Source organism: Nicotiana tabacum, chromosome 22 (assembly GCF_000715075.1).
Source record: "Nicotiana tabacum cultivar K326 chromosome 22, ASM71507v2, whole genome shotgun sequence".
In the NCBI taxonomy this organism is placed as follows: Eukaryota; Viridiplantae; Streptophyta; class Magnoliopsida; order Solanales; family Solanaceae; genus Nicotiana; species Nicotiana tabacum.
In genome coordinates, this window is record NC_134101.1 from 85751167 (window position 1) to 85823255 (window position 72089).

General features: G+C 39.0%; 1 protein-coding gene and 2 non-coding genes across 3 annotated transcripts; 1 reads left to right on the forward strand and 2 right to left on the reverse strand.

Moving 5' to 3' along the window:
- Positions 1-38218: 38218 nt before the first annotated feature.
- LOC107774860 (exocyst complex component EXO70E2-like) lies at positions 38219-41198 on the forward strand. The gene has a single exon (XM_016594512.2). The coding sequence runs from the start codon at positions 38988-38990 to the stop codon at positions 40989-40991; it is 2004 nt and encodes a 667-aa protein (XP_016449998.2). The 5' UTR covers positions 38219-38987; the 3' UTR covers positions 40992-41198.
- A 6696-nt stretch (positions 41199-47894) lies between these two features.
- Positions 47895-47966, reverse strand: TRNAP-AGG (transfer RNA proline (anticodon AGG)). Its single transcript has one exon. It is a non-coding gene; the product is annotated as a tRNA-Pro (tRNA).
- Positions 47967-49903: 1937 nt separating this feature from the next.
- On the reverse strand, positions 49904-49976 carry TRNAA-UGC (transfer RNA alanine (anticodon UGC)). Its single transcript has one exon. It is a non-coding gene; the product is annotated as a tRNA-Ala (tRNA).
- Between the last annotated feature and the right edge of the window lie 22113 nt (positions 49977-72089).

The following is a 72089-nucleotide window of genomic DNA, read 5'->3' on the forward strand; positions in this document are numbered from 1 at the left end:
GTTCCAAAGGGAGAAAACTTCTTACAACCCTTACAGCAAGTATGTCACTGTACCTGATAATTGGCTATGTACCCACTATGGGAACAATGGCCATTTTAAAGAAAATTCCTAGGCTAGGGTTCAGTCTACTCAGAAAAACAAAGTGTTTATTGATAAAGTGACTACTAACAAAGTACCATGTACCACTCGCAAGAAGCGGATGTTACCTGCATGGACTAGGAAAGCCTCATTCATCCTTTCTATCATAACAAGGGACTCAAACTAGTTTGGGTTCCTAAATCTAACCTTTGATTTGCATGTGCAGGGAACAGTGAGAGGAAGCGGACTGTGATGGACTATGGACTGTGGATGCTTAAAGCACGCGACTGAAACATCATGAATTTCTTCTCATTGAAAGCCCTGCAGGAAGGGAATGTATCCTTAAAAAGGAAGTAGAGGGTACATTCTCAGTGAATGTAAAGTTGGAAAGGTTCTTTGGCACTCAAGTGGGAACGTGTACTATGTGAATGGCCTGAAAAGTACAGTTACTAATCTAATAACTAGACAAGTGGTCGCAGTGGACAATGGAAACAAGAACATCCACTCCATTAACTATGAATCTCCATAAGCTGGTGGTATGAGATGGGTGAAGTCGGAACCTTGGCATGAAAGATTGGTATATGCAAGCTTCTCATCTCTGAATAAATTAACTCAGAAGAACCTAGTCTGTGGTCTGCCAAACTTAAGAGTCACTTGGACACGGTCCACAAAACAAAGGAGGAGATTCTCGAGGTATTAATGGTTCTTGCCAAAAGTATTCAAGCAAAAACAAAAAAGGGAGAAGGGATCACACACAATTTCTCCACCCCAAGGACTCCACAGCAAAATGGTATTACTGAAAGAAAGAACAGAACTAGAAGATATGGCTTGGACAATGCTCATCGTCAATGGAATCGCCAAGAAATTCTTGGCAAAAGCAGTAAATACTGCTTTCTACTTGGTGAACAGGTTTCTGATCAGGTCCCTCCTGAATCAAAACCCACTATGAGCTGCCAAATGGAATAAAATGCCTTCTTGACTGAAAAGACAACTGGAAGGATTAGCTTGGGAAGTTCAATGCAAAAAATAAAATCGTTCTGGGGTACTCTCCACAAATCAAGGGCACAAAGTCTACAATAAAGGGGTCACTAAATGGAAGGAAGTGCTCATAGGGTATTCAACAAGACACCTTCCTCCAGCCAAGAAAGAAACGGTGATGATAAATATGATGAACCAACTTTGGTCCCTGGGAAATATCTGAGGCTTCAAGTAGGGTAGATGATAAAATGAGTAAGATGAAGGAGACTGGTGAAAGACAATGCAACATCATTTTCCACTATTCACAAGGAACCTGGTACTTCACTTACTACCACTAAAAGCTGAAGAAAGAGTTGAGATGTAGCTCATGGTACCTCTCAAGCAACAGAACACAGAGTGTGGGGAAATCAAAATTCTTCCAAATCTTCCTACCAATAAAACTTCAATCCCAAACTGGAAACACAAAACTTCCATCTATGTGACAAGTCAATCATTTTCTTTTATTCTAGAGTTAGATAAGTTTTTCAAAAAAACAAACATCAACAACAACAACAAAAAATTTGGTTCCTTCTGTATCACCAATCCAGAATAGAATCCAAAGTGAAAGTCCGTAGGAATCCTTCATTAAGAATGCCCACAGAAGTTTGAGATACCTTAAGGGAACTCAAGACCTGGTCCTGGGTTACCCCTCAAGTGATAGTGTTTTTAATCCTTTGGCTATGATGATGATAACTGTGCAGGGTTTTCTATGGGAAGGAAAAGCACGTCTGGAATGGTTTACTTGCCATGATCATGCCTCATCCCTTGGGGGACAAGGAAGCAAAACTCAATGGCCTTGTCAACAATTGAAGAAGAATCTCAAAACAAGAGGACCAAGCACATTGAGGGGTGGGATTATCTTCTGAGAGTCAATATAAAGAAAGGGTTGATCTGTGGAAAGAAAGGGTTGATCTTTGGAAAGTCTTGCAGAATAGAAGACCAATTTCCAGATATCTTTGTCAAAGCCTTGAGTAGAGAATACTCTGGATCAAACAAAGTGAAGGTGGGGTCATAAGAGTCTAATACAGAACCTGTTCCTCCATCAGCTGGCTAGGCAAGACATCGTCAGGTAAAGTTAGCTAAAGTGTTTTCTGGCCAAGCCTAACTCACATCAATACCGTTGCAGGTAAGCACGTATGACGATCATAGAAGCTAAAGGTACAGTATGAATTGTGAGAAAGGAGTTGCTAAAACCTTTTTCAAAATATTGGTCTGGCATCAGGTTCTTATACCCCAGGTTAGTAGTAATGTGCTTATTATACATGCCTTCACAAAACAAAAAAATTATTATTAAATATTTTTTTTAACAAAATTAACTCAACTGCCACATAATTCGACTTTTCAAAGTCTGCATGTCATGTCTTGTCTTCCAAATCCCTTTATCCCCTCTACACGGTAACGCTTTCCCACAAACCTACCACCATTTCCAGAACTATTTAGAACATGTTTCTCTCTCATCTCATCATTAGCCCTTCTTCCAATAAACTTTCTTTTTCTCTCACGGCAAGTCATGAACCTTCATCTCCTTTGTATAGTTGGGATCTTCTCTTCATCTCTCTTTTTCACTCTACACGTTTACCAAGTACTCCTCTAATGGCAACCGAACAATTGTCTCCTTCTCCCACCATTAACACTGCTCCCACTTCCTTATTATCCTTGAAATCATATCCAGAGCGTTACTATTTCACTCCTTCTACTACTTTACCCACTCATGGCTCCTCCTCTGCTCCTACAGCTTTTCTTTTTCTGATAAACCATGTTTTCCATCATTTTGAAAACCCTATGTCTAGTCACTCCTATGATCTCATCAAAGAACACTCAGGAGGTTTTACCTCTCAAGTGTCAGAAGCCCTTGAGGATCATCCTGATCAGTATCTGAACTCCTCTATTTTGGACTTAGTGACTCTCAAAGAGTCACCAGAAAAAGAAGCAGCGCATAACATCATGGCTATAGCTGCCGAGAGTCTGATGAATGAAGGAGCATATCTCTCATCTGAGTACCAGGGGGAAGAAACTCCATTTTTAGGAGATGTAAGAACCACAGCACTCCTCGAGTCCTTGGCTCATGAGATATTCTTAGAAAACCATTCTGAAGAACCTGATTCTCTTCCATACAAACCCACTCCTGCACCTCTTGATCACTCCAAGATCATAGAGTCTTCCTCCAAATCACCCTCTATCAGGCCACAGCAGCAAGAGAGTTTTGAGTCCACATTGCAGAAAAATAAAAGGAGTGTCAAGACAAGGAAAAAGAGGATAATGAATCAAAGGGAATTTGTCACTAACAAGAGTGCTCCAGTAAGTGGGATTGACAAAAATGCTCCAAGAGAACTTGGTTCCTTAGTGCAACAATCCATGAAAACTCAAAAGTCTATGGATAAAGCTTTCGATAAAACTACTGAGCAGCAAAAGGGGTCATCAGTAAAGGGCAGTAGCAAGTCTAAAAGGAGTCAAACTGAGCAAGCCAAGTCTGAAGATGATACTGTAGGGATAGTAAGCTAGAAAGGAAAGCCTGGTAAAGGGTCTAGCAAACAAAAACGGGAAACTGTTAAAGAACTTGGTGCACTGAGGACCATGTCCTGCGATAATAGTCTTTGGCAGCAGAGATTAAGAACTCAGAAAGTCTTGTGGGGTCGTACATTTGACCCAGCAATTTCGGAGATGGCAGGTATGAGACAAATTCTTGAGATTGTGGAATTTCAACAATGGGAACACTTATTTGAAGGTAGCACGCCTTTTGTGTACGAAGATGTGGTACAAACGTTTTACTCACCACTCTTCACTGTTGAGGGGGATCACATTTGTGCGCTAGTAAATGGAGTAGACATTGTACTTGACGCTCCAACATTGGGAAAGGTTCTCAAAATTCCATGTGAAGGGATGTCCTCAGTCAAGGGTGTCTGTGGTGTAAACTTCAGGAGAGCCAACATGAAGGAGCAAGCAATTCAGCAGGGGGAACAGGTGCATAAAAAGGTATTGCTTTCTGAGTATCAGCTTCTCTTTGAATTGGTCAATAAGGTGCTCTTACCTCTTTCTGAGAGGCGATCTATTTCTACAAAATTGGATATGGTCTTAATGGAAGCGCTTGATGAGTTTGTCCCAATCAATTTGCCAACAATCATGATAGATCATATGTAAAAGGTGGCAAACTTTAAAGGTGGGAATCATGGGCTACCATATGGCTTTCTCCTCACTCAAGTGTTCAGATTCTACAAAGTCCCCTTGGGGAATCCCAGAGTAGGCACACGCAAGCAGACATTCTCTAAGGCCACTTTAGAAGAATGTGAATGTGTAGAAGAGTTGGTGAAAGCATCTCGACCATTTCTCAGCTGATCAATGCTCAAAATGTAGCTTCTGAAGAGACTAGAAGGTTGAGGGTTCGAAATGCCATACTGGAAACTCAGCTCAGTCAAGCTGCTAAAGGACCTGATTCTATCAATGAAAACATTGCACGACTGACAAAAGAAAATGATAAACTTCGGGCACAATCACTTGAAGAACAATTGTCTGCAAATGCTTGACTGGACCTAGTTCTCAAAACCATTATTGTCTCTTCCTCCAAGCCTCCTTCTTCTAGTGTCCCCTAGGATCCTCTTCGTGTCCAACTACTTTAGCTCCAAACTCTTGTGGCTGCTATTTTATTTTTGTTTGCTTTTTGTGTGATGGCATGTTGAAATTATCCATTACTGCTCCTGACTTGCTCAGTCCAGTGTAAACATTAATAAAACAGGTCCCCTTTTTGCGTGTACAATGTTGTGTTCCTATGGCTTCTATTTTCTGTCATGTTTGTGTGCACATATGTGGCATGAGCTAGTTGTGTTAGACTTCTTTTATGCCAATTACCTACGTGTGCTCGTTTTAATGATGCCAAAAGGGGGAAGAATTGTTAGGTGCTCTGAGATTAAGGGCGAACTAGTTCCTGGAATATCTGAGATTAAGGGTTAAGGGGGAACTTTGTGTAGTTCTGGTATCTTATCTAGTTATTTCTTCTCTGAACAAATATTATTCATGCCTAAGTTTGTCATCATCAAAAAGGGGGAAATTGATGGGTTTTAAATGTCTTGGCCTTATTCTTCTTATGTTTTGATGACCTATGATCACGCCCAACTATGCCTTATAAAAAGGACTAAATGGACATTGCAAATATAATCTGAGTATTTAACCCAGAGTCGAACCCACAAGGAATTAACCTATCAATTACTCTTGTTGGGCTCACTAAATTCTACGGAATCAACTTCCCAAACATTTTGAATGACAGTTGAGGATAATTTTACTAACTATAATTGACTGCAATTAAGTAACTAAAGACTAACTATGATTAAGTTGTAAACAATTAAGCGAAGGATCTAAGGTTGTGATTTCCCCTATTGATGAAATCCCTTCCTATTATGTTTCATGCAGATTTGCCTAGTCATCTCTATCGATCATGAGCACTCTTATTACCGTAAATCTCTCCCGAGTAATTATGACAATTTACTAAACGCACTCTCCCGAGTTACGCTAGCTGGCCTTGATTTCAGCTCACTTTAGATCACACCCAAGGCTTCGTTATCCCTATTCATGCCTTTAAACCCTCGGTTATTGATATCTCATATACTTTGAGAGTGGTGATGTTCAACAATTACCTAAATATGCACTCTCTTCCGAGTAATACATACTAAATAGGCACAGTTAATTGAGGATCCTATCAATTAACTACAACAAAAATGTAGTTGTACAAATAGAGATTAAATCGGGCAAACTATAGTAACATAACATAAAGTTCATCCTTCAATAGGTTCCATCAAAACCCTAGACTAAATATTTAGCTACTCATAGAAAAGCAAGATAAAACTACAAAAGTATTCATAATGTGAAATTGAAATAATAAAGAGAAGATTGAAAAACTCTAATGGTTGATTGCTCTTCTCACACTTGTTCTTGCCTCCAAATCAGTCTAAAAACAAGCTTAACCTTTGCTTGGGCGAGTTTGTTGAGTTTATAAAGGGTCAGGATAAGTTTCCCCCGATTTACACTTTAGTCCCAAAAATTTTGGGCAGTTACACAGTCGACCGCGGCCGCGGCAGAATGCGGTGCGACCACGGTGAAACACAACTATTCTGCCTCGCTTTCTTGGAGTACCGCGGTCCAGCCGTGGTCGCGGTGGCATCTAGCCCAGTCCTCCTTTTGCCTCTTCCATGCTTATTTTCGCTCGGGTGCTTCTTGATTGGCCTTTTATCCATATTATTAACTCCAAAACACTCCATAGTCTCTTCCTAACTTGGATTAGTCCCTGCAAAGCAAAAGAACACTAATTAGAGTATTTTGTTATCATTTAGCCTTTAAAACAACAATAAAGCATGGTACATTTAGAGTGTAAATATCGTCTATATAGCCTATTATCAATACCACACACTTAAATCATTGCTAGTCCTCGAGCAATCTACCACACTCTATAAAGGTTTCTTCCCTATGCTTTTCCCCTAACGTATCACACCAATAACAACTCACCAAAGTTACACCTAGTAGTGAACAATCATTACCTCAAAAGTCGACTCTCACGTGTCGTGCAATATTCGTACTTACTTAAACTACTCTATACAAAAGTCAAGACTTACCTTTCCTTCGTGAATCACATGCCCTCACATCACACAAGAGAGTAGTTCCACAAATAATAATAATATTAAGAACAATTAGGAACTCAGATAGACAAAATTCGCTCACTCTCAAAAAGAACATTCACATGTCACAAAGATGCACCATAGGCTTGCCCATAGTGTACTACTCTACTAATCGAGCCTATTCAATCTAAGATCAATTAGGACTTCACTTGGTTGTAATATAGGCTAAGGGACGGGTAGGATATATTTGGATATAGTGACTAACCTCCCTAAGCACTTTTAATGCAATCACATTAACCTTCAAAACCATACTTATGTCAACCAGACCTTCCACCGCATTTTTATTTATAACATCCAACTCCATTAGGTGCAATTGTATCAAGTAACCAATTATCAACTACTACATTTACTCATTTTTTTTACTTTTGTTTTCTTTCAGTAGTGCTTATTCTTTTACTTTTCCAAAAACTGCATCTTTCCTCTATTTCATCGGTTCCACTCAAAAGCCAAACCACCACCCCACACTTTAACTTTTGCATATTTCAATACCATTCAAGTGCTCATGGGAGGTAAAGGGGTTCAAACAGATGGGCCATTCAAACAATTGGGTAAGGTTTGCAATGTGGTTGCCAAAGAAACAGGCTTATAGGCTCAACGGGGTTGACTACGATGTAATACATTTAGGTGGGTCTACTTTATATATCTGGCTTAAACAAGAAATGCCTATATCACTTCTAAGACTGAATAACGCTACTATTTCGCTTTGCAAACACACGGGGCAAGTTCTAGGCATCAAATGTAGAGCATAGAATATAGTACAACTCTCACACACATGGCACATGACTCACTCCAGATTGGCTTATCAAGACACTCTCGTTTGAGTGTTCAAGTCAGTTACAAACATACAATTTAAGACACTTTAGCAAGAATCAACCACTGAGACTAAGTGTTACACTCTAGTGTCTACTGTGTTCAGGTGTATTAACGCCAAGGGTTTCTCTTTCTATTTCAGCTCGTAACCCATCAATACTAACTAAAAATTAAAAACAAAATAAACAAAAACTAACTACACCCGGTTCAACCTAAACCCTTAGAAAAGAACCGTGGCCCAAATAAAAACCAAGGGACAGTTACTATACTACCTAAAAAAAATCTTTTTGGTATTTTCTTTAGACTTACTTCCCTCAAGAAACTGTCTAAAAGATCTGTCATCAGGAAGAGTCCCCATATTCCTGTTTTTTTCTGTTCAACTTATATCCCTCAAGAGACCTGTCGAGAGGTGTCGTCTTCGGCCACGTCGAAGTTAACTAACATAAATAAACAATACCAAACAAACACAAAAAAAACAAATATACAATTTTTTACAACAACACAACAACAACCATCCCCTACCCCACACTTAAAACTTTGGCATGTCCCCATGTCAACAAATATAAAGCATAGTAAGGTAAGGGGACTTCCCTGATGCTCAATCCTGATCAGATACGGTGCCATGATCGAGGTGACACGCTCGTCCTAGTGCCGGAGCCAGCCCATGATCTTTTTCTCCGACTTAGCATGTTGAGTAGTCAAATTGTCAACTCTAGTGCCTAGGTCAGTGACCGAAGTGCGGAAACCAGCCATTTCTTGCTCCATGGTTGTCATGTAGGTACTTCAACGGGCCTGTGATGGGCCCGCCTCATCATCTCTTGGTTGTGGTGGGGCAGCAGCATCCTTAGCATCCTCATCAGCCTCATCATCATCCTCAACCATCACTACCGGCTCTCTCCTAACTGTGATTTTGTTAGCCCGGAACGGGGCTTTCAATGGCAATTTCCATCAACTCTGGGATTTTCAGGAACTCGTGCAGCACGGCACAGCTTGGCAACCAGAGAGGGGAAGTAAAATACTTTGAGTACCTCTGGAGAGAGAATGAACATCTCATCATGGAAGAGCTTGGCGATATCAAAATCCTAGTGGGTCATAAAATAGTAGATAGTTGCAGTTTGTGGCCCACTATCATCGGTCATTTTGCTGGAGGGTAGCAAACGGCTGTTGATAATTGTGAGCCAACACTTAGCCTCCCAATTGAGAGACTGTGAGTTCAATGTGATCTGGTGCTTTATCCATATATGCTCCCTGTTAGGCACACATATTGCTTCAAGAATCGGTGCCCACCAAATAGTTGGGCGATAATAAGCAATGTAAGTATCTCTATCCCCAGAGAATACTGGCAGTCGGTACACTCAGCGGATAGCCTCAAGGGACGCATTTACCCGGATATTTTGAACTGTGACCACCCCATTTTCATGCTCCAGGCAGTTAGCATAGAACTCCCTAACCATCTGTACATTCGCCTCCTCCGGTTCATCAAAGAAGATGTCTAGCTGACACCTCCTCAACTCAGCAAAGATATTTGGGCATTCCACTTGCAAGGCTTGCCGGTCAATATGCACTTCAAGTAACAATTTCTTGGACGCCTTGGTATTATACCTGTCCTCAGCTGGTTTGGAGACAAACCTAGCACGGTCAAACTGTTCCGCACTAGCTTGACCCAGAGCTCTAGAAGAACTTCCTGGTCCACTAGCGTAGGACCCTGTGGAACATCTTTTCTTGGATTGATGCATTGTACCTGCCAAAAATAGAGTCTCCTATTAGTGAGGGTTTAAGTTGTGTGAACCCTAGGTGGTTACTCATACTTCACCACTACCATGGTCACATTAGTCATTAGAACTTCATTGGGGCAATTTCACAAACACCTTGTGAGCAAGGCTCTATCCTAACACACCTAGCCCCATAAAGACATCAATTCTTCCCCCAAATCAACAATTCGTACTTCACCATTCCACCCCACCACACTTAGTTTTACACACACAATCACACATTTCTCTACAACATTATGCACACACTTCTCTACAACATTGTGCACATAACCCATTAAAAGAAGGAAAGAAAATCAAAAGAAAAAAAACTACTAGAAATACTACACAATTAAAACATTGAACTAACATAAAACTAAAACAAAAATACAAGAGAAGAGATAGAGAAGCTTTACATACCTGATTCAAGTAGATGGTGAGAGGAATGAAGGTTGGGATAGAGAGAGTGGGAGATGAATGGAAGAGTAAGAGAGATGATAAAGAAGAAGAAGAAGAAGAAGGAAAAAGAGCGTTAGGGTTGTAGAGAGAAAGAGTAGATAGGTGAAAGTAGGAGGGGGTTATTTAATTTTATTAAGAGGGGATTAGAAGAGAAAAGAAAAGAAATAAAAAAAATTATCGAACTTATCTGGGCGCCCGAAATCGTGAATTACCACGGTCCTACCGCGGCCGTGGTGAATGAAAGAATGAGAGATAGAATGTTTGCGATTTACTGCGGTCGTGTTGTGGTCTCATCGCAGTCGTGGTGGATTACGCAAGCCTGAGGCAGAATAATCCTCTTTTACCACGATCGCGGTCACGATGATTTTTTTTCATAAGGAGGTTACAAAAGAAAACAAAAATAACAACATTCATGGTTGCCTCCCATGCATCGCCTGGTTTAACGTCACGGTACAATGCAGATAAGCGCATTTAAGGTTCGCTCGACCTCTGAGGTTCAGTCAGGTGGATCTCTGTCACTTCTTTTGGTTCATTCATGCCCGCATATAGTTTCAATCTCTTCCCATTGACTCTAAATGTATGAGATTCTTTCTCTATGGCAATGTCTACAGCCCCTGAAAGGAATACTTCGACCATTCGAAATGGTCCAGACCATCGTGACTTGAGCTTACCCGGAAATAGTCTTAATCTTGAGTTATAGAGCAATACCATGTCTTCAAGCTTGAAATTTCTCTTAACAATGTTTTTGTCATGCAACCTCTTCATTCTCTCCTTATACAGCCTCGTGCTCTTGAAAGCAAGATATCGGAACTCGTCGAGCTCATGCAATTCTGGATTCTCGTTGTGCCCGCAGCTTCAATGTCGAGATTCAGCTGTTTCAGTGCCCACCAAGCTCTATATTCAAGTTCCATTGGCAAGTGGCAGGCCTTCCCAAACACTAACTTATATGGTGACATACCAATTGGTGTTTTAAAAGCAGTTATGTAGGCCTAGAGTGCATCATCTAGCTTTCTCGCCCAATCAGTTCTTGTGGAATTCATAGTCATGGTTAGCACACTCTTTATCTCTCTGTTTGACACTTCAACCTGTCCATTGGTCTGAGGATGATATGGGGTTGCCACCTTGTGGCGCATATCATACTTCGCTAGCAACTTCTCAAAGGCTCGATTGTAGAAGTGAGTGCCTCCGTCACTGATAATGGCTCTCGGAGTCCCAAAATGGGTGAATATATTCTTCTTCAAAAATCCCACCACCACTCTTGCATCATTGGTGAGAAATGTTGCCGCTTCTACCCATTTGGACACGTAATCTACAGCAACAAGTATGTGCTTATTGCCAAAGGAGCTGACGAAGGGGCCATGAAATCAATCCCCCAGACATCGAACACTTCAACCTCTTGAATTGGGTTCATGGGCATCTCATGGCGATGGGAAATGTTCCTGATTTGTTGACATTCATTACAACCCTTCACCCATTGATGAGCATCCTTAAACACTATTGGCCAGAAGAACCTGGCCTCTAACATTTTCGCAACCGTCGTGACTCCTCCAAAATGCCCTCCATATGCCGATGCGTGACATGCCTACAAAACAGAAGATTGATCTATCTCGAGGACACACCTCCGGATCATATTGTCAACACATATTCGAAATAGATAAGGTTTATCCCAAGAATACATGCGGCAGTCACGGTAAAACTTTTTCTTTTGTACAGAGTAAAGGTTATATGGAACTATACCGCTTGCTAGGTAATTTCCAAAGTCTGCATACCATGGCACTTACTTAAGGCTTGTAGCAAGCAGCTGCTCTTCTAGAAAGGTTTTCAGAATATCCTCAACCTCAACTGAGTTTTCAGCTCCCTCAAGTCGTGATAGATGACCAACGACTTGGTTTTCTGTGCCCTTACGGTCATGAATTTCGAGGTCGAACTCTTGTAGTAATAGCACCCAACGAATCAGGCGCGGTTTAGACTCCTTCTTCTCAATAAAGTACCTGAGAGATGCATGATCAGTGTATACAATTACCTTAGAGCCAATCAGGTATGATCTGAACTTGTCGAATACAAACACCACAGCTAGCATCTCCTTTTCAGTCACAGTGTAGTTCAGCTAGGCTCCACTCAGTGTTCTACTAGCATAGTAGATTGGGTGCATTAGCTTGTCTTTCCGTTGTCCCAGTACTGCCCCACTGCATAGTCATTGGCGTCACACATGAGTTCGAATGGTTTCTCCCAATCGGGGCGACAATGATGGGTACTGTGACTAGCCTCTTCTTCAACTCCTCGAATGCTACCCTGCAATCATCAGAAAACAAGAAGGTGTGATCTTTTTTTAACAACTTACATAGAGGGTTGGTAATTTTTGAGAAGTCTCTTATGAATCTCCGATAGAAACCGGCATGCCCGAGGAAGCTCCTGATTGCCTTGACTAAAGTGGGAGGTGGCAGCTTTGCTATCACATCAACTTTAGCATGGTCCACCTCGATTACCTTTCTTGATACCCGGTGTCCCAAGACTATGCCCTCTTGTACCATGAAATGGCACTTCTCCCAATTAAGTACCAGGTTAGTCTCAATACATCTTTTCAGCACACGAGTCAGATTTATAAGGCACTCATCGAATGAGTTACCCATCACTGAGAAGTCATCCATGAATACCTCCATTATATCTTCGACCATGTCAGTGAATATGGCCATCATGCACCTTTGAAATGTGGCGGGTGCATTGCATAAGCCAAAGGGCATCCTCCGAAAAGCATAAATGTCATATGGGCAAGTGAAGGAGGTCTTTTCTTTGTCATCTGGTGCAATGGAGATTTGATTGTACCTTGAGTACCCATCCAGAAAATAGAAGTGAGACCTCCTTACCAATCTGTCTAGCATCTGATCAATGAAGGGAAGTGGGAAGTGGTCTTTCCGGGTGGCTAGATTTAATTTTCTGTAGTCCATGCAAATTTTCTAGCCTGTGACCAGTTCTTGTAGAGATCGGCTCATTGTTATCATTTTTTACTACTGTCATGCCACCTTTCTTAGGAACACATTGTATCGGGCTAACCCAGTTGCTATCAGATATTGGGAAAATGATTCCCGCATCCAACCACTTTATCACTTCTTTCTTCACCATTTCCTTCATGTTGTGGTTCAGCCTTCTTTGGTTCTCCCTGGAAGGTTTGTGTCCCTCTTCCAGCAGAATGTTATGTATACAATATGCTGGGATGATCCCCTTAATGTCTGCCATGGTCCACCCAATGGCAGTTTTGCACTCCTTCAGTACCTGCAAAAGTTGTTGTGCCTGCACATCTAACAAACTAGATGAGATAATAATAGATAATGTGGAGTTAGGTCGTAGGAACTCATAGCTGAGATGGGCGGGCAAAGGTTTCAGTTCCATCTTTGGTGGTTCTTCTATAGATGGCTTGACTGGAGGGGTTTCTCTGTTTTCTAAGTGCAGCGGCTCGAATTCAAGAGTTCTATCCCAAAACCCTCTGCACTCTAAAGCCAACACCCATTTTGCTAGTTGTTCCCCATTCACCTCATCTAAATTTATCAGACATGCAGCAAGAGGGTACACAATAGTTAGCGTCTCATCATCAGCTTCTACGATTACATCCACAGCATCAATAAGAGAACAATTGGCGAATTCACTTGGTCGCCTCATAGATTTTTGCACATTGAATGTTATCTCCTCATCGTTCAGCCTCATCTTGAGCTCCCCAGTCTCACAATCAATGAGAGCTCTCCCAATGGCCAAGAACGGCCTTCCCAAAATTATGGGAATTTCTTCATCCACCTTGCAATCTAGAATTACAAAATCTGCAGGGAACACAAATTTCCCTACCTAGATCAACACATCATCCAAGATACCATAGGGTCTTTTCACGGTCCTATCGGCCAGCTGCAACAACATAGAAGTGGGTCGAGCTCTTCCAATCCCCAACCTCTTATAGATCGTTAGGGGCATAAGATTTATGCTAGCCCCCAAATCACAAAGTGCTTTGGCAAAAGCAAAGTTACCAATGGTGCAGGAAATTATGAAACTCCTTGGGTCAGACAGCTTCTCAACAATTGGTCTAGTCACCACCGCACTGCAGGTCTGAGTAAGAGTCACTGTGGCCAAGTCTTGGAAATCAAATTTTTGCGACATCAAGTCCTTCATCATTTTTGCATAACCAGGAATCTCCTTCAAAACATCAATCAAGGGAATATTTACCTGGATTTGTTTCAGCATCTCCAAGAATTTCTTGTATTGTTCCTATTTTTGGTACTTGGCCAGCCTCTGTGGGAATGGTGCGGGAGGTATCTTCTTCCCAATGATTTGAGTATTTTCTTTGTCAGCTACCACCTCAACTACCGGTTCCTGGGTTGTCTCAGCTTCTTTCTCAACCTCAATCTGTGTGTTATGTTCTTCATGGGTAGGTTGTACTGTCACCTCTGTCAATTTCGTTGACTCATCTAGCTCAATCGGCATTGGTAAAAGTGTCTCAGCTTGTTTGCTTTCTCGAGCCCTGTCTAGCTCTAAGTCTAAGTCTTTGTCATTACGTAGACTCACTGCCATCAGCTACTTCGGGCCTTAATCTTTTGGATTTACCTGCATGTCTGCAGGCAATTTCCCAAGAGGACGATTATTCAAAGACATCGAAATCTGGCCAATCTGCACTTCAATATTCTTAATAGTTGACTCATGCGCATCCACCATTTCACTCATTTTTTCATTTGACCCAATAACATGTTGCATCATTGCCTCGAGTCTAGTAAACCCATATTCCTGTCTTCCACCATGCTACTACTAAGGAGGATGATAACCCTGCTACTGATTTTGATTATAATATACTTGTGGCCTTTGGTAAGGCGTCATATTATTGTGAGGTCTCATACCTCCCATGTTTCCATTGTTGAGTTGTGGCTGGACTGGCATGTATGGTTGATTTTATTGGCCCCAATTTTGACCACCCTGTCTCTGACCTCCATAATTAGACACATAATTTATGTCCTCAGGGTAGTGATGATGATCACTTTCTATATTCCACTGGTTACCAATTGGCTGACTAATGCAATATGTGCATAAGCCCCCAATGGTGGTATCTACAATGTGTACTTGCTACTTCTGCCCTGACTCTTCCACCCTTTTGGTGAGTATACTCATCTGTGTCATTAATATGGACATGTTTTCAACAAGAGTGTTAGATGGATCTAAGGGCACTGAGTGAACCACTAGAGTGATCGGTGCATTCTTGGTTGTCCACCCCGAATTCTGTGCCATCTTGTCAAGCAGACTCTAGTTTTCTCTCTATGTTTTGCTCAAAAATGCTCCACCAACTGAAGCATCAACATTACCCTTCATGTCATCTACCAAACCCATGTAAAACCACTGCCCCAATATCTAATCTAGAATACTGTGGTACGGACATATAACCAACATCCCTTTGAATCCTTCCCATGTTTCTTGCAGTGTCTCCATTGGTCTCTGTTTGAAACTCAAAATTTCATCAATTTGTTGAGCAGTCTTGTTGGGTGGTTGAAACTGGTTCACAAATTGCTTGATTAACTCCTCCCAAGTCGTTTTGGAATTAATGGGGAGTGAGTTTAGCCAAGTCAGGGCAGCTACTGTCACTGAGAATGGAAATAACAATAGCTTGATTGCTTCCTGAGTTACGTTGGTCTGCCTTTGAGTTTTGCAGATTGACAGGAAATTCTTCAAGTGCTATTGAGGATCTTCGATTTGTGACCCCAAAAATAGTCCCTTGTTTTGCAACAAGTGCAACATGTTGTTCGTGATTTGAAATGATTCAGCATGTGTCTGCGAGACTAAAATCGTTGTGGCCAAGTTCTCTTGGGTTGTGCCCAGTCATATAGAGCAGCCTTTGGCACAAGAGGTGCCACTGGAGCTAATGGCGTAGCTGGGTCTACTACGTGATCCCCCATGTCTGGTTCGAATTGTTCAGTTATTTGTTGTTGTTTGTTTTTTCGGTTGGCCCGATTCAAAGCCTTGAAAACTTTCTCAGGATCTAATAATGCTTCCAATACTTCACCAGTTCTCGATGACTTTCTAGGCATGCACCTGTACAACCAAGTCAACAAACGTTAAAATTTCAATGTATAGATTGGATATAGAGAAAACGGACTACACTAAGAATTTTTGTACTTCTTTCAATTGTAATTGATAACACTGTTAATTCCCCATCAACGGCGCCAAAATTTGATCACGCCCAACTATGCCTTATAAAAGGACTAAACGGACGTTGCAAATATAATCTGGGTATTTAGCCCAGAATCGAACTCATAAGGAATTAACCTATCAATTACTCTTGTTGGGCTCACTAAATTCTACGGAATCAACTTCCCAAACATTTTGAATGACAGTTGAGGATAATTTTACTAACTATAATTGACTGCAATTAAGTAACTAAAGACTAACTATGATTAAGTTGTAAACAATTAAGAGAAGGATCTAAGGTTGTGATTTCCCCTATTGATGGAATCCCTTCCTATTATGTTTCATACAGATTTGCCTAATCATCTCTATCAATCATGAGCACTTTTATTACCGTAAATCTCTCCCGAGTAATTATGATAATTTACTAAACGCACTCTCCCGAGTTACGCTAGATGTCCTTGATTTCATCTCACTTTAGATCACACTCAAGGCTTCGTTATCCCTAATCCCGCTTTTAAACCCTTGGTTATTGATCCCTCATATACTTTGGGAGTGGTGATGTTCAATAATTACCTAAATATGCACTCTCTCCCGAGTAATACATACTAAATAGGCACAGCTAATTGAGGATTTTATCAATTAACTACAATAAAAACGTAGTTGAACAAATAGAGATTAAACCGGGCAAACTATATTTACATAACATGAAGTTCATCCTTCAATAGGTTCCATCAAAACCATAGACTAAATATTTTGCTACTCATAGCAAAGCAAGATAAAACTACAAAAGAATTCATAATGTTCAATTGAAATAACAAAGAGAAGATTGAAAAACTCTAATGGTTGATTGATCTTCTCACACTTGTTCTTGCCTCCAAATCAGTCTAAAAACAAGCTTAACCTTTGTTTGGGCGAGTTTGTTGAGTTTATAAAGGGTTGGGATAAGTTTCCCCCGATTTACACTTTAGTCCCAAAATTTCTGGGCAGTTACACAGTCGACCGCGGCCGCGGCAGAACACGGTGCGACCGCGGTGAAACACAACTATTCTGCCTTGCTTTCTTGGCCTACCGCAGTCCAGTCGCGGTCGACCGCGGTCACAGTGGCATCCAGCCTAGTCCTCCTTTTGCCTCTTCCTTGCTTATTTTCGCTCGGGTGCTTCTTGATTGGCCTTTTATCCACATTATTGACTCCAAAACACTCCATAGTCTCTTCCTAACTTGGATTAGTCCCTGCGTAGCAAAAGAACACTAATTAGAGTATTTTGTTATCATTTAGCCTTTAAAACAACAATAAAGCATGGTACATTTAGAGTGTAAATATCGTCTATATAGCCTATTATCAATACCACACACTTAAATCATTGCTAGTCCTCGAGCAATCTACCACACTCTATAAAGGTTTCTTCCCTAGTCGAAATCTGAAAATCAGCAAATGAATGAACGACCACAGGGAGGAACACAACAGGGACGTGGTGACCTGGTCCCTTAGGGTTCTCCGACACAAGTCAGTGACTGTACGCAATCGTTATAAAGAGAAGTATAATAGGTACCTACTCTCTTAGGGTTCTCTGACAGAAGTACAACTCAAATGTACAACTGGAACGTAGTAGCAGAAAGTGACAATCTCGCAACTGTTACAGAAGAGGAACACAACTAGGACCTGGTCAGTTGATGTGTTCTAACAGAAGTACAAGTCGACTATCCAGCTAGAATGCAACTGCACAGAAGTGGCTGTGCAGATAGTACAGCAGTCACTTCTCATTGGGAAGAAGCGTGCTCCAAGAATAGACATCACTATCTATTGTGATATCTTTTGTGATAAAACAACCTGGTGCAAGATACACCATTCTTTGTGCATTCAGTAATATTCTCTCAAGCAATAACAGTATTCATCTGGCATTAAAGTCATAGGTGTGTCAAGAACAAGAAGACAACTCCACTAAGGATCAGTTTCTTAATGAGTTTATGTACATCCGTAGTTGAGTTGTAATCTTGTTATTTGCTCTTTCGAGTTTATGTTGTGACTAGGAATAGTCATAATTTTAAAGCCTTTGTAACTAGAATAGTTATAAAGTGACTTGTGGTGGGTGCATCACAAGTTAGTTGAAGTCTTTGCAATAGGGTTATTGCAAAGTGGCTTGTAATAGGTAGATTGCAAGTTAGTGAAGTTAAAAGCCTACAAGAGTCGGTCGTGATTTTTTGATACCCTTGTGTGGGATTTTTCCACGTAAAAAATCCCTTGTCTTCTTTACTTTCAGTCTTTATAGCATTCTAAGCATCATCTCATATAAGACCAGGTACTCTATAGTTTGGTGGACTCATATAAACTAACAAAGTCTTATTACTCCATCACTCCAAATCTGGACATTCCTAGGCCAATTGCTTTTCCTCCGCTGAAAATGAATCTCTGAATCATGCACTGAGAGAACTCCTTTCCAAGTCATACACTGCTTCCCCGAATGGACAATCATCCCACCATCACATCAATATCGTGCGATAATCATTCATGAGCATCATTGTAACCTGGGCATAGCCTCAAAGCTCTCCAAAGTACAACTATAAAGCTGAAATGATAGGATATCCTTCTGCAAGGAGACAATAATAGCCCGACCAACAATGCTGGGAGAAACATCCCACACCATATTTGTAGTACCATTACAATTCCTCAATTCTCGATTTATGGTAAGCGTTTCACGTCACATTAGACTGAATAGGAAAGAAACAAGGGCATAAGCCTCAAAGGAATCAAACCGCACAATAAGTAATCAAGAAGGGAAGTACTCTTAACAGTCATGTAGCCTCTCAAAGATAAGTACAGACGTCTCCGTACCGATCCGCAAGACTCTACTAGACTCGCTCATGACTCCTGAGACCTAAGGGAACCTAGTGCTCTGATACCATGTTGTCATGACCCAAATTCCACTAAGGGTCGTGATGGCACCGAACACCGCTGTCAGGCAAGCCAACCAAAATACTTAATTAAATTCTTGTTTTAATAATTTTGAAAACTATGATTTTCCTTCAATTTTACTAGTAAAAGGTAATCATTTCAAATTTAATATAAATGCTAAGAAGTTAATACAAGATACCCCATAATCATCCTAGAAACCCGGTGTCACAAGCGCATGAGCATTTACTAGGGGATAAAATAAAATATAGTAACTGTGCGGAATGCAAAGTGGACAGAAATGAAAATACAGTACAATACTCTGAAGGAGACTCTGCTGGATGCGGGTCGTCTTGATAAATGCAACTCACCTAAGTCTTCGTATCAACCATGCCGCTATGCCACTAAGCCACTAGCCACACATGAACCTGTGTAACAAAAATGCACAGCAAGTGTAGTATGAGTACGAAAATAACGTGTACCCAGTAAGTATCCCGTCTAATCTCGAAGAAGTAGAGACGAGAGGTCGACTTCAACACTTACTAGTGGTCCAATAATAATATACCAATAATATATAAATCGTGGATTTTCATAAAGATGGTTGTAACTCAATAGCATGAAGCAAGTAAACAATTCTTTCATTAATAGGAGATTTTCAAATTCATTTTTCATCATTTATAAGTTTATCTCAAGTCAGGGAGAGCAAACATCAACATCTATAGAACTCAAGGCAAGCAATACAAGCATGCGCAAATCATGCCGAGGACGTATGGCCTTATCCAACAATATTTAAACTGTGCACTGCCAGAGGGTCGAATGGTGCGAACCATAGATGCATCTATTACCCCGCTCGCGAATCATACATGCGACGCGGTCAAATAAAAATAAACACAATAATTAGTCAATCAATAATTCATCAGGGAACGGTTATCCAAAGAAAAGCCAATTCCCTTTTAACAATTTAAGAAAACGAAGTTTGATCTTTTTAGAAATTCATTTACCAATTCGATGTGATTTAAGCAATTCGAACTGTCAATAAAATTACAAATATTCCAAGTATAGCATGCTTTTGGGCTCTAGACTACCCGGACTTAAACATAATAGTAGCTACGCACAGACTCTCGTCAACTCGTGCGTACATAACCCCCACAAATAGGAGCACAAATCCAATTAATTCACCTATGGGGACAATTCCCTCGTACAAGGTTAGAAAGAGACTCACCTCGCTCCGAAGTCCAATGATCGGCTTCCAAGCCCTTCCAACAACTCAAATCGATGACCCGACGTTCCAAAACTAGCTAAATAACGAGCAAACCAATGAAAATACACCCCTAATATTCATAACAATTAAATTTATATAAAATCCCAACACCACTCGAGAAGTTGACAAAATCACCATCGGGCCCACGTGCCTGAATTCTAAAATTTATTTGAAGATAAAGTTTACTCATAACCTCACGAACTCAAATATGTAATTTACCCTTAATTTCATGCCCAAAATCATGGTCAAAATCCAAGAATACCAACTTTCTAGGTTTTCCCTCAAACCCCAAGTTTCTACCAATTTTCATGCTCAAATCCGTATATAATCCAAGTATTTAACTCAAAACTAGTAGAAACAACTTACCTTGACATGGATGACAAAGATGGAGCTCCAAAATCGCCCCAAGATCGGCTTCCATGGAGGAAAATGAAGTGAAAATGGCTGAGACCCAGCCTTTAAACAAATACACTGCCCAGCCTGCTTTCGCACCTGCGGTCACTTGACCGCTTTTGCAATCCTCCTCAAGATACACCAAACCGCTTCTGCGTTGCCCAGATCGCATCTGCGATCTCGCAGGTGCGGGAATTCCTTCGCACCTGCGGTCTCCGATCCTGCCACTTCCAGCCGCATCTGCGGGTCAGCCCCCACTCCTGCGGTGCTCCTCACGCATGTGTGGTTACACCAGAAGCCCAGCTGCTTCAGCCCTTCCTCCAATTTCATTTTCGATCAGTTGACCATTCGGAATCCACCCGAGGACCCCGGGACCCCGTCCAATCACACTAACCGGTCCCAAAACACATTGCGGACTTGCTCGAGGCCTCAAATCATATCAAACAACGCTAAAATCTTGAATCGACCTCTAATCCAAGCTTAATAAACTTTAGAATTTCAAACTTCTACATTCGATGCCGAAACCTATCAAATCTTGTCCAATTGACCACAATTTTTGCATACAAGTTATATTTGACATAATGAACCTACTCCAACTTCCAGAATCAAAATCTGATCCCGATATCAAAAAGTCCACTTCTGGTCAAACTTCTCAAAACCTTCAAATTTCTATGTATAGCCAACTGACTCCAAAATGACCCACGGACCTCCTAATTCACTTTCGATCGCGCTCCCAACACCAGAATCACAATACGGAGCTATTCCCAGACTTGGAATCCCAAATGGACATCGATAACACTGAAATGCACTTCAACCCAAACTTATGAGATTCCTCCAAAAATGCTAACTTCCACAATAGGTGGCGAAACGTTCCCAGTTCTTCCAAAATCCGATCCGGGTGTACGCCCAAGTCCGAAATCATCATATGAACCTGCTGGAACCTTCGAATCCCGATTCTGACGTCGTTTACTCCAAAATCCAATCTTAATCAATTCTTTCAACTTAAAGCTTCCGAAATGAGAATTCTCTTTCCAATTCAACTCTGAACTTCCCAAAATTAAATTCCGACCACGTGTATAAGTCATAATACCTGAAGTAAAGCTGCTCATAGCCTCAAACTACTGAACGGTGTGCTAGAGCTCAAAATGATCGATTGGGTCATTACAGTGACACACTGTTGTAAAAGACAAATTGGTTATGCGGCTCTAAACTGGAAAATATGGCTCTGTAGTGCAATGTAATGTAGTGTGCTATATTTCTATGCAAATATCTAAAAAAATTCTAATAGAAAACGAGTTTGTCACGATCCGGATTTTCCTCCCTCGGGAGTCGTGATGCCGCCTACTCGTGGAAGTTAGGCAAGCCGAATATTGCAAATTTATCTCCCTTTTTATTTAAACATATTAAACAATGTAAAATACTAAGTGGTTAAACAACGGAATAAGATTAAACAATCAAAAATGCAGAAGCCGAAACTTAATATCCCAACCAAACACTACTACATAATCTAAAGTACAAGACTACCCAGAATTTGGTGTCACAAGTCACGGACTGTCTAAGAACACTACAAACAAAGTCTGAATGAAATACATAAGTTTGTCTCTGAATAAGTAAAAACATAAGAGAAAATATAGGAAGAGACGCCAAGGCCCGCGGACTTCTGCAGGACTACCTCGGGTCGCCTGTGTGGACTGAAGCCAGTACCCTCACTGCGGTCCAAACGCTCCGGTATCAGTATCTACACACAGTGCAGAGTGTAGTATCAGCACAACCGACCCCATGTACTGGTAAGTGCCTAGCCTAACCTCGGCGAAGTAGTGACGAGGCTAGGAACAGACTACCAAATAAACTTGTGCAGTTAAATCATATACAACGGAAATAGAAACAGATAATTACAACTAAAGTTGGGCGGGGGAAATATGCTATGGGGAGTAACGCATAACAACAATACAACAGTAGAGAAACATAAAGAATGCAACAAATCAAGTACCAGTAAAGATAAGGAAATAAGAAGAACAGCTACACATGTAATACCGCTGCAGGCGTGCAACCCGATCCCATTTCATATGATACTGTTGCAGGCGTGCAACTCGCTCACATTTCACATATTACAGTTGCAGGCGTGCAACCCGCTTCCATTTCATATATTACCGTTGCAAGCGTGCAACCTGCTCCTATTTCATATATTACCGTTGCAGGTATGCAACCCACTCCCATTTCATATATTACCATTACAGGCATGCAACCCGCTCCCATTTCATTTATCAACACCAATCATAAAAGAATCCCGGCAAGGGAACAATAATATTACAGCAACATCTTGGCAAGGAAACAATAATATGACAATAACATCCCGGCAAGGGAACAATAATGATAATAACATCCCGTCAAGGGAACAATAATGATTATAACATCCCGGCAAAGGAACAATAATGATAATCCGCATCTGAAGCATAATAAACCACAGCGGAGTCATAATAATTATAATACAAGACTTACGGGCATGCTTGACACCGACGTATAGATACTCGTCACCATGCCTATACATCTTACTCCACAGTTAACACGTAGCAAATAAGACACGACTCCTAATCCTTCAAGCTAAGATTAGACCAAACACTTACCTCGAACTTCCACGGCCAACTCAAGCCTCAAACACCGCTTTTCCTCTTGAATTTGGCTCCAAATCAATTGTATCTAGACATAATCGACTTAATACCATCAATAAACGCTAAACAATCCAATTCCAATGCTTAATTATAGATTTCCTATCATTCTTCCCAAAAAGTCAAAAATCGACCCCGGACTCGCATGGTCAAAACACGAGGTTCGGACCAAAACCCGATCACCCATTTACCCACGAGCCCGAATATGTAATTAGTTCCAAAATATGATCCCAAAACAAGGTCTAAATCTAAATTATACAAAAAGCCCTAACTCTACCCAAATCCCTAATTTTCTACCCTTAAGAACATGATTTAGGCCTAGAAATCTAATGGGTGTTAATGGAAATTGAAGAAAATGAGTCTAATATTACATACCTATGAATTTGTGGTGAAGTTCTCTTTCAAAAATCGCCCAATTTGGAATTTGGAAGAAGAAGTTATGAATTTTCGGTTTAATCTCGAATGTGTTCTGTTACTGTTAAAATGATTAGGCAAAAAGATGCTATGCGATCGCGAACAAGCCTATGTGATCGCATAGGTTTGACTCTCGTGACGTACGCGTTCGCGTGCTAGGGGTCGTATTCGCATAGGGTTAAAACTACCTAGGCCCCCACCTATATCCTATTCTATGCGTTCGCGTCATCCCGGGTGCGTTCGCGTAGAGTGAACTCCTAAGGCTCCGCGTTCGCACCTGGTTCTATGAGATCGCATAGTGCAAACCTGCCCCCTTCTCATTTGTGCATTGCGTTCGCAAGGGTTACCACGCGATCGCATAGAGTTAAAAACTCAGACACCAGCAACAGCAGAAATACCTGATTTCTAAGTCCAAAAACACTCTGACGCCTATTTGAAACTCACCCGAGCCTTCGGGGCTCCAAACCAAACATGTACACTACCTCAAAAACACCTTACGGACTTACTCGTACGATCAAATCGCCAAAATAACATCAACAACCATGAATTTAGCATCAAAATCATGAAATCACCTAAGAACTTCAAAATTTTCCAATTTTCTCAAATACAGTCCGATTCACGTTGTTTTAAGTCCATTTCTTACCAAATTTCACAGACTCATCTTAAATCATATATAAGAGCTGTACCGGGCTCCGGAACCAAAATATGGGCCTGATACCATCAAATTTTAAACACATTTCATTTCCAAAAACTCATAAATATTTCAGAAAATAATTTTCTTTAAAAATTCATTTCTCGGGCTTAGGACCTCGGAATTCGATTCCGGGCATATGCCCAAGTCCCATATTTTCCTACGGATCCTCCGAGACCGTCAAATCATGGTTCTGGGTCCGGTTTCGGGTTCGTTTACCCAAAATGTTGATCAAAGTCAACTTAAATTCATTTTAGAGTCAAAATTCATCATTTTCCACAGATTTTCACATAATGGCTTTCCGGCTACGCGCTCGAACTGTGCACACAAATCGAGGTGATGCTAAAAGAGGTTTTTAAGGCCTCGAAATGCAGAAATCATTTCTAAAATAAGTGATGACATTTTGGGTCATCACATTCTCTACCTCTAAAACAACTGTTCGTCCTCGAACGGACATAAGAAGGAAGTACCTGAGTCGGGAAAAAGATGGGGATAACGGCTTCGCATATCTGACTCGGACTCCCATGTCGATGCCTCAGCAGGCTGACCTCTCCACTGAACACGAACAGAAGGGAAACTCTTTGATCTCAACTGACGAACCTGCCGGTCTAGAATAGCTACGGGCTCCTCCTCATAGGACAAGTCCTTGTCCAACTGGACAGTGCTGAAATCTAACACGTGGGATGGATCGCCGTGATACTTCTGAAGCATGGACACATGAAACACTGGATGCACAGCTGATAAGCTTGGCAGCAACGTAAGTCTATAAGTCACATCTCCCACTCGATCAAGAATCTCAAATGGGCCAATGAACCTAGGTCTAAGCTTGCCCTTTTTCCCAAATCTCATCACGCCCTTCATAGGCGACACTCGAAGCAATACTCGCTCACCGACCATGAAAGCCAAATCACGAACCTTGCGATCGGCATAACTCTTTTAAGTTGTACGAAGCCTATCCTGAATAATCCTGACCTTGTCCAAGGCATCCTAAACCAGATCCGTACCCAACAACCGAGCCTCCCCCGGCTTGAACCATCCAATCAGCGACCGACACTGCCTACTATACAAAGCCTCATAAGGAGCCATCTAGATACTCGACTGGTAGCTGTTGTTGTAGGCAAACTCTACTAAAGGCAAAAACTGATCTCACGAACCTCCAAAGTCAATGACACAAGCTCGGAGCATATACTCCAAAATCTGAATAGTCCGCTCGGATTGCCCATCCGTCTGAGGGTGAAACGTTGTGCTCAACTCAACCCGTGTGCCAAACTCTCGCTGAAATGCTCTCCAGAAATGTGAGGTAAAGTGCGTACCTCGATCCGAAATGATAGACACGGGCAAACCATGCAGGAAGGCAATCTCTCGGATATAGATCTCAACTAACCTCTCAGAAGAATATGAGACTACCACAGGGATGAAATGTGCTGACTTGGTTAGCCTATCAATAATAACCCATACTACATCGAACTTCCTCTGAGTCTGTGGGAGTCCAACAACGAAGTCCATAGTGATACGCTCCCACTTCCACTCAGGAATCTCAATCTTCTGGAATAAACCACCGGGCCTCTGATGCTCGTACTTAACCTGCTGATAGTTAAAACACCGAGCCACATGAGCAACAATGTCCTTCTTCATTCTCCGCCACCAATAATGTTGCCGCAAATCCTGGTACATATTAGCGGCGCCCGGGTGAATAGAGTATCGGGAACTATTGGTCTTCTCTAAATCAACTCTCTGAGTCCATCCATATTAGGCACACAAACTCAACCCTGCAATCTTAGAACTCCATCATCTCCTAAGGTAACATGCTTGGCACCTCCGTGCTGCACCGTGTCTCTAAGGACACATAAATGGGGATCATCATACTATCGATCTCGGATATGTTCCAATAATGAAGAACGAGCGATGGTGCAAGCTAATACATGGCTAGGCTAAGAAACATCCAACTTCACGAACTGATTGGCCAAAGCCTAAACATCCAAAGCAAGCGGTCTCTCACCGACCGGAATATAAGCAAGACTACCCATACTGGCTGACTTCCTACTCAAAGCATCAGCCACCACATTGGCCTTTCCCGGATGATATAAGATGGTGATATCGTAGTCTTTCAACAGCTCCAACCACCTTCTCTACCTCAAATTTAGCTCCTTCTGCTTGAACAAGTACTGCAGACTCTTGTGATCCGTGAACACCTCACATGTCACGCATACAAATAATGCCTCCAAATCTTCAACGCGTGAACAATGACTGCCAAATCCAAATCATGAACCGGATAGTTCTTCTCATGAATCTTCAACTGTCGCGAAGCATAGGCAATGACCTTGCTATCCTGAATCAACACCGCACCAAGTCCAATACGAAATGCATCACAATAACCTGTATAAGGCCCTGAACCTGTGGGCAAAACCAACACCAGTGTCGTAGTCAAAGCTGTCTTGAGCTTCTGAAAGCTCGCCTCACACTCGTATGACCATCTGAGCTGGGCACTCTTCTGGGTCAACCTGGTCATCAGGGCTGCAATAGGTGAAAACCCCTCCACAAACCAACGATAATAGCCTGCCAATCCCAAGAAACTCCGGATCATTATAGCTGATACTGGTCTATGCCAGTTCTTAACTGCATCAATCTTCTTCGGATCAACCTGAATACCCTCCACTGATACCACATGACCCAGAAATGCAACTGAACTCAACCAGAACTCACACTTCGAAAACTTGGCATACAATTGACTACCCCTCAAAGTCTGAAGAACCACTCTAAGATGCTGTTCGTGCTCCTCCCGGCTGCGAGAATAGATCAAAATATCATCAATGAAGACTATCACGAACGAATCCAAGTAAGGCTTAAACACTCGATTCATCAAATCCATAAAAGTTTTTGGGGCATTTGTCAACCCGAATGACATCACCAAGAACTTATAATGCCCGTACCGAGTGCGGAAAGCTGTCTTAGGGACATCGGATGCCCTAATCCTCAACTGATGGTAGCCAGATCTCAAGTCAATCTTCGAAAATACCTTGGCACCCTGAAGCTGATCAAACAAATCATCAATCCTCGGCAATGGATACTTAATCTTGATTGTAACCTTGTTCAACTGCTGGTAATCAATACACATTCTCATCGATCCATCCTTCTTCTTAACAAACAACACCGGCGCACCCCAAGGTGAAACACTAGGTCTAGTGAAACCATTTTCAAACAAGTCTTGCAACTGCTCCTTCAACTCTTTCAACTCAGGCGGGGCCATACGATACGGCGGGATAGAAATGGGTTGAGTGCCCGGAGCCAAACCAATGCAGAAGTTAATATCCCTGTCGGGTGGCATACCCAGGTTTGAAGGAAATACCTCAGGTAACTCACGAACAATAGGCACAGAATCAATAGAAGGAACCTCGGCACTAGAATCACGAACATATGCCAAATAAGCCAAACACCCCTTCTCGACCATACGTCGAGCCTTCACATAAGAGATAACACTACGGATAGAATGACAAGGAGTCCCTCTCTACTCTAAATGAGGTAAACCCGGCAAGGCTAAGGTTACAGTCTTTGCATGACAGTCCAAGATAGCATGGTAAGGTGATAACCAGTCCATCCCCAATATGACATCAAAATCAACCATGTCCAGAAGTAACAAATCTACACGAGTCTTAAGACCCCCAATCATAACTATACAAGAATAATGGACTCGATCTACCACAATAGAATCACCCACCGGTGTAGACACATATATAGGGGCACTCAAGGAATCACTAGGCATGACCAGATACAGTGCAAAATAAGATGACACATAGGAGTATGTAGACCCTGGATCAAATAGGACTGAAGGATCTCTACTACAAACCAGAACAGTACCTGTGATAACTGCATCAGAAGCCTCAGCCTTAGGCCTGGCTGGAAGAGCATAAAATTGGGGTTGGGCCCCACCACCATGAATTACATCTCTAGAATAGCCTGTTGTTGGCTGGCCTCCACCTCTAGTTGCCTGACCTCCACCTCTAATACATCTACCTCCACCTCTAGCACCTCTACCCCCACCCCTAGCTGGCGGAGCGGGCGGTGGAACACCTGGTGCCTGAATTATAGCACGGGAACCCTGCTGCTGAGAATTGCTCGATGCTCGAGGGCGATATCTAGCAATGTGCCTCGTGTCGCCACATGTAAAACAAACCCTTGGCTGTTGGGGATGATGACCCTAAAAACTCTAAAGCGGTGGTGCATTGATAGGAGCTGGTGGTGCATTGTAGGACTGCTGATCAGAATACTGCATATGAGAACTATGGCCACCTAAAGCACCGTAAGAAACCTGAAGCGCTGATTGAAAAGGCCTAGGAGGATGGCCTCTACCATACGAATCCCTGCCTCTAGATGAGGCGCCACTAAATCTTCCTGAATGACGAGGCATCTTGTCAAACCCCGGACCACCTCTCTACGATAGAACCATCTCCACTCTCCTGGCCACATTGGCCGCCTCCTGAAAAGAATCTCACTCCCTGACTCCCTAGCCATCTAAAGTCGAATCGGCTGAATGAGTCCTTCAAAGAACCTCATCACCCTCTCTCTCTCTCGGTGGAAAGTATGATAAGAGCATGACATGTCAAGTCGATGAATCTAGTCTCATACTAAGTAACAGTCATAGAACCTTGTTGGAGACGCTCAAACTGCCCTGATAGGCCTCTCTCTGAGTAATGGGGAGAAACTTCTCCAGAAATAGCTGAGTAAACTACTCCCAAGTCAAAGCTAATGATCCAGCTGACCTAGCCAAACAATAATCTCTCCACCAAATCTTGGTGAATCCAGACAAGCGAAAAGTAGAAAAGTCAACCCGATTGGTCTTCACTATCCCCATGTTCTTGAGAACCTCGTGACAGCTGTCTAGATAATCCTGGGGATCCTCAGAAGATGCACTGCTGAAAGTAGTAGTGAAGAGCTTGGCGAACCTGTCCAATCTCCACAAAGCGTTGTCAGACATAGCTGCTCCATCACTGGTATGAGCTACCACACCCGGCTGAACTGCTCCAACTGGCTGAGCTACTAGAGTCTGAAACTGGGGATTCATCTGCTCCGAAGTTCGAGTAGCAGGAGACTGGGCTCCTCTTCCAGCCTGAGAGACGGCTAGTGCTACAGGAAGCAAGTCTGCCCGGGTGACACTCTCCATAAGGCCCACTAGACAGACCAGAGCATCCTAGAGTACTGGGGTAGTAATAAACCACTCTAGGACCTGAGCTAGGCCCATCGGAACTGTCTGGGCCGGAACCTCGCCATCAAAATCACCCTGAGGCTCTGCCGCTAGTGCTGCTACTTTGGGCTGAGCTCTGCCCCTCGTAGGAGTTGTTGCTGGGGGCTTAAGCTGCTGGTCAGTGGATGAGAAAGCGTGTGTTCTCGCTATCTACGAAAGAACAGAGTAGAAATTCAATTAGCATTGAGAAACCAAACCGCACGATAGGAAGGAATAAATGTGAAGTTTTTTTTCCTAAATCTGTAGCCTCTGGGTGACTTGTCACGACCCAAATTTTTCGCCCTCGAGAGTCGTGATGTCGCCTACTCGTGGAAGCTAGGCAAGCCGAATATTGCAAATTTATCTCCCTTTTTATTTAAACATATTAAACAATGTAAAATACTAAGTGGTTAAACAACAGAATAAGATTAAACAATCGAAAATGCGGAAGCCGAAACTTAATATTCCAACCAAACACTACTACATAATCTGAAGTACAAGACTACCCAGAATTTGGTATCACAAGTCACAGACTGTCTAAGAACACTACAAACAAAGTCTGAATGAAATACATAAGTCTGTCTCTGAATAAGTAAAAACATAAGAGAAAATATAGGAGGAGACGCCAAGGCCTGCGAACGTCTGCAGAACTACCTTGGGTCGCATGTGTGGGCTGAAGACAGCACCCTCACTACGGTCCAAATGCTCTGGTATTAGTATCTACACACAGTGCAGAGTGTAGTATCAGCACAAGCGACCCCATGTGTTGGAAATAGAAACAGATAATTACAACTAAAGTTGGGCGGGGGAAACATGCTGCGTGGAGTAACAGATAACAACAATACAACAGTAGAGAAATATAAGGAATGTCATAAATCAAGTACCAGCAAAGATAAGGAAATAAGAAGAACAGATACACATGTAATACCGTTGCAGACATGCAACCCAATCCCATTTCATATGATACTATTGCAGGCGTGCAACCCGCTCTATTTTCATATATTACCGTTGCAGGCGTGCTATCCGCTCCCATTTCACATATTATCGTTGTAGGCGTGCAACCCGCTCCCATTTCATATACTACCATTGCAGGCGTGCAACCCGCTCCCATTTCATATATTACCGTTACAGGTGTGCAACCCGCTCCCATTTCATTTATCAATACCAATCATAAAAGAATCCCGGCAAGGGCACAATAATTTAACAACAATGTCATGGCAAGGAAAAAATAATATCAAAACAAACATCCCGGCAAGGGAATAATAATATGACAGTAACATCCTGGCAAGGGAACAATAATGATAATAACATTCCGGCAAGGGAACAATAATGATAATCCTCATATAAAGCATAATAAACCACAACGGAGTCATGACAATTACAATACAAGACTAACGGGCATGCTTGAAGCCGACGTATAGATACTCGTCACTATGCCTATACATCGTACTCCACAGTTAACACGTAGCAAATAAGACACAACTCATAATCCCTCAAGCTAAGGTTAGACCAAACACTTACCTCGAACTTCCACCGCCAACTCAAGCCTCAAATACCGTTTTTCCTCTTGAATTTGGCTCCAAATCAATTGTATCTAGACATAATCGACTTAATAACATCAATAAACGCTAAACAATCCAATTTCAATGCTTAATTATAGATTTCCTATTATTCTTCCCAAAAAGTCAAAAATCGACCCGGGCCCGCATGGTCAAAACACAAGGTTCGAACCAAAACCCGATCACCCATTCAGCCACAAGCCCGAATATGTAATTAGGTCCAAAATCCGACCCTAAAACGATGTCTAAATCCCAATTATACAAAAAGCCCTAACTTTACCCAAATCCCTAATTTTCTACCCTTAAGAACATGATTTAGGCCTAGAAATCTAATGGGTGTTAATGAAAATTGAAGAAAATGAGTCTAAGATTACATACCTATGAATTTGTGGTGAATTTCTCTTTCAAAAATCGCCCAATTTGGAGTTTGGAAGAAGAAGTTATGAATTTTGGGTTTAATCTCGAATGTGTTCTGTTACTGTTTAAATGACTAGGCAAAAAGATGTTATGCGATCGCGAACAAGCCTATGTGATCGCATAGGTTTGACTCTCCTGACCTACGTGTTCGCGAACTAGGGGCCGCGTTCGCATAGGGTTAAAACTACCCAGCCCCCGACCTATCTCCTATTCTATGTGTTTGCGTCAGCCCGGGTGCGTTCGCGTAGATTGAACTCCTAAGGCTCCGCATTCACACCTGGTTCTATGCGATCGCATAGTGCAAACCTTCCCCCTTCCCATTTGTGCATCGCGTTCGCGAGGGTTACCACGCGATTGCATAGAGTTAAAAACTCAGACACCAGCAACAGCAGAAATACCAGATTTCTAAGTCCAAAAACACTCCGACGCCTATCCGAAACTCACCCGAGCCCTCGGGGCTCCAAATCAAACATGTACACTACCTCAAAAACACCCTACGGACTTACTCGTGCGATCAAATCACCAAAATAACATCAACAACCATGAATTTAGCATCAAATTCATGAAATCACCTAAGAACTTCCAAAAAAATTAATTTTCTCAAATACGGTCCGATTCACGTCGTTTTAAGTTCGTTTCTTACCAAATTTCACAAACTCATCTTAAATCACATATAAGACCTATACTGGGCTCCGGAACTAAAATACGGTCCTGATACCATCAAATTTTAAACACATTTCATTTCCAAAAACTCAAAAATATTTCAGAAAATAATTTTCTTTAAAAATTTATTTCTCGGGCTTGGGACCTCGGAATTCGATTCCGGGCATACGCCCAAGTCCAATATTTTCCTACGGACCCTTCGGGACTATCAAATTACGAGTCCTGGTCCGTTTACCAAAAATGTTACCGAAGTCAACTTAAATTCATTTTAGAGTCAAAATTCATCATTTTCCTTAGATTTTCACATAATGGCTTTCCGGTTACGCGCCCGGACTACGCACGGCAAATCGATGTGATGCTGAAAGAGGTTTTTAAGGACTCGGAACACAGAATTCATTTCTAAAATAAGTGATGACTTTTTGGGTCATCACAGGAATTCGAATTTATCAGGATCCCAAAACAAACATCGAAGGTTGAATACATACGGAGACACTTAAAGTTGGCACGATCTTTCATTTAGACACCTGAACTTAAGAGAGTTCCTATTGAGCACTTTTACTACCCGAAACTTATTCCAATTGAGCACTTATTTGACAATCAGCCAAACTTACAAAGTTTGTGCAATGCACTCGCTGATGATGTGGCGAATGACGAATAAAAAAATGACATATATTATTTTGAGTAAAAAAAAAAAGAAAAAACTATGTTAAATCTATTTAATAAACAAAATAAAAATAACATTCTAAAAAAGAAAAGAAAAGCTTAATTTACACCCAACCAAGAAAGAGAACATTTAAAAAAATTGAGAATTGGTGTTCTGGAAATTAGTGGTCTTGGTGTTCTTCACTTTTTTCATGTGTGTTCTTGTTCCAAGCACGATTTTAATCCAAATTTTTAAGAGAAACTCCTCCAAATTTGTTATAACTTCAGCTAAAGATTCCCCATGACGACCCGAAGACAACCCCAATATTAATTTCCCAAACTTTCATCAAATCAAGTAACCCATTTTAAACCTTCAAGCTTTTTAAAGACCCCATTAATGGTGTTTAGGGTTTAATCAATGGGTCTCCAACCCAGCGACCCATCTCTGCTTCTTCTTTTGCTGCTGCTGCTTCTTCTTCTTCATTTTAGTCTCAGTTCTCTGCTTCTACTTCTTCATTTCAGTTCTGGCGGCAGGGTTAGGCTTCTTCTTCTTCACTTTATCCTTTTCGTTTTCTTCCAATCAAAAATACTCACCTTTTCGTTTTCGGCTGAATTTTAATCTGGTATGGGATTCGAAAGAATAAGAGGAAAATGAGTCGGAGAAGATGACGGAAAGTGGAGGAGGCAATGGTGGAGGACATAAAGAAGAAGAAGGAAATAAAAAAAATCTGTTTTTTGGGCTTTTCACGCGCCCATATTGGGTGAAACTCACTTTACGTGCCAATTCAGCAAGAAGTGTTTAATTGGAACAAAGTTCATGTAACGTACGTGCTCAATAGGAACTCTCTTAAGTTCAGGTGTCTAAATGAAAGATCGTGTCAACTTTAAGTGTCTCTGTATGTATTCAGCCAACATCGAATAATGCTGAGTGGGAAATCACAAAAAGCATTATTAGTGCACAATTCACTTGTCAAATTCAAAGTTCAAATGCTCGAGTGTGAAATATTCAGAGGACCAAAAAGTCTAAGGGTGCATGAATTAATGTTGATGAATTTGTTTTTGCTTCACCTTTTTGACGAGGAACTTGAAGTATCTGAAATCTGAAGTCGTGGGGTGTTTAAAGTTTAAGAAAAGCACAACATTAATTTATTAAATTTCACCACCAATTTTGAACTTTGAAATTTTTTATCAAGTCTAGGTACATATTTTGTGTATTAAGTTCATTCTGCTCCAATTGGTGAGTTAAAGTCTAAGCTGCAACTAATTGAGTGGTCCAACACTATTTATTGTCCACTTGATACTAAACAGTGTTTGTACAATCATCCATTTATGTCTTTTGAGTCTTTATGTATACTTCTTCAGTAAATATTTTCATAGCTTTAATTAATCATAAAATTATTTGTCAAAATTACCTTTTCTGACTCTCTTAAATGTCTTAATTCATATCACGCCACTTATCAGACCAATAAGGGTGAATTAAAAATTGAAGAACCATAAAACGCTTCAGTTTGGCCACTGAAAAAAGGCAAAGGTCAAATGAGAGACAGGCAAAGAAAAAGTATTTTTATCCGACTGACGAAACAATTCAATATATATCTTTTTTTCAAAATATTAAATATTTCAAAAGAATTTAAATTTGTTAAGACGACTAATATTTAGATTCGAAGGAGTTACCAATTTGTTTATGATAATGATGGAGTAACAAATTAAATGGATATGGATTGATGGTAACGTGAGCATCTCATTGGCCAGAGACTGAGACTTAGGGAGCTTCTTTTGCAAAAGATAGAGACATATACCAACAAAAGCAGAATTCAGTAACGGGAACGAGAGAGACCAAGCATATTGTGGTTATCGTTCAGAATCTATTTATTTTCAAAATCCTATTTGGTATGTAACGTTTATTTTGAGAAATCATTTCTTTTAAATATTTTTCGGTATTTGATTGGTACAAAAGTACATGGCATATACGAGGTGGACCACCGTCTAAAGTTGTCGATCAATGTTAATTAGTTTGAATATTGAATAATCTTTTTTCTTTTTTATCATTAGGTATTCGGTATTGTTGCTGGAAATAATCTTTTCACTGATACTACAACAAATAAGGAAGATGACGGAGGAGAAGAGACCTAGATTCTATTGAGTGTATTTGGGTTATGTCTGAAAGAGACGACCACAATGTTACAATCTTGGTCTCATCAAATGGACACATGGCGTGCATTCAATGCCCCAGATCTACGGTCAAAGATAAAGCCAAAGTCCCTCCTCTATAAGAAGTTTAGAATAGTGTGATTACCTGTAAATATAACTCTTTGTATTTATCTTTACTAGTAAGCTACACATTGACAGTGTATATATAGAGACCACTGTACAAAGTTATCTACACAGAAAATAGAAAAACAATTTTCCACAGCTTTTTTTCTTCTTGAATATTCACTAATCTGATTAGTTTAGATTCATGTCGCATGACATCTATTAAAGGAGAAAGTGTTCACTACTAGAAATTTCTTTATTTATAAGCTCGAAGCTTGTGAATTCCTGTTACTGTTAAGAATGAAAGAATCATATTCATCCCACCATACTTCTTGATGGTGAAACTAAATGATCTAAATAAAGTTGAATGAATGCATATGATTCATAGACCCAATTAATTTAGGACTATGATGTAGTATTCAGTCAATTAATTGATTGAAAGATAAACAATAATGCTCCTTGTTCGACGAAAAAGAATACTGCTTGTTCGTTGAAGCAAATGATATGAGCAAGAATTAAATTGTTTTCGTTTCTTATTTGATGAAAAATATTTTTCTCGAAAAACATTCCAGTAATTCAAACAATCAAATACTAAAAATTATTTTATTATAGAAGACGTTTTCCCCATAGACACCCTAAATTTGAATTATTTGGAGTTTTAAATGAATTAACGAAGATATTGTATTTTCAACTCTATCAAAAGACACATATTCCATTATGGTTGTTTACTTCCACGGATTACAAATATTTAAATATTCTTTTCACATCTATTATCAAGACTAAATAATTGTATATTTTTTCTATTGATTTTTGATGATATTATGCATGGCGTAGTATATCGATAACAATGAAAGTAATAGTAAAAGAAAAAATCGTTGACTTCAAAAATCACGAGGATAAATGGATAAAACATAAAAGATAATGAAAACAAAGACATTCCTTTTTCTTTGTTCTTTTTCTTTTCTTTCCCGGAGCACGTTTCTTTATCTACCCCCACCACCACCACCACCACACACACAACCCATTCCCACCCAACAGAATACACACAGAGACACATGTCTGACGGCATAGGACATGAATAAATTAGTTTAAATTTGTACACTGATAATGTATAATTTCTTTGCATCATCAGGTAAAAATCTATAATAATTAGCAGTAGTAAATTTGATATGATAACCAAAAAAAATAAATTAATATTTTTGTTATAATAAATGAAATTGCAATGATAATGTTAAATTTTTTACCCTGTCATTATACAAAAAAAACTAAATCCTAAACAGAAAGTTGCTCCATCTTTCCCAGGCTGTCTTCCCTTTCTAATATAAATATGTTTTATATTCCCGTGACTAGAAGCTGTCCAAGCAATAAATAAACAACCCCAAGAAGATTAATGTAAAAGGGGTCAAGATTAAAGAACTGGAGGCAAGTGGAAGCTAGAAACATCCCCCCATGCACCAACATGTACAAGTCAGTTTTAATTTATACCTTATTGTCTTTTTTTAACTTCTCACTCGATGTTCAGTATTCGTATTAAAGCTCCAATTAATCTAAATTCGTGCCATGTAAGATCTATTGAATAGAAAAGTGCTTCCTACTATAATTTTTTCTTTTTTATAGCTCAAATTCAAAACTTTTGATTAAGAGGGGATAGATCTTATCCATCCAACCACCATCATTAAATGTTGTATTATTTTGCCTCAGGTTGATTATTCATCGTTGCAACTTGCAACTTGTAGCTCGTCACGTTCTTCTTCGACCCCATTTTTCTTTGTTTAAATTGCTTTTGAATATTAATGAATTAGACGACAAACTATATATTGACTAATAACAAACACAAATCTATCAGTTTCACAATTATTTTCGGTATAACCATCAAGTATTCAAAGTTTATGTATTGGCCCAACTTATCAGTATTTGCACAGAATATTATTTATTAATGGATCGGAAGTAAACTCCTCTAAATGAAAAAAATTTCATTTACAAAGCTAGAAATCTGTGGTTAGGGATTACAGTTCCAATATATCTCTTCTGTACATTTATTTTGGAAAAAAAAGTTCAAATAAAACACAAAATAGTCTACACTTCATATATTCATTTTTTTTTTTTTACATTTTGATAACAAATAACAAAGGTAAGGAAGGAAGGGGATGAATGAGTTGACTGTTACTACTCACTATTTTACAAACCTATAGACCTTTCTTCATATTTTGTATGTGTGTCAACAATCATATTCATAATTTTGGTCTTTTCTGACTTTTTCGGCTTTTTTTCATCCAATCTTTTAAGCCGTTTGTATCAATATGAATCCAACAATAGACAGAATAGACCATAACCTCCTAGTTGTTGAATAATTGTTAATCATTTGGAATGACTATTTCTCTGTTCGGAAAAGAAAGAATAGTCAAAGTTTTAAGAACCCAAATATTGTTTATTTCTTAGTGACCTACATGATTCATTACAAAGAACGTACGCCACCAATATATTATAACGAAATTTGTTATAAAATGAATATTTATTTCAAAAGAAGGGAATAATCCCCTTACCTTTTTTTTTATGGTTATGTCATATGGGATCTCCTTACCTCACTAACAAAAAAAAACAGAAAATGAAAGAATTTAAATCAGATTACTCAAAAAGTAAAGTTCTGTCTTATTTTCTAATTCACTTGGTTGCATTTTTGTTTTCCGTATAAGTAATACCAATATAATTTTGTATTTCTGCAAAGCTCTTTTTAGAAGGTCAAAGTTAAAATTGAAAACAAGAATTTATCCCAATTTATGTAGTTTAAATTAAACAAATCACTAGTGCTAAATAATCCAGGAATTATCAATCTCCGTATTACAACTTTATGCATTATAATTCCACCATAATTTTGTCCGTAAAACACACATGACCCCGTAAAGGGATCGTTTAGTTCAAAACAGGGTTATTCCAAGGATTATAATCTCACCTCCTATATGGATAAATAATACTCCCTCCGGTTTACAATAAGTGATCAGTTTACTTTTTCATTTTGGTTCAAAATAAGTGTCCAGTTAGGTAATTAAGAAAAAATTCAATTTGTTTTTACTCTTTTACCCTTATGTGCATATCCTTAAAAAGTTTTCTCACTCCTCACTATAACTATGTGACCAATATTTAATAAGGGTAATTTAGTCATACTAGATATATTTGTATATGATTTAGCATTTTCTTAATGAGCGTGTTGAAAGGAAAGTGGTCACTTGTTGTGAACCGGAGGGAATACCAAGTTTTTAGTATAAAGTTATACTAGTAATAGCTAATACTGATGCAATCCCAAATTTTATACCGGATTACTAACCAAACGACCCCTAAGTTTTTGTCCTAAAAAGTAAAAATAGATTCTTTTTGTCTCCTACTAAAAAGTAAAAACAGATATTGCCTGTAGTAATAACGGTTTTACCCGCAAAGACTATTTCAGGTAAGTTAAGAGACTGTTTGTCTCAAAAGTTTCAACAAGACTAATGGTCAAAGCCGCACTTGTCAAAACCAATGCCAATTCAGAGAAAGTCATCAGAAAGCTGCTACAACCTTCACATATATTTAGGAAGCATCATTTGTTTTACTCTATTTCATGGAAATATTATATTCCAGTCTTATAATCTGATAATATATCTCTAGAAGGGTCAGTTTCTTATCAGCATATATAGATCTTATTCACTCATATAGTGATATCTTGCTTTTTGCATCAAGATTTCAGCTTTCTTCTGATTCTTGAGACAAGTTTGATTCTTTATATTTCTTGGGAGATATTTCTATTTTTGTACCTTTTTAGGAAATCCTTAATTAGCTAACAACTTTGGGTTTTTGGGATATCTTACTTTCTGTATCAAGATTTCAGCTTTCTTCTGATTCCCATTTATCCTATCTTTGATTGTCCTTTAATTTCCTTTTAAATTTCTAGCTTGAGCCCTTTTGTTTGTCTATCCAATTCACCCTAAAAAGTGGGGTTGGAGTTAAAGAAAAAATTGATTCTTTAGATGTTGTGTGGGTTTAACTATATGGGAGACTGTGAAGCTACTCTTCCTGTAATGGAGGATGAGGAAAAGCTGATTGCAGCTGCACAGCAGATTGTGAAAGCATTGGAAAAGAAACAGAATTTAACACATGATGCAAGAAAAATTCTGGCTGATTTAGGCTCTCAGTTGTCTTCCATAACCAAATTGAGTGAAAACAAACATGAAAAATTATTTGGTGAAACTGAAGACACTGTAGAGAAGTTCAGTGAACTTGAGGAGCAGCTTAACATTGTGCAGAATAAGGTGATGAGCTGGGAAGTGGATCAATCTGTTATATGGGATTGTGGTCCTGAATATGCAGATGATTATTTGAGGTCTGTGGATGAAGCTCGAAAACTGATTGAACGGTTAGAGAGTTTGAATGTGGATAAAGATAGTAAAGAGGATGAGCTTTTGTGCAGGGCTCATGAGGTTATGCAAATAGCGATGAATCGGCTTGAGGAGGAGTTTAGGCATTTGCTTGTTCATAACAAGCAGCCTTTTGAGCCTGAGCACTTGTCTTTTCGTTCAAGCGAAGATGATGAGGGTTCTATTGTTTCATTTGGAGATGACTCAGTAGAGGATGTGGTTCAAAGAGATAGCATGAGTAGGCGCTCAGAGGAATACGTAGTTGAACTTGTGCATCCGGATGTGATTCCTGACCTAAGGTGCATTGCCAATTTGATGTTCAATTCAAATTATGGTAGAGAATGTTCTCAAACATTTATCAGTGTTAGAAAAGATGCATTGGATGATTTTTTATTCATTCTTGAAGTTAAGAAGTTGAGTATTGAGAATGTGATGAAGATGGAATGGAACTCATTGAACTCCAAAATCAGGAGGTGGATACGGTGTATGAAGATCTTTGTTTGCGTTTATCTAGCGAGTGAAAAATGGTTAAGTGATCAGATTTTTGGTGATCTTGATTCAGTTAGTTCGGTTTGCTTTGCTGAATCTTCAAAAGCTTCAATACTGCATCTACTGAAATTTGCTGAAGCAGTGGCTATTGGATCTCATCAACCGGAGAAGTTGATTCGGATTCTTGACATGTATGAGGTGCTTTCAGATCTTATCCCAGATATTGATGCTATGTACTCTGATGATGCTGGATTATGTGTTAGAACCAAGTGCCAAGACATCCTCGAAAGCTTGGCCGATTGTGCAAGAACAACATTTCTTGAATTTGAGAATGCTGTTGCATCCAGCATATCGACGAATCCTTTTCCTGGTGGTGGAATACATCCTCTCACAAGATACGTTATGAACTACATGAAAACTCTTACAGATTATAGCAAGATCCTTAACGAGCTTCTGAAGGACAACGAGCAAGAAGATTTGGTGGCGATTTCACCAGAAATGACACCGGATAGGGAAGAGGACAACAGTAACACAAGTTGCTACATTTCTCCACTGGCTCAACATTTTCGAACCTTCACTTCAATGTTGGAATGCAACCTAGACGATAAGTCCAAGTTGTACAAGGATGAATCATTAGGCCACCTTTTCTTGATGAATAATATTCATTACATGGCTGAAAAGGTGAAGAATTCTCATGATCTAAGAACAATACTAGGCGATGATTGGATTCGCAAACACAATTGGAGATTCCAACAACATGCAATGAACTACGAGAGGGCTACTTGGAGCTCCATCCTTTCGTTACTTAGGGACGAGGGGCTTCAGAATCCAGGCTCAAATTCTATCTCTAAAACTCTACTCAAAGAGAGACTGCACAGCTTTTATCTTGCATTTGATGAAGCTTACAAGAGCCAAACAGGTTGGTCAATACCTGATTGCCAACTTCGTGAAGATCTTCGAATCTCAATATCTCTCAAAGTTATTCAAGCATACAGAACATTTATCGGAAGGCACACTAACCATATTAGTGACAAATACATTAAGTACAGTGCCGATGACTTGGAGAATTTCTTGTTGGATCTCTTTGAGGGATCTCCAAGATCATTACATGGTTCTCACAGGAAGTGAGCTTAATGTATCAAGGGATTTCTGTCAAAATGAGATCAAGATTTTTTCATTCTCAATTTGTTATTTAGATTGTAAATGATGTCCATTTTATAATAGGTTGATTGTTTCACTTTTGTATTTTCCCAAAGTGAACGAGTTATTTCCCTATTGTATTTATTAACTTTTTTGACATCAAAATTTGGTTTTTCAGATTGAATGACATGTAAATTATCTCAACTTATCTACAACTGGGATCAAATCATTACTTTTAGAATGCAAATAGTGTGTTGTATTATTGAATTATTGGGTAATTGTTAATATCAATATTAGTATTTGGACTATGTATCTTTGCCCAGACCTCAGTATCCTTTTTATGCTTCTTCATACTCTATGGGGTGAGAAACTCCCGTTTCCTTCTTCTTTCTTACTCCTTTGGGGATGGTTCAGGGGGAGTCGGTTCTGCCTTAGCCTAATTCGATCGTAACTTGGTTTGATAATCTTTTTTCATAAATTTCTTTCACCAAGTCATCGTCCGCAATCAGCTCTCATATCAAAGGATGAGTTCCTTTCTTTTCTTTCTTTATTCTTATTGGTGAAAGCGACCTTTCTGGATAAGTAAATTAAATTATTTCAGCTAGACAAGCAAGGTGGAATAGCTCAGTTGGTTAGAGCGTGTGGCTGTTAACCACAAGGTCGGAGGTTCAACCTTCTTCTAGCGATTAACTTTTTATTTTTTCAGTTTATTACTATACTAATATTTATCCTATGGGTTTACGTGAACTCAGTAACTTTTGCCTAAAATTTAGAGTATTTTGATTATAAAATCTTTGAAAGGGATTATATTTCTCAAATAAATTTCTCTACAATAAAATCTACCCATTTTTATATTAATTTTGGCTCTCCTATCACTCTCCCAACTCTTCTATGAATTTAAACATAAGACAAACATAAGTTTCATATCAAGCCTACTAATTTCCAAAAGAACCAAAACATGCTCCTGAAAAGAGAGACTTGTGACTCTTTTACTTGAGTTTTTATTTTTCCATGCAATCACATATAAAGCAAATTAGTAATTATTTGATGCAAAAAGGAGAGCAAGATTGGAAACTGCTCCCCTTGGTTCTTGAACTTAAATATACTTCAAAAGACAAAAACTTATAAGTGCAACGATATTAGATTTGACTCTATTCCAATGTTGTAAGCAACTAGCGAGAAACAAAAAAACATGAATATGATTGCTAAAGTTTTGAAAATGTGACAAATATGTTGGTTTCAGGTATCTTCTTACTTGTTGTATTTGTAAATTATATTTCTGGAGAAAAGAAAGTTAGCGTATAAACGTAAATACAAACAAAACAGTAATTAATTCGAGCCCACTGAATTCACAGTGTCTCCTTAAGGAATTTAATCCCCTCCTAGTACCCAAGGTTATGGATTATTTCTTCCAGGATAGAACGAATTACACACTAATGTAGCGGTACTTCAAACTCCAGTATTTCAGCGAACACAAAGTTCGGTAGCAAATCACACTTACGGTTGTTTTGTTTGTAGTTTTAAAACAATGCACAACAAAGGAGGAGAACTCAGAAGTCGAATGGAAATTCTGAGATGAAGGAATGCAATTTATAGCCGATGTTGAGTTCTTACTGAAGAGGATATCAGTAGTTGTGTAAACTGAAGAGGAACGATTTTTTTATGTGTGTCTTCAACAAGTTGCTTGCTCCATCTATTTATAGTGCAGTTAGCTGCTAAACACGGACCCGCTGCCACTCATTTAGTGGAGCACTTGGCCATGGTGGACGGAGCACCAGGCTGCTAACTAATGGAGCAATCACTTGATATTATGGAGCAAGCATTTGGCAATGGTGGGAGACGCATTAGCCTGCTGGAACAAATCCACGGATTGGAACATATCTGTTACAAACACGGATAATATTACGTTAATATTTACTATTAACAAATAAATTTGGTCCAAAAAATTAATCAATCAATCGATCATTTGACCAAATCCAAATCTGAATCCGAAGTTGAAGCCGTAGCCGAAGCCGAGCCAAGCGAGCGAGCGACGACGACGACGCGAGGCTTGCCTTCTTCTTAACTCTTTAAGAGCTACAAGAAGAGCAATTGTATATATACCCACCAAAATACTTTTCTTCTTCCAATATGGTACAATGTTTCAAGAGAGAGAAACTTAAAATTTTACTCAAAAATTTCATTTTTCCTCAATTTTCCATTCACCCTCTTTTTAAGACTTTTCAATCTTAAAATCCTCAACAATCCCCCACATGGGAATGGCTATATCACGGAAGTATGCATGAAAAACTTGTGTGATTTGCAACAAGGATTAATTGCATCTGGATAAGTAGGTTTCCCTTTGATCTTTCCGTAGTGAACTTATGTCGGATATACTCGGTCAATCGGTAGATTTGATATCTTTGAACCGTCGAACTTTAGTATATACCTAGACAACCATAAGTTACACAATCAGCCCTTAACCATCTTTGGTTCTCATTGTTGTGTTCGTTTCAGCCATGAACACCGCATGGTTTCATAAGTGCGTAGAGAATTGGCCTTGCAAAATTCTCCTTGAAGCAGCTAACACTTCACACTTACATAGGTGATTTCTAATCGTGTCATCCCGTAGATACACTATTTGATATACTCCGTATCAAATTTAGAAATCATTAAAAAGCCTTAATGTTTTATCCTTGGTACTGAACATTGTCTCATCACGAGAATGGACCAAAATTTTTGTTGACAATGTTGAACCGTCATTAATGACTTTGTTTGATCTCCTTGAACCTAGATCTTGGGATCTCTAGTCTTCTAGGTAGAGTTACCGCCACAATGACTTGTTCTCGGCCGTAGTCTCATTCCCCTCGATGATTTCTCAACTACCTCTCTAGTTAGGGCTTTTGTAAGTGGATCCGACACATTATTACTTGACCTTACATAGTCAATTGTGATAATTCCTCTAAAGAGTAGTTGCCTAACGGTTTTATGTCTTCGTCGTATATGACGAGATTTACCGTTATACATAACGCTCCCAGCCCTTCCAATTGTTGCTTGGCTATCACAATGTATGCATATTAGTGCCAACGGTTTGGGCCAAAATGGAATGTTTTCCAAGAAATTCCGAAGTCATTCAGCTTCTTCACCGGCTTTATCTAAGGCTATGAACTCAGCCTCCATTGTAGAGCGAGCAATACAAGTTTGTTTGGACGACTTCCAAGATACCGCTCCTCCACCAATAGTGAATACTTATCCACTTGTGGACTTCGAATCAGTTGAACCGATGATCCAATTTGCATTACAATATCCTTCAATCACTGCAGGATATTTACTGTAGTGCAAATCAACGTTTTGGGTCTGTCCTAAATATCCCAAAACTCGTTTTATTGCCATCCAATGAGATTGACCTGGATTGCTTGTGTATCGACTCAGTTTACTTATAGCACAAGCTATATCTGGTTGTGTACAATTCATGATGTACATTAAGCATCCCAACACACGAGCATAATCCAATTGTGATATGCTTTGGCCTTTGTTCTTTGCTAATGCAAGATTCACGTCAATTGGAGTCTTTGCAACTTTATAGCCTAAGTGCTTGAATTTTTCAAGTACTGTCTTAATATAATGAGATTGTGACAATGTCCGGCCTTGAGGATTCTTTTGGATCTTAATCGCCAGAATTAAATCCGCAACTCCCAAGTCCTTCATATCAAACTTGCTAGTTAGCATACGCTTAGTCACATTTATGTTGGCAATGTCATTACTCATTATCAGCATATCATCCACATATAGGCAAACAATGACTATGTGATTTGGAACATTTTTAATATACACACATTTACCACATTCATTCATCTTAAAACCATTTGACAACATTGTTTGGTCAAATTTTGCATGTCATTGTTTGGGTGCTTGTTTTAGTCCATAGAAAGACTTAACAAGTACTTACCTTCTTTTCATTACCTGGAACCACAAACTCTTCAGGTTGTTCCATGTAGATTTCTTCCTCAAATCTCCATTTAAGAAGGTTGTCTCTACGTCCATTTGATGAATTTCAAGACCATAAACTGCAACTAAAGCTACTAGCATTCGTATGGATGTAATTCTGGTCACTGGAGAATATATATCAAAGTAGTCAAGACCTTTTTGTTGTCTATACCCTTTGACAACAAGTTTTGCCTTAAATTTATCAATAGTGTCATCATCTTTCATTTTTCTTTTAAAAATCCATTTATAACCCAAAGGCTTATTTCCAGGAGGAAGATCAACCAATTCCTATGTATGGTTGTTCAATATGGATTCTATTTCACTATTGACTGCCTCTTTCCAGAACAATGATTCCGAAGAAGACATAGCTTCTTTAAATGTTTGAGGCTCATTTTCCAATAAGAAAGTCACAAAATCTGGTCCAAACAAAGTAGACGTTCTTTGACGTTTACTACGTCTTGGATCCTCCCGATTAAATGTACTTTCTTTTGTTTCTTCCCGAGGTCATTTAGATCCTTTACCAATCGACTCGCATTCCTTTTTATATGGATATATATTTTCAAAGAACTCAGCATTATCTGATTTTATAACCGTATTATTATGAATGTCAGGATTTTCTGATTTATGAACCAGAAATCGATATGCTTTACTATTGGTCGCATATCCTATGAAAACACAATCAACTGTTTTCGGTCCTATTTTTACCCTTTTGGGTATAGGAACTTGCACTTTTGCCAAATACCCTCACACTTTCAAATAATTCAAGTTGGGCTTTCTTCCTTTTCATTTTTCATATGGAATGGATTGTGTTTTGTTATGGCGTACTCGATTTAGTATCCGGTTAGCCGTAAGAACGGCTTCCCCCCACAAGTTCGGTGGCAAACCAGAACTTATAGACAATACGTTCATCATCTCCTTTAATGAACGATTCTTTCTTTCCGCAATCATATTGGATTGGGGCGTGTAAGGGGTTGTTGTTTGATGAATAATTTCATATTCTAGACATATTTCTTCAAAAAGAGATTCATATTCACCACCCCTATCACTTCTTATCATTTTGACTTTCTTGTTAAGTTGTGTTTCAACTTCATATTTATATTGCCCGAATGCATCTATTGCTTTATCTTTACTATTAAGTAAGTAAACATGGCAATATCGAGTAATGTCGTCAATAAAGTTATGAAATACTTCTTTTCACCGCGAGATAGTATTGACTTCATGTCGCAAATATCTGTGTGAATTAAATCTAAAGGATTTGAATTCGTTTTAACCGACCTATAAGGATGTTTAACATACTTAGATTCCACACATATTTGACATTTTGATTTTCCGCATTCAAACTTAGGCAATACTTCCAAGTTAATCATTTTCCATAAGGTTTTATAATTGACATGACCTAAACGTACATGCCATAAATTATTTGACTCAAGTAAGTAAAAAGAAACTGAAGTTTTATTATTAGTTTCGACAACTATTACATTCAACTTGCAAAGGCCCTCAGTAAGGTAACCTTTTCCTACAAACATTTCATTCTTACTTATAACCACCTTGTCAGATACAAAAATACACTTACCGTGCTTTACAAGAAGTCCAGTAGAGACTAAGTTCTTCCTAATTTCGGGAACATGATCTCTAAAAGAATGACACAAACAAACGTTTAATAAACATTTAAATTTGGAGAGAAAAAATCACGTAGATTTTAATCTCCAACAAACCGCCACGAAGGCTTTAATCTCCAACACGGGAGTAGACAAAACCGCAAAGTTTTTAGTCTCCAGAGCAGTAAGTATAACACAAATACAGAAATAAATTAAATTCCTGAAGCTTGTTGGTTTTTGGTATCTTCTTACTTGCTGTATTTGTAAATTATAATTCTGGAGAAAAGAAAGTTAGCGTATAAACGTAAATATAAACAAAACAGTAATTAATTCGAGCCCACTGAATTCACAGTATTTCCTTAAGGAATTTAATCTCCTTCTCTTAGTACCCAAGGTTATGTATTATTTCCTCCAGGATAGAACGAATTACACACTAGTGTAGCGGTACTTCAAACTCCAGTATTTCAATGAACACAAAGTTCGGTAGCAAATCACACTTACGGTTGTTTTGTTTGTAGTTTTAAACAATGCACAACAAAGGAGGAGAACTCAGAAGTCGAATGGAAATTCTGAGAGGAAGGAATGCAATTTATAGTCGATGTTGAGTTCTTACTGAAGAGGATATCAGTAGTTGTGTAAACTGAAGAGGAACGATTTCTTTCTGTGTGTCTTTAACAAGTTGCTTGCTCCATCTATTTATAGTGCAGTTAGCTGCTAAACACAGACCCGCTGCCACTCATTTAGTGGAGCACTTGGTCATGGTGGACGGAGCACCAGGCTGCTAACTAATGGAGCAATCACTTGCTATTATGGAGCAAGCATTTGGCAATTGGGGGAGACGCATTAGCGTGCTGGAACAAATCCACGGATTGGAACATATCTGTTACAAACACGGATAATATTACGTTAATATTTACTATTAACAAATAAATTTGGTCCAAAAAATTAATCAATCAATCGATCACTTGACCGAAGCCGTAGCCAAAGCCGAGCGAGCGACGACGACGACGACGCGAGACTTGCCTTCTTCTTAACTCTTTAAGAGCTACAAGAAGAGCAATTGTATATATACCCACCAAAATCCTTTTCTTCTTCCAATATGAGACAATGTTTCAAGAGAGGGAAACTTAAAATTTTACTCAAAAATTTCATTTTCCATTCACCCTCTTTTTAAGACTTTTCCATTTTAAAATCCTCAACAAAATATGCATCATAATGAACTCTAAAACACTTAAACATGCTAACTCCAGAAGCATTCATCTTTTCCTTTTTCCAATTTAACATACTGGAAAAATGTAGGGGAATGGCAAAAAATACAAAATTTGAGGGGGCATTCCGAGAATTGAACTCGGGACCTCTCGCACCCTAAGCGAGAATCATACCACTAGACCAAATGCCCTTTTCTGGCTGTTAGATTTCGATAATCTTAATATGAAGGCAAATACGAGAAAGCACTAGAATTTAGGTGGATAGATTTTCTAGAGAAAAACTACTACACCATTTATCATGTTATTATTTATCAATCACTAGATTCAGGGGAGAAGCTAGAAGACAAATAAAGATTTGGTTGAACCCAATAGCATTTGTTTAAATAGTGTATTTTTATTAAATATGTATATATAACAAAATTTGAAAGCATTTGATATCGTCGTTTTAAGATCCAAAACTCATAAAGGTAAAATATTAGCTCCACCTCTAACTAGATTGTGAGGTTACGTTTTAAAATGAAGGTGGAATATCGAAAATAACTCAGAGGAAAGATATAAAAGAAAGCAAATTTCCCATGAGATGTTCTCAAACCACCAATGTAGTTTTCGGACAGATAATTTAAAGTCCCTGAATAACCAAGAAGGAAACTGGGGATTACTGAGTGCAGGTCACTACTGAAGAAACTGAGGAATCCGCCAATCCGGCATAACTTTAGGGAAGGAAACAAGGTTGCTCACTTTTTGGCTACTAAAGGATCCAAGCAGGCAAGCAATAGCCCACTGACAGTTTGGACGTACCCTCCTGCTGCCTTTTTGAAGCTTCTCTATGAAGACAAAATCGGCTCAACTAGTTCTAGGATTGTATCTACAAATGTTCTTAATAGCTTGACCGAACTTGAAAATCCTTTTGCTAATTGCAATTCTAGTATCAACAGCCCTATGATTGTAACTGCTAGTGATCCCAATGGGACTTTAGCTTTATGTAATCGTACTATCTAATGAATGAAAATTTCGTATTTTTACCCAAAAAAAGGAAGAAAAAAATACATATTATGATCATGATAAACCAACATAAAAATAAAGAGAAACTACAATATATGGGATATTATGTGGTCAGCGTTTATTACTACAATAACAACAGCCTAGTGTAATTTCACAAGTGGAGTCTAGGGAGCGTTGGATGTACGCAGCCTTACCCCTACCATGGAACGGCAGAGAGACTGTTTTCGATAGACCTTTGGCTAGAGAAGATGGAAGAAGCATTGATAGCAAGTGGTAACAAGACAATATATTTAGAAAACTAAATCGAGGATAGCAATAGAGAATATGAAAAAAATACCAATAGCAAAACAATATATTTAGAAAACTAAATCCAAGATAGCAATAGAGAATATGAAAGAAGTGCTGATAGCAAACTAAGGGAGTGCTGATGGCAAGTAATAACAGAACAAAATATACGATAATATTAAACTAAGGATAAAAAGGGTATCATACTAATACTACTATTATCGAACTAATGAAGACAAAGAGAAACACACGGCTACCTACTGACCTTCTACCCTAATTCTCAACTTCCACCCCCTCCTATCCAGGGTCATGTCCTCAGTTAGTTCAAGGTGTGCCATATCCCGCCTGCTCACCCTCCCCAATGATATTAATTGTCAATTTATCAGTAACTTTATTTCTTTATCTAGAGTTGGAACGAAATTGTTCACACATGTGAGTTAGAATGAGAAGAGTGAAATAGAATAGATATTGAGATCACACTGCAGATTTTAACTATTTTGAGATTCAAGTATAGTAGTTTGAGATTAAAATATACTAGTAATCAAAATTTGAAAAAATCTTCTTGAAACTCTTTTCTTTCAGGTGATTTCCAACAACAGTAGTTGTTTCTGTATGTATATAACCAAGTTGAACATAGTGAATGCATCATCACGTACTATATATTGACAGTTGACACTAAAATATTAGTGAAGGGTTTGGGAGGGCTCGAAGAACAAGCAAGTTATTCTGGAACAATTCATATCAAATAATATATTGAATTTTTGTGAAGGAAAACTAAAAGAGTACAGTGGACTTTCATCAAGAAATATTGAGAATATAAGAAAACAGTTCCAAATTAAAATGGAGATGCAGGGGATCGAACCCTGTACCTCTCGCATGCAAAGCGAGCGCTCTACCATTTGAGCTACATCCCCAGGTTATACAAAAATTGACACAATTCATATAAAATATAATTCACATATTCGACAAAATTTATTTTTTGAAAAAAACTATCAAATAAACACAAGTTCAAATTTCGAAAAAAGAAAACTTTTTTTTATTTTAAAAACTATCAACCAAACACAACATAACTTAGAAAAATAAATTTTGGCGGGAAAACTTTTCTCCTTATTTTTGCTCCAAACGCATAAAATTTAAAGATGGACTTAACCGTTGTATAAATGCCAAACAATAACCTATTTGATCCTGCTACCGGGTGAAGTATAGTTATTTTGCGTGATTTGTTACATCCGAAATAGGTCTAATGAAAATCGAGCCAAGAATAATTTATTTGTGCTTTTAATCGCTGAAACATTGACAAATTCTAATTTCGCTCCTCATAATATTATGATTAAGCATACATAAACTTCAATTAATTGAAATCTATATTGTGTAATCTACCTACTGTAAATCTTCACAAGTTTAGCGAATTGTCAATTATTAAACCATCTATTTACTCATGTGTTATGCTATATTCATATTTTTACTTCATATTTCAGGACGATATACCTCTATAATTAATTATAATAACGCACAAATTCTAAACAAAGAGACTAAAAATACACATTTTTATTAATTGGAAATTAAATATACTCAATCAAATATCAAAAGGATCAAAATGAGAATAAAGAATGGCTAATATATCAAAAGTGCAATTATCCTATAATTTTATTGATGGCCAGCGACGCTGGCTAAAGGATTCTACATTGGCAGGAATAATTGCATGTACCAAAAATAGAAGAAGAAAATGACATTTTGTATTTTGAGAACTGTAAAGCAAACAGGATGTGGACATCTGGTTAAATATGTACACGAAATCATTTGCAAAAACCAAAAACATAGAGGAGATTAATAGTCTGTTTGGCCAAGCTAGAATAATTAATTTATTTGGAAAAATATTTTTTCTAAAAGTGTTTTTCGAAAAAGTACTTTTGAAGAAAAACAGTATGTATTTGGCTATCAATCTGGAAAGCACTTTTTACCAAAAATTTGCGTTTGACCAAGTTTTTCAAGAAGCGTTTTTAAGTATCAAATTACGAATAAGGACATGAAGAGATTTACAGCTTTAGCAGCACCAAACCGCTCGTCTTCAAGTTCCACATGAGTGACAACATCAGCAAACGTTTTGATGCTATCATTGTGGGTCAAGTTAACCTTTAGATGTTCCCAATTAATGGGAATAGACCGATATACTGCCTGAACCTGCTGCTCATCAGAGAGAACATGACTAGCACTTTAGAGTTTAGCAATCATATTTGACATCACCCTTAGATGTTGCTTGACACTATGATCATTACTAGGGGTGGTTAAACCATCTATTTACTCATGTGTTATGCTATATTCATATTTTTACTTCATATTTCAGGACGATATACCTCTATAATTAATTATAATAACGCACAAATTCTAAACAAAGAGACTAAAAATACACATTTTTATTAATTGGAAATTAAATATACTCAATCAAATATCAAAAGGATCAAAATGAGAATAAAGAATGGCTAATATATCAAAAGTGCAATTATCCTATAATTTTATTGATGGCCAGCGACGCTGGCTAAAGGATTCTACATTGGCAGGAATAATTGCATGTACCAAAAATAGAAGAAGAAAATGACATTTTGTATTTTGAGAACTGTAAAGCAAACAGGATGTGGACATCTGGTTAAATATGTACACGAAATCATTTGCAAAAACCAAAAACATAGAGGAGATTAATAGTCTGTTTGGCCAAGCTAGAATAATTAATTTATTTGGAAAAATATTTTTTCTAAAAGTGTTTTTCGAAAAAGTACTTTTGAAGAAAAACAGTATGTATTTGGCTATCAATCTGGAAAGCACTTTTTACCAAAAATTTGCGTTTGACCAAGTTTTTCAAGAAGCGTTTTTAAGTATCAAATTACGAATAAGGACATGAAGAGATTTACAGCTTTAGCAGCACCAAACCGCTCGTCTTCAAGTTCCACATGAGTGACAACATCAGCAAACGTTTTGATGCTATCATTGTGGGTCAAGTTAACCTTTAGATGTTCCCAATTAATGGGAATAGACCGATATACTGCCTGAACCTGCTGCTCATCAGAGAGAACATGACTAGCACTTTAGAGTTTAGCAATCATATTTGACATCACCCTTAGATGTTGCTTGACACTATGATCATTACTAGGGGTGGTGAACGGGCAGGTCGGGTTAGATATGGACGAGTAAAAATGGGTAATGCAAAAAATGAATAAATTATCTGATATGATCCATATTTAATATAGAAAATGGGTTAATCAACGAATAATATGGATATTCATATTATCCATGGTTTCTTGAATATGATCACTTTTGGGAAAATTCTTAGTCTTCCAAACTTGAGGAACCCCCAATTTGAGGCTTTACAAATGTAAAAGTTAAACTCATTAATTATCCATTGGTTATTCTTTTTTTAAGTGGATAATATGATTCTTATCTATATTTGACCCATTTTTAAAATTTTCATTTTCCAACCCATTTTTAATGGATGATATGGGTGGATAAGTATTTTTTTAACCATTTTTCCACCATTAATCATGACAATTTTTGTACTTGTCAAACTTGATTGTGAGCTATCTAAGGCGACATGTTTGCACCACCATATGTCTCTCTTAAATGTGCCCTTATGACTTGAGCAATAGGATATTGCTCACATTCGTGGATGAAATCATTAACAACTGAATTTACAATAATTTCATGTGCAGTGGAATCTTTCTTTTTCCAATATTATGAATTTTTAGATCCCTCATGTGTTGGGCAGTGTTACCCTCCTATGAGTGACTCATAACATAGTTAATACTTTCAAGAGCATCTTCTCTTCGAGTACATACCGCATCTTACGACTCCATATGTCATAATTTTCACCATTTCGTTTGTCACATTTGTTCAAGTCAGCAATGATATTTTTCAATGCCATATCTGTTATTAGAGACAATATTACAAGTTTAAATAATTTATATATATTTCACTAAATTTATGCATGTGCATACTCAAACAAATTAATTATAATATTAATTCTACATTTAGTATAGAATCGAAAGGTCACTACGTTTTCATTCATCATCTATATCTAAATATTTTAATTAATATTAAAATACCTTCTTAGTGTATATTTCATTTCAAGTCTCAATCCATTACAAAATAAAATAACAAATAATATATGTAACTAGTGAGACAAGCAACATAATTTAAATTTCATTAAAATAATACATATTTTCTAGGACATACATATACCAATTATATATTGACTCTTGCGCATATATGCTAAAAGGTTCATTAGGCCAGATACCATGATAAACGTCAGTTAAAATTTTACCCCAAGGCTCTCGAAGAGAGTCTGCTAAAATAGCTAAAGCTTCCCAATCAGTAATCTCTATGTAATTAGAAAATTCGGCCATTTTAAAACTAAAAAATAAGTGTACATGTTCAGGAATAGAATCATCAGGGCCCATTTTAAATTTTTTAAACTCCCTAAATTTCTTTTCTCCTTCCCCTCGTTCGGCGCTTCGATCCATTAAATTACTTTGCTTCATTTTTCGGACATTCCTGATGACTTCAGACTCCTAGTCTGAATCAATACAGAAATAAGTCATGCGACGACGCATCCTTCTATGTTGTCCCCTTGCTCGAATTTGATAATTCCTACTTGGGGTACTTCGAGCTTGTCCTCGTCTACCCATGTCTGAAATAGGAACAAGGAAACACTTAGAATGGCTACATCCATTTAATGTGACAATATATGTTATAATTAACTTGTAGAAGAATAGGGATATATGTAACTAAGACTAGTATTCTTAATATTTAGATACTCGGTCTAAGCATATAACAAAAATATGTGATCACTTTTATATCAGTAGAGATTGACTATAACTCGGCTTAATTCCATTACTTTAAGGCACAAGCAGTACATATTGTTGACATATTAAATATGAATATCATGCACCCATTCAGAAGATGAGTAACAAAAATTGTAGTTTCTTCCTTGAACATATGTCAACCAAATAAAAAATAACGGAAAGAAAGTATTCATTAATACTTAGACTACAAAACATAAAAGATCATTGTTATAAAGAAGCCTTTATAAATAAAGAACAAATGTGACTTAAGCATATGATCATAGAGAAACATCTCTTTAATTGTAACGACCCGACCAGTTATTTTGAGTATTGTAGCCTCGTTACTCCATTTATTGCTTATTCTATGTTTGTTTGTTGTTGTGTGAATTTCTGGGGTGGTTGGTTGGTTCCAAGGATGTTTCAGAATGAATTGGGACACTTAGTACCAAGGTTGGAAGCCAAAGTTAAAAGAGTTAACCGGATATTGACTTATATGTAAATGACTCCGAAATGGAGTCTTGATGGTTCTGATAGCTTCGTATGGTGATTTTGGAGTTAGGAGTATGTCTGAATTTTGATTTGGAGGTCCGTATCATTTTGACTTGAATTGGCGAAAGTTGAAAAGTTGAAGGTTTGAAAAGTTGATAAGTTTGACCGAGAGTTTACTTTGTTGTTACCAGGCTTAGATTTTTGTTTCAGGAGTTGAAATAGGTCTGTTGTATTATTTATGACTTGTGTGCAAAATTTAAGATCAATCGGAGTTGATTTGGTGGGTTTTGACATTGGTTTTAGAAGTTAGAAGTTTAATATTTCATTAGACTTGAATAGGGGTACGATTCGTGTTTTCGATGTTGTTTGATGTGATTTGAGACTTCAAATAAGTTTGTATGATGTTTTAGGATATGTTGGTATGTTTGGATGGGGTGGTCCTGGAGGGCCTCAGGTGTGATTTAGATCATGTTCGGCTCATTTTTAGACTTGTTGGACTGCTGTTATATCTGTTGTTGGTTTCCTTATATGTGATCGCGAGTGAAGGTTCGTGATCGCAAAGGGTTGTTTGGGTGATCGGTGAAATTGTTCTATTCATTCGTGAGAATTGGTCAGCGATCGCAAACCTTGGGGAGTTAGTGCTACGCGAACGCGTGAGAAGTGTCGTGTTCACAAAGAGGGAAAAAGAGAATGGGATGTCAGATGCATTGTTCTACGCGGTCGCACATGTATGTCCGCGATCGCGTACCTTTTGGGGAATTAGTCACCGCGTTCATGATGGAATTTTTTCGTTCGAGAAGAGTAAATTTTAGGGCAGCATTTTTTTATTCTTCGCGATCGCGAATAGGAACAACTAGGTAGACTATTTAATTTTAAAAACGAGGGTTAGAGTATTATTTCACATTTGAACTCTGGGAGCTCGGATTGAGGTAATATTTGGAGAGATTTTCAAGGAGTTGATTTGGGTAAGTGATTCTAACTCAGATTTAATTAATAGACATGAATCCATCATTGTTTTTACCATTTAATCAGTATTTTGGGTTGAAAAAATTAGGAAAAAGGAAACATCATAAGCTTGAGGATTTGAAAGGTGATTTGAGGTCGGAATTTGATGATTTTGGTATGGTTGGACTTGTTATTGAATGGGTACTCGAATTTTATAAATTTTGTTGGGTTCGAAATGTGGGCTCGGGGTTGACTTTTTGACTTTGGTTAAAGAACTTAGCTTTATTGTATGGAATCGATTCTTGTAGCTTGTATTAATTACACTAAGTTGTTTGTGGCTAGATTCGAGTTATTCAGAGGTCGATTCGCAAGGTAAGGGCTTGTTGGAATTGTAATTTGCGTGGTTTGAGGTAAGTAACACTTCTAAGCTTGGTACTGAGGGGTATGACTCCCTGAAATACATATTATGTGCTTGGTGTTGAGGTGACGCACATGCTAGGTGATGGGTGTGTGGGCGTGAACTGTGGTAATTGTGACTCGGTTGACTCCGTGGTACCGTGTAGTTATCGAACCTTATTTTTATTCATGTAATCCCTATGTGTTATAGTAATTGAGCTATGATCTATATTAAAAATCATATTTAAGCTATATACTTATTCTGTTGGAACCCACTGAGGTCATTTCTACTATTGAATTATTTGTTTAAACTGCAATTATATACTTAGTCACAGTCATCATTTTCATATCATATCTCAGTCTCTGTTGTCATTTATTGTTACATTATGTTATCATTGTTTGGGCTAATTGGCATGAGATTTGTGAGCCCGAGAGACTGGAGAGATTGATGACTGAGTTGGGGCCGGAGGGCCGGATTGTAAGTGATATTTATGGGATCAGGCTGCCTGTTGCAACAAGTTTTATTGATTCATTATGGGATCAGGTTGCACGTCGCAACAAGTTTTATTGATTCATTATGGGATCGGGCTACACGCCACAACAAGTTTTATTGATTCATTATAGGATCGGGCTGCGCGACGCAACATGCCATGTTGGATTATATTAGCGCTTGGGCAGGATCCGCCCCTTCGGAGTCTGACATACTAGCAGTGGGCGGAGGTACCGTACAATGTTGAGTGATTGAGTGTGCTAAGTAACTGAGAGTGATGAGTGGGGAGTGTGAGACAATGAAATTGAGTACTTTGGGAGTGTGAGTACAAGCGTTTATCACTGTGATGCATTACATGTGACATGCACATTTGACATGTAGACATAGAGATGTAACATTCCGCATATCAGTTATACTTGGCATATTTTAACAGTGCTGAGCTTAAACTATTAACTTGAAAGCATTGTACGCTTTTGTACTGTGTACAAATTTATTATGAGATTTCATTGAGTTATTACTATCATTTTTTTGTTATCTCTGTATTGTTATTATTTGGATTTAGACTATACCTTTCTGAGCTCGTCACTGCTTTCAGTTCAAGGCTAGTTCTGTTACTTCAGAGTTGACTCGCCACTCGATCTGGTTGGTTCCCACGGGGAGAGAGAGTAGGGTATTAGGAGGTTCATTGATGGCCTCAACTATGGACTACACTTCGTCATGACTTGGGAGATTGCATTAGGTGCTAGGTTTGATGAGGTGGTTGATATTGCTAGGCAGCTAAAGCAGGTTCGTAGTCAGGAGCGTGAGGAGAGGGAGTCCAAGAAGCCTTGTGGTTCGGGTGGTTTCAGCGGTGTTTCTTTTGGAGGACTGTCCCACCACAGTGGGAGTCACCCTTATAGGCCCGCTCAGATAGCTCGTCCAGTTCGTCATAGTGCATCAGCTAGCCATGGTTCATATAGTGCTCGTCTGGGTCAGTTATCTCTCAGTGCCCTCCTAGTTCAGGGTTCATCTTGTGCTCCATCAGTTTAGATTTCATCTATATCAGGTCCTTCTAGTAGTTATTCTTGTTCTCAAGGTCCGATTCAGTACCAGCTGCCATTGTTGGATCCATGTTGCTTTGAGTGTGGAGACTTTTGGTCATATAAAAAGGCATTGTCCCCATCTTTTGGGAGGTCCAGTTCAGCAAATGGTTTATGCTATGACTTCCGCACTAGTTACTTCACCACCCGCTCAGCCAGTTTAGGGTGGGGCTTAGGCAACTAGAGGTCTCCCTAAAGGGGGAGGTCGATCAAGTAGTGGTCAGGCTCGATGCTATGCTTTCCCTGCCAGGCTAGAGGTCGTTGCTTCAGATGCAGTGATCACAGGTATTGTTCCAGTGTGCCACAAGGATGCTTCCATATTATTTAATCATGGTTCCACTTATTCATATGTATCATCGTATTTTGCTCGATATTGGATATGCCCCGTGAGTCCTTAGTTACGCATGTTCATGTATCTACGCCGGTGAGTGATTTTATTATTATGGATCATGTGTATCGGTGTGTGATGAACATTGGGTAATTTGAGATGAGAGTTGATCTCTTATTGCTTAGTATGGTTAATTTTGATGTGATTTTAGGCATGGCTTGGTTGTCCCTATGTCATGCTATTCTGGATTGACACACTAAGACCATGACGTTGGGAATGCGGGGATTACCTAGGATCGAGTGGAGAGGTTCTTTGGACTATGTTCCCAGTAAAGTGATTTCATATCTAAATGGTTGGGAAGGGGTATTTGTCATATTTGGCTTTTGTGAGGGATGTTGGTGTTGATAATCCTACCATTGCTTCTGTTTCGATAGTGTGAGACTTTCTGAATGTGTTTCCTGTAGACCTGCTTGGCATGCCACCCGACAGAGACATTGATTTTGGTATTGACTTAGTGTCTGTCACTAAGCCCATTTCTATTCCTCCGTATCGCATGGCACCAGCACGGTTGAAGGAATTGAAAGAGCAATTTTATGATCTTCTTGATAAGGGGTTCATTAAGCCTAATGTGTCGCACTAGGTGCACCGGTTATGTTTGTGAAGAAGAAGGATGGTACTATGCGGATGTGCATTGACTATAGGCAGTTGAACAAAGTTACAATTAAGAACAAGTATCCTTTGTCGTGCATTGATGACTTATTTGACCAGCTTCAGGGAACTAGAGTGTTGTCTAAGATTGACTTGAGGTCTGGGTATCACTAGTTGAAGATTCGGAACTCTGATATTTTGAAGACGATTCAGGACCCGCTATGGTCAGTACGAGTTCCTTGTGATGTCTTTCATGCTGACCAATTCCCCAACAGATTTCATGCATCTGATGAACATTGTTCCAGCCATAGTATTTATTGATGATATCTTGTGAAGACACGTAGTCAAGAGGAGCATGCACAACATCTGAGGATTGTACTACAGACATTGAGGGAGGAGAAACTTTATGCTAAGTTCTCCAAGTGTGAGTTTTGGCTCAGTTCAGTGGCGTTCTTGGGGCACGTGGTATTCATCGAGGGGATCAAGGTGGATCCGAAGAAGATTGATGTGGTTCATAGTTGTCCCAGACCGTCTTCAGCTACTAAGATTCAGAGTTTTCATGGCATGGCCGAATATTATCACCGCTTTGTGTAGGGTTTCTCATCCATTGTAACACTTTTAACTAGGTTCACCCAGAAGGATGCCCCATTTAGGTGGTCTGATGAGTGTGAGAAGAGCTTTCAAAAGCACAAGACTGCTTTGACTATAGCTCCGGTTCTAGTTTTGCCTTTAGCGTCGGGCTCATATACAGTGTATTGTGATGCTTCTCGGATTGGTATTGGGTATGTCTTGATGTAGGGGGTAGAGTGATTGCTTATGCTTCACACCAGTTGAAGCCTCATGAGAATAACTACATTGTTCATGATTTAGAGTTGGCATCCATAGTCCATGCATTGAAAATTTGGAGGCATTATCTCCATGGCATGTCTTATAAGGCATTTACAGATCATTAGAATCTACAGCACTTGTTCAAGCAAATGGATCTAAATTTGAGACAACGTAGATGGTTGGAACTATTAAAAGACTATGATATTACCATCTTGTATCATCTCAGGAAGGCCAATGTAGAGGCCGATGCCTTGAGTAAAAAGGTAGTGAGCATGGGTAGCCTTGCATATATTCATGTTGGTAAGAGACCACTTGCATCAGATGTTCAAGCCTTGGTCAATCAGTTCGTGAGGTTAGATGTTTCAGAGCCCAGGGTTCTAGCTTATATGGTTTCTCGATCTTCCTTATATGATCGCTTCAGAGAGCGTCAGTATGACGACCTCCATTTGCTTGTCCTTAAGGACACGGTTTAGCACGGTGATGCCAAGGAGGTTTCTATTGGATATGATGGGGTATTACATATGCATGGTCAAATTTGTGTGCCCGATGTGGATGAGTTACGTGAGTTGATTCTTGAGGAGGCCCACAGTTTGCGGTATTCCATTCATCTGTGTGTTGCAAAGATGTATTAGGACTTGAGGCATCACTATTGGTGGTGGATAATGAAGAAAGATATAGTGGAGTTTGTAGCTTAGTGCTTGAACTATCAGCAGGTGAAGTACGAGCATCAGAGATCGGGCGGTTTGCTTCAGAGGCTTGAGATTCTTGAGTGAAAATGGGAGCGTATCATCATGGACTTCGTAGGTAGGCTCCCACGGACTTTGAAGAAATTTGATATTATTTGGGTGATGTGGACCGGTTGACTAAGTTCGCATATTTCATTCCAGTTGGGACTACATATTCTTCAGAGCGGTTGGCTGAGATCTACATTTGTGAGATTGTTTGCCTTCAGGTCACGCCCCAAAACCCGAGGAGCGCGACCGGCGCTCAACCGAGTAAACTCGACTGAGCAAGCCTGTTAGGTTTTATACTACCCAAATTCGTCTTTGAATAAAAAGAAAATGTACACCATTAATCAAATTCTATAAACATGTCATTAACAATTTCCATTTCATTTCCATTAGAAACTTCGTTCACAATTTTGAAGATATTACAAGTTTTATACATCATTGCCAAAACATTGATATTTCTATTTTAATTTCAATACCCGACACTACCCACAACCTGTCTACGGAGCCTCTAAATACAATTGACGAATAATATGAAAATGCCGGTAACAAGGCTCTGGCTATACCTCAAATACAAAGTACATGATAAACAGATGAAACATGACCCCGAAATGAAGTGGGGCTCACCAAGTCAGCTGAAAGGATGATGCGGCACTAGCTGCGACCAACACTGCCTGCTATAGAAACACCTACATCCATTTAAAGATGTAGCACCCCCGGTAAGAGGGACATTAGTGCCATCGAATAGCACTAGTATGTATAACTAAACACCATCTCATTAGAAAGAACAACCATACAAGGACAGGGAAATCATAAGGATTCAACAAAAGCTTTAAACAATCACTACATCATCAAATAAAAGGAATCACAAGTATAACTCAAATACTTTAAATGGTCACCACATTATCAAATAAAAGAATCATACAATTTTTCACATTATTTCCCATAGCTTTTAGTTTTGGGGCGTTTCATACTGTTCATCATTGTCCACAATACCATCGCTATCTAGAGCGGAGTCCGATCTCGACCCGATCGGCCAGGTTGCCTCATTTGAGACATATAATTCAATCACAAATACAATACCACCATGTGTGCGGCATGGTGTCCGATCTCGGCCCGATCGGCTAGGCCTCCTTACCAAGGAGTTTCCCTTTTTCATCAATCATCTCATTTCAGTCTTTGTTTCACATATATCATTTCATAGGCACTTGGGGCCACATCTATCACGTCATATATTTGGCACTAGGCCATATCTCACATCATTCCCAATTTCAATGTTAGATTTGTAATTTAGGATAATATGTGCACACAAGAGCAAATAGAATTGTAAGCATATATGAGACTTCACATAGATGTCACAACATATGCAGCTTCAATCTCAATTTAAGGTCTAAGCATTTCAATACATGATTCATATTCCTTGCACCCTTTCAAGTTATCAAGAATAGAACATTGATCATAATGAGACACATCTTTCACGCCTATAAGGTCGCAACCCCAAATTCATGTGAAACAACAATCAATGCAACAATTCAACTTTAATCTTACCGTATTCACACAAACACCGATGGAGATCCATTCCTAAAATACAGGGTTTTAGCCATACATACCTTGTTTAAGCTTTCCTTAAGTTATTACGACGTTCCGGAAATTCTAGCAATCTCAATCTCTTATATGAATAACATGTAATTGAGTTCTTTGATTCTTGAAGACTTGAGCAAGAGATGGGTGATTATGAAGCTAGGCTCCTTCTCCCTCTTTATCTCTCTATATGCTCTCAGCTCTCTCTAAAAATAGTAGGAAATGACCCCAAATGAAGACCCAAAGACTATATATTAAAATGGGGTTGGGTTATAAAAATAGGAAAAATAAGCCTCCGAAATCGGGTCTACGATCACAGAATGGACCGCAAAACAAGAATGTGGGCCGCAAAATGCATTGCAAAATAGGTGCCTAAAACTGGGCAACACTGGCCCAATCTGCGATAAATCTGCGATCGCAGAGTCAAAAATGCGACATATTTGCGATCGCAGATTCGACAGAGTATCGCAATTTTCCAGCCTTTGGTAATTTGATCATACCTTTGTGTAGGAATATCCAAATGACGAACAGTTTAAAGCGTTGGAAACTAGACTCGAAGACCTTTCATATGATAGGTCTTTAATCACATAAAACCATATATATATATATATATGCTCGTTCAAAGTGTGAACTTGTGCAAACTCACTTGGAATCATAGCCTATTATGAACTTTTCCAATTTGACTTAGGCTTAGGCCTTTCCTTGGCCCCAAATTACTTACCATAGGCCTTGTACACTTATTTACCAAATCCAACGGATGCCCACCATGTTAATACCACATAAAATATTATAATTAGCCTACGCGGCACCACGAAATCCTAAGTTACTTAGCGAGATTTTTTGGGGCCTTACATTCACGGTGTGCCGATATCCATTATTTCAGATTGGGGCACACAATTCACATCATAGTTTTGGAGAGTAGTGCAGCGAGATTTAGGCACATAGGTTGAGTTGAGTACAACATTCCACCCTCAGACCGACGGACAATCTGAGTGCACCATTCAGATATTGGAGGATATGCTATTCATTTGTGTCATGGATTTTAGGGGTTCTTGGGATCAGTTTCTACCGCTTGTAGAGTTTGTGTACAACAACAACTACTTATCGAGTATTCATATGGCTCCGTATAAGGCCTTGTATGGGAGGCGGTGTCGGTCTTCGGTTGGTTTGTTTGGGCCGGGTGAGGCTAGGCTATTAGGTACTGATGTGATTCAGGATGCTTTGGAAAAGGTTAAGTTGATTCAGGATCGTATTCGCACGACACAGTCTAGACAAAAGAGTAACGTCGATCGGAAGTTCGTGATGTTGCCTACATGGTGGGAGAGAAGGTATTGCTCAGAGTTTCACCCATGAAGGGTGTTATGAGGTTCATGAAGAAGTGCAAGTTGAGCCCTCGGTATATTGGCCCATTTGAGGTGCTTGAGAGGATTGGAGAGGTGGCTTATAAGCTTGCATTGCCACCTAGTCTATCGAGTGTTCACCTACTATTTCATGTTCCATGCTCCGAAAGTATTTTGGTGATCCATCTCATGTTTTGGACTGCAACAGGGTTCATTTAGATGGGGATTTGACTTATGATGTGGAGCCGGTGGCCATTTTGGATCGACAAGTTCGAAAGTTGAGGTCAAAGAATATAACTTCAGTGAAAGTATAGTGGAGAGGTCAGCTAGTTAAGAAGGCTACTTGGGAGACCGAGCAGGAGATGCAGAGAAGCTACCCACACCTATTTGAGATTCCAAGTATGATTCTAGGTTCGTTTGAGGCTGAACTTTTGTTTAAGAGGGGGAGAATATAATGACCTGGCCGGTCGTTTTAAGTATAGTAGCCTTGTTCCCCTATTTATTGCTTCTATATTCTTTTGTTGTTATGTGACTTTCCGGAATGGTTGGTTTGGTTTCGGCGATGTTTCGGAATAAATTGGGACACTTAATCCCAAGGTTGGAAGCCTAAGTTGAAAGAGTTGACCGGATGTTGACTTATATGTAAATGACTCCGGAATTGAGTTTTGATGGTTTCGATAGCTTCGTATGGTTATTTTGGACTTAGGAGTATATCTGGATTTTGATTTGGAGGTCCATAGGTCGTTTTGGCTTGAATTGATGAAGGTTGGAAAGTTGAATGTTTGGAAAGTTGAGAAGTTTGATCGAGAAATGACTTTGTTGTTACTAGGCTCGAATTTTGGTTTCGTGCTTTGGAATAGGGCCGATGTATCATTTATGACTTGTGTTCAAAATTTAAGGCCAATCGAAGTTGATTTTATGGGTTTCGACATTGGCTTTAGAAGTTAGAAGTTTAATAGTTCATCAGGCTTGAATTGGGGTGCGATTCGTGTTTTCGATGTTGGTTGATGTGATTTGAGGCTTCGACTAAGTTCGTATGATGATTTAGGATATGTTGGTATGTTTGGATGGGATCTCGGGGGCTCGAGTGTGACTCGGATCATGTTCAGCTCATTTTTTAACTTATTGGACTACGAATAATGGTCCGATGTGTTTTTAGTGCCCCCGTCTCACAAAAGATAATTATGAGAAATAGTATCTACATATTAAAGTCATTCTTGGCTCCCAGGATGTGTGAAAAATCATAGATGGAGGGTATGTAGAACCCGATAATGAGGAAGCTCTGGCTCAAAATGAAAAATATGTCTTGGCAAAGATAAGGAAGAAGGATCAACAAGCCCTCACGCTCATCCACTAATGTTTGGATGATGTCATGTTTGAGAAGGTGGAAAATGCTACCACCTCAAAGGAAGATTGTGAGATTTTACAAAATTTTCTTCAAGGAGTTGACAAGGTAATGAAAGTAAAACTTCAAACTTTAAGGGCTGATTTTAAAGTTTAAAAATGAAAGATTCCGAATGCATTTCGGTTTATTGTTCAAAAGTGAAGGATGTTGTAAATCAATTAAGAAGATACGAGAAGTACATAGAAGATGTCTGTGTGGTAGAAAAGATCCTTCGCACTTTATTTGGTTTTGTGGTGTGTGATATTGAGGAGTTTAAATATTTAGACTCTATGATGGTGGATCAATTGGAGGGTTCTTTACAGGCCCACGAAGAAAAAATCAAAATGAGACAGGAAGAGTCATTGGAGCAATTTCTTACAACTCAAGCATCCTTCAAGGATTATGGAGGTGGAAAGATCTATCGAGGGAATGGACGGGGACGAGGCCGTGACAATAATGGAAGAGGAAGAAGTAATGGTAACAACTTCAACAATGAAGTTAATATCCATCAAACATTCAGAGGTCGTGGTCGTGGACAAAGAGAAAGAAGAGGACGTGATTACTACCAAGAAAATAATGGACAAATGTATGACAAATAAAAAATTGAGTGTCATAATTGTTATAAATTTGGCCATTACTCTTGGGAATGTCGTAGCGATATTGAAGAAAAAGCTAACCTTGTTGACGACAAGAAAGAAGAAAATGAGCCAACATTGTTGTTGGCACTCAAAGAAGAAGACAAAGATGATTGTAGCTTGTGGTATTTGGACAATGGAGCAAGAAATCATATGTATGGATGCAAAGAAAAATTTGTGGAGATCAATAAAATGCTGAGAGATAATGTATCCTTTGAAGATACCTCAAAGATTCAAATCGAAGGGATATGTACGATTCTGATCTCCTGTAAAGATGGTAGTCACAAATTAATTCAAGGTGTTTATTATATACCAAAATTAAAACATAATATTTTGAGTTTGGGCCAACTTCTTGAAAAGGAATATGACATCCACATAAGAAATATGCATATTTTGTTTAGAGATTTAAGTGGAGTTCTAATTGCTAAAGTGTATATGGCAAATAATAGATTATTTTCTCTGAATCTTAAAACAATTGATGCAAAATGTTTGAAGGTTAATGTGGAAGATGAATCATGGTGTTGGCACATGCGATTTGGGAACTTGAATTTTGAAGAGCTCAAATCAATGGGAGAAAAGAACATGGTGCATGGGCTACCATCAATCAACCATCCCAATCAATTGTGTGAAGTTTGTCTTCTTCGAAAACGTGCAAGGAGGAGTTTTCCGAAGGAGGCCATTCCAATATCAACCAAACTGCTCAGCTTGTTCACACTGATGTGTGTGAACCAATCAATCCACCTTCCTTTGGTAAAAGTAAATACTTTCTGCTTTTCATTGATGACTTTAGTAGAAAGACTTGGGTTTATTTCTTGAACCAAAAATCTGAAGCTTATGCTGCTTTTAAAAAATTTAAAGTACTTGTGGAAAAAGAAAGTGGCTATGAAATAAAAGCTTTAAGGTCTGAAAGAGGAGGCGAATTCAACTCAATAGAATTTAATGACTTCTGCCAGTCTCATGGAATTCGTCGCCCTCTAATGGTAACTTAGTCACCCCAACAAAATGGAGTTGCAGAGAGAAAGAATCGAACGATTCTTAGTATGGCTAGATATATGTTGAAAGCTAAAAGTATGCCCAAAGAATTTTGGGCCGAAGCTGTTTCTTGTGCAGTTTATTTGAACAACAGGTCTCCAACAAGAAATGTTAGAGATCAAACCCCTCAAGAAGTATGGGGTGGAAGAAAGCCTAGTTTCAAGCACTTGAGAATCTTTGGGAGCATAGCCTATGCTCATGCGCCACATCAAGGGAGAGCTAAGCTTGATGATCAAAAGTGTCAAGCACGTGTTTGTTGGCTATGATACTAGTTCAAAAGGCTATAAGCTATACAACCCAAGTAGAGGCAAGGTGGTGGTGAGTCGTGATGTTGAATTTGATGAAGAATTGGCATGAAACTGGGAAGCTCGGGAAGAAACTTCATATGATTTTCTTCCACACTTTGATGATGAAGAAGAACCAGAGACAGTGGAACCTGTGCAGGATACAACTTCGCCTCCTTCTCCAACCACTGTTGCATCTCCCTCTTCTCAATAAAGTTCAAATGAACACCCTCGAAGGACAAGGATTATTCAAGAGATATATGAGGACACAAAGAAGTTACTAATTTTGATTTTTGTATATCGTCTTTTTGCTGACAAGGAACTAATGAACCTTGATGAAATTACAGACAAAAGGTGGAGATAAGCCATGGAGGAGGAGATCGAGTCAATATAGATGAACAACACTTGGGAGTTAACAACTCTTCCCAAGGGTCATCAAGCAATTGGATTGAAATGGGTATACAAGACAAAGAAGAATGTTGATGGAGATGTGGAGATAGACAAGGCACGACTTGTGGCTAAAGGCTAAAATCAAAGGCAAGGCATTGAATATGAAGAAATCTATGCACTTGTTGCCCACATGGAGATAGTTTGTTTGCTGATCTTTTTGCCGGTGCAAATGAAGTGGAAAACACATCAAGTAAATGTCAAGGTCGCCTTTTTGAATGACTATCTTGAATAAGAAGTCTATGTTTAACACCTAGTGGGCTTCATAGTCAAAAACCATGAAGATAAAATGCTGAAGTAGAACAAATCTTTATATGGATTGAAGCAAGCCCCACGAGCATGAAATAGTTGCATCGATAAGTATTTTCAAGACAATAGGTTTGTTTGTTGTCTCCATGAATATGCTCTTTATCTTAAAGTTCATACTAATGGAGATATCTTGCTTGTTTGTCTTTATGTTGATGATCTTATTTTCACGGGTAATAACCCAAGTTTGATTGAAGCTTTTAAGAAAGATATGTCCTCTGAGTTCAAGATGACAGACGTAGGGTTCATGTCATACTACTTGGGCCTAGAAGTGAAGCAGATGGAGGATGGAATTTTTATCTCTCAAGAAAGCTATACAAAAGAGATATTGAAGAAGTTCAACATGCTCGATTGCAACCCCGTGAACACACCGATGGAGAGTGGGACAAAATTGTCCAAGTTTGATGAAGGAGAAAAAGTGGATCCCACATTTTTCAAAAGTCTTGTGGGAAGTTTGAGGTACTTAACTTATACCATGCCAGATATACTCTTTGTAGTTGGAGTAGTAAGTCGCTTTATGGAAGCTCCTCCCTCCACTCACTTGAAGGTCACTAGAAGAATTCTTCGCTACCTAAAAAGTATGATTGAGTTTGGGCTATTTTATTCTTCTTCTAGTGATTTCAACCTTGTGAGATTTTATGATAGTGATTATGGGGGAGATATTGATGATAGAAAAAGTACAACCGGTTTTGTATTTTTCATGGGCGATTATGTTATTTCTTGGGGTTCAAAGAAACAATCAATTGTTACTCTCTCGACTTATGAAGCTGAATATATAGCAGCAACATCCTGTACATGTCATGCTATTTGTTGAGAAGATTGTTGAATGAGCTCAATTTGCCACAAATTGATGCTACAAAGATTTGTGTTGACAATAAATCCAAACAAACACTCGTGAAGAATCCAGTGTATCGTGATCGAAGCAAGCATATAGACACATGGTATCACTTCATCAGAGAATGTATTGCCAAGAAGGAAGTCGAGCTCAAATTTGTGAAATCTCATGATCAAGTTGCAAATATTTTCACAAAGCTTCTCAAGCTTAAAGATTTTCAGAGATTGAGATCAAGTCTTGGAATGAAGAAGAAAAATCAAAATTAAGGGGCAAATTTGTGGAACTCACTTAAACAAAAAGAAATAAAAGAAAGAAAATGATAACAAGTTGCATTGGGCGGCATAAACATAATTTCACGACCCAAACTACCATGTCGTGATGGCGCCTATCGTGGTACTAGGCAAGCCGACTCTTTACCAAAAACAACACGATATTTCTTTTCAAAGATAAATTCAAGCTATTTAATAATAAAACTTCATAAAGGAAAACCTGAACAACAAAAGTGTGGAAAGAAAAGCCCGACATCGGGGTATCACAAGTCATGAGCATCTATTACAATCCGTCCGAAATACTAAGACTAAAACAGTCTAGAAATAACTGAATACGACTAAGGGAAAATAAAGAGGGAGGAAAGCAGGGCTGCGATCGCCAGGCAGCTACCTCGCTAACTCCGATGGATGTGCAACTGAACAATCAGCACTTGCTACCACGTCTAGAAACGTCTGGATCTGCACACAAGGTGCAGGGAGTAACGTGAGTATGCCAACTCAGTAAGTAACCAAAGTAAATAAAGACTGAGAAGTACTAACGAGCAATAAAGCATATAAAGTCATGAAATATCAGTAAAAATACAATAGGCTTTTAAAAGCAGAGTTTGAATCAAATCATTTCTTTTAAGCTCAGCTCCAGTGAAATCATTTGAAGATATTTCAACAGTTCTCAAATGGAGGTTCACTGCAACAGTGAGTAAAAAAATGATGAAATCATAAACAGCCCCTCGGGCAAAACATCACTCATATACAGCCCCTCGGGAAAACCTCACAGTCACTCATATACAGCCCCTCGACCATACCTCACCATCACTCATGTACAGCCCATGGGGCAAAACATCACTCACAATCAGGGTACATGCAGTCACTAGGGGTGTGCATACTCCGAAGGGGTTCCTTCAGCCCAAGCGCTATAACAAGCCACCTCGTGGCATAAATCAATCAGGCCCCCGGCCTTACTCAATCATGAATCAGTAACAACATGCTGCGGCGTGCAGCCCGATCCCATAAATATCCTCACAAATCAGGCCCTCGGCCTCACTCAGTCATAAACCTCTCAAGCCACTCAGGCTATCAGTAAAAAAAACAGGATACTCATCCCAAAACAATATTTTTATAAGCATCAAAATAGAGTAATAAAGACTGAGTTATGAAATCAATAAGTATAACATGATTGAGTATAGATTTTCAACCAAAAATAGTGAGAGGATAATAAGAAAAAGGCCCCTAAGGGTCCAAACAGTTATGGCACAAGGCCCAAATATGACATTCAACCCAATTTATAGAAACTACAACACATAAGTATCATATAGTTTCAATCAAATACGTAACTTATAGTTGCTACGGGACAGACCAAGTCACAATCCCTAGTGGTTCATGCCCATATTCTCATAACCTAGCATGTGCGTCACCTCAAAATAGTAAACGAGACGAAATTCGGTGTTTCATACCCTCAGGACTAGATTTACAATCGTTACTTACCTCAAACCGATAAAAATCCTACTCCGTGATGCCCTTGCCTCTCGAACCGACCTCCAAAAGCCTCGAATCTAGCCATAAACAATTTGATACAATCAACACGAGCTAAAGACATCAATCCCATAAGAAAATGCTAAGCTTTAGGTCAAAGTCAAAAAGTCAACTCAAAAGTTGGGCCCGGACCCATGTCTCGAAATCCGACAAAGGTCGCAAAATCCAACAATCCATTTGATTATAAGACTGACTATACTAGTTTCACTCAAATCCGACTTCGAATCAGCTTCCAAATCCCAAAAGTTCATTTTATGAAACTCTACCAATTTTTTCAAATTTCATCCCAAATCACTAATCGAATGACGAATTCAATGATATATTCATGATTATTAGCCAAAACCGAGTTAGAATTATTTACCTAGATGATTTCCTTGGAAAACTCCCAAAATATCGCCTCAAACCGAGCTTCCAAAGTCCAAGATGTGAAATAAAACCCTAAACCTCGCTTATATAGTGCTCTCTGAACCTTCACTGCGCGGTCCGCATAAATCCATCGCAGTCGCACACTCCTCACCTCAGTCCGCATAATTCTGCTGCGTGTGCGGACCCTGAGCCATACCTTCCATGGTCCGCATAAAATCCACCGCGGCCGCATAGTATCTCCGCGGTCTGCACCAATTTTGTGCGGTCCTCACTTCCTACACCAGAGACAAGAGATCTGACAACTTCCAAAGCCAACTAATGATCCGATAACCAGTCGAAACTCACCCGAGGCCCTTGGGACCTCAACCAAATAAACCTACATATCCCATAACATTATTCAAACTTAGTATAACCTTTGAATCGCTCAAAACAACAACAAAATACCAAATTACCCTTGGCTTTCAAGCCTAAGAACTTATAAACTTCCAAGTTCCGCAAAGGACGCCGAGACCAATCAAATCATGCCCGAATGACCCCAAATTTTGCACACAAGTCAAATATGATACCATGAATTTATTCCAGCTTCCTAAATTCCATTCCGACCTCGATATCAAATTTTCCACTACCGACCGAAATCGCCAAATTTCCAACTTTCGCTAATTCAAGCCTAAATCTACTCCGGACCTCCAAACCACATTTCAGACTCGCTCCTAACTCCAAAATCACCAAGCGGAGCTAACGGAACCATCAAATATCCAATCCGAAGTCAAATTCTAAAAAGTCAAATTTGGTCAAATCTTTCCAATTTGAAGCTTCTTACCGAGAATCATTCTTCTAAATCAATTTTGAATAATCTGAAAACCAAAACCGACGAGTCACACAAGTCATGATACATTACGCGGAGCTACTCATGCCCTCAAACAACCGAGAGAAACACAATTGCTCAAAATGACCGATCAGATCGTTACACATAATTGCAAAACCAACTTATGTAGTTGGTTTTGGACGGTGCAACATGTTTTATATTGTAACAAGACTTGCAATCTCCAAGTTGTAAATTGCAAGTTGCAAAACCATGCAATATGATTGGTTCAATGTTTGGCAGGTTCTCCTATAAATAGGGGCTTTGTTCGTTCAGTTTAAATACACCAAAATAAGAGAGAAGCAATAGAAGTTAGAGAGAATAATCCACATATTGTAGTCTGTGATATAAATAGTGAGTGTGAGTAATATTATAGTGAGGTATTTTAAATAAAGAGTGTTATTTCTTTAAAAATTGTAGAAGTCTCTTGATACCACTAGATTGTAATATTATAGTGGTAATATTGCTCTGCTCAGTTATTGTATTTTACCCTATTAAAAGAGTTGGGGTCATTGTTACTCTCTTGTGTTATTATTATCTTCCGTGGATATAAAAGATTTATTACTATCATTTTTTTGTTATCTCTGTATTGTTATTATTTGGATTTAGACTATACCATTCTGATCTTGTCACTGCTTTCAGTTCAAGGCTAGTTTTGTTACTTCAGAGTTGGCTCGCCACTCGATCTGATTGGTTCCCACCGGGAGAGAGAGAGTGGGGTATTAGGAGGTTCATTGATGGCCTCAACTATGGGCTGCACTTAGTCATGACTTGGGAGATTGCATTAGGTGCTAGGTTTGACGAGGTGGTTGATATTGCTAGGCGGCTAAAGCAGGTTCGTAGTCAGGAGCGTGAGGAGAGGGAGGCCAAGAAGCCTTGTGGTTCGGGTGGTTTCAGCGGTGTTTCTTTTGGAGGACTGTCCCACCACAGTGGGAGTCACCCTTATAGGCCCGCTCAGATAGCTCGTCCAGTTCGTCATAGTGTATCAGCTAGCCATGGTTCATATAGTGCTCGTCTGGGTTAGTCATCTCTCAGTGCCTTCCTAGTTCAGGGTTCATCTCATGCTCCATCAGTTTAGATTCCATCTGTATCAGGTCCTTCTAGTAGTTATTCTTGTTCTCAGGGTCCGATTCAGTACCAGTTGCCATTGTTGGATCCAGGTTGCTTTGAGTGTGGAGACCTTTGGTCATATAAAAAGGCATTGTCCCCATCTTTTGGGAGGTCTAGTTCAGCAAATGGTTTAGGCTATGACTTTCGCACTAGTTACTTCACCACCCGCTCAGCCAGTTTAGGGTGGGACTTAGGCAACTAGAGGTCTCCCTAAAGGGGGAGGCCAATCAAGTAGTGGTTAGGCTCGATGCTATGCTTTCCCTGCCAGGCTAGAGGTCGTTGC

Coding starts and splice junctions, on each gene's coding strand:
- LOC107774860 (XM_016594512.2), top strand. CDS start 38,988: ATGTTGTGTGGGTTTAACTATATGGGAGACTGTGAAGCTACTCTTCCT.